This window comes from Nomascus leucogenys, chromosome 3 (assembly GCF_006542625.1).
Source record: "Nomascus leucogenys isolate Asia chromosome 3, Asia_NLE_v1, whole genome shotgun sequence".
NCBI lineage: Eukaryota > Metazoa > Chordata > Mammalia > Primates > Hylobatidae > Nomascus > Nomascus leucogenys.
Window position 1 is genome coordinate 84157935 of NC_044383.1, and position 72089 is coordinate 84230023.

The following is a 72089-nucleotide window of genomic DNA, read 5'->3' on the forward strand; positions in this document are numbered from 1 at the left end:
TACAAAGACAACAGTACCTTTTAAATGTGTATATGTACATGAAGTATTCTTTTGAATATATGTTCAAAGTAGTAATTTCTAGATGGTGGAAATTTGGGATCTCAAAACTCATTAATTATTTATTTATACTATACGTATTTTATTATTTTTCTATAATTGTTATCATATCACAATGTAATTTAAAAATCAAGGTCAAAACGCAATACCCAGTGCTGGTGAGAGAACAGTAAAATAGACACTTTCATACTTTACTGGTAAGATTACATCTTAAAGCAAACGCAGTGTTGGGGAATTTGATTGTATGTATCCCAAAGTGTACAAATGGTTATTTCCATTGACCTGGTGATTTAATGTCTAGTTATTTATCCTAAGGAACTAGACAGGTACAGAAAAATTTATGCAAAGCACAGAAGGTCCTCAGTACACAAATCCTTTGCCTAGGCATCCTTCAGGTCTCAATTATGTCACTTCTTCAGTAGGACTTTCCCTCCAAATCCAGTAGTGGTTTATATTCTCACTCAACCCCTCCTATGACACACTATCACAATTATAATTACGTGGGTTATTTTCATCAGTATCTGCATAATTTCTGTCTTCCCATCTATAAATATTCTAAGGTCTCAGAGACAGGGTCTGTGTCTTTGTTCTTCCCTCCACCGCCTGTGCTAAAACACTGTCTCTAGCTCGTTATAGGCAATCACTAAACATTTAATAAATTAATGAAAATGTTTATTTCAGATTTCATTTTAATAGAAAAATAGAAAGATAAAAATAGAAAGCTAACAAAACTTGTTAATCTTAAAATTTATGTTACATTAATGTATTGAATACCACTGTTGTGAAAAATTAATATTTTCCAAAAACGTTTAGTGACTTCTAAAGGTTTTTTATGTTGTTAAGGAAAAAAACATGTTTGAAAGTATGTTTATATTATAAATTGACCGTTAAAAATCTCACATAAAAATCTGTATATCTAATATATCATCTTTTCACTATACTTACATGAAAGTATGTGTGTGTACATACATATGTGTGTGTATACACACATATGTGTACATACATATATATAAAACATATGTACACACATGTAAATATACACAAATATATGTTAATAGTTCTTTCCGAATTTCAGCGTATTTGGATATGTGTAGACAGAGATTTGTCTGCTTTCTGAAATTTTGAAGAAACATAATGGTGAAACCATAGGACTATGAAAGTTTTACCAAATTGGGATGAAATTATTTTATAGCTTTGTTAATTTCTCCTGACCAATTCAGCTTTCTACTTTGTTTCCCCCCTTAATCTGGATACTTTGTATTTGCCCAGAACATCAATTTTATCTCAAGATTTTAAAACTTGTTTATTCATTCACTCAACAAATATTTACTGAGCATTACTATGTACAGTAAGAAAAACAGAAAAATCTCTGCTCACTTACATCTATTCTTACTGAGGGAGGCAAAAAGATAATAAGCAATATAAATAAGTAAAACATAGGCTATATTAGATGGTCATAAGGAGCAAGAAAAAAAAATAAACTGGGAAGGGGGATAGAAAGTGTCAGGTTTGTATGTGCATGCGTATGTGCAATTTTAAATAGTGTAGTCAGGGAAGGCCTCGCTGAGGAAGTGACATTGGAAAAAGACTTAAAGGAGTGAATTTGCTGATGTCCAGAGAAACAATTTTAGGTAGGAGGAAAATCAAGTGCAAATGCAAGTATGTGCCTGGCATATGCAAGGAAAAGCAAAGAGACAAGAATGGGTGGACTGGATAAGGGGGAATGGGGGAGATACGTTCAAAGATTTATTAGCAGAGATTTTGCTTTCTTTATATGTTTTTAATTTCTAGCATTGTTTGACTTTTCACTTTTTCTTGATTATAATTAAGGGATTTTTTAATGTTTTAAAGCATAGCTTTATTTTTTAAAAATGGTTATGTGTTTTTAAAATTTCTCTGTCTATTTTCTTTCTTTTCCCTTGTTTTCTGTTGACTTTTAAAATTATTTGGCTAACTTCTCAAATTAACTTCATTTACTTTTGTTCCTTTTCTTTTAATAGTGAAATGATTAATTAGAGTTTATATTTTGCTTTGAAAAGAATTGTGATTGAATCATAGTTTTTACATTTGGTGTTCTCTTTCTTGTTTAAATTACTTCTCAAGTTATTTTTAAGTATGAGCTTTTCTGCTTATACAACAATATGTTCATGCTAGAAACAGATGAAAATCTTCAAAGGAGATAGAAGAAAATAAATCATGAGTTTACTCACATATGAATATATTCATTTATATACATAAATACCATATTTTTACTTAAAATTAAGATAATACTTTATAGTTTTTAAATGGACTTATTCCATATTGGGCCAAAAAAGTTTTAGACATTGTAATTAACTTTTTAATGAGGAAATGTATTTTTGTATTTTGTAATAGAAATATTAAAGCCATAAAAGAACATGTAATAAATGTAAATTCCCCCTGCGTCCTGTATTGCCAGAATTCTCCACTTGCCCTAGCTAAAGACAATCACTGTTACTAGTTTGCTATGTGTCTTTGCAGAGGTATTCTATCAAAAGAAGTAGCATGTTGTTTTCTTTATGGTCAGAATATCTCCTCTGTTTCTTGCGCCACTTGTAGCCATATTTGTGAGCCATTGTTTTACTAAATCTAATTCAGTTAGGTTTTAAGTCGATGGAGAATCTATCCAGATTTGGCAGTGGCTGTTGATTCTTGTTTCTAGTATTTATTTTCATTTTGAATTTTTCTGTTTTGCCTTAGGTATTTTACTGATGAATTTGGAAGCCTGAATTAAGGACTAATTTATTCAAAACATTACTTCTCAGGAGAGTTTTATATTTTTTCTTCCTTTTGTTTCTCTTTGGTATTTTTTGATATCAAATAATTTTTCTTTTATAACTTATATTTTTCTTGTAAGCCACTATAAGTTCCTTTTGGAAAGACATGGTCTACAAATCAATCTATATATAAACAATATTTTATTATTGAACTATAAAAGAATTACTGTCCCTAGATGTCCATCATCAAGAAACTGGAAAAATAGTCCGGGCACAGTGGCTCATCCTTGTAATCCCGGCACTTTGGGAGGCTGAGGTGGGTGGATAGCTTGAGGTCAGGAGTTAAAGACCAGCTGGCCAACATGGTGAAACTCCATCTCTATTAAAAATAGAAAATTAGCCGAATGTGGTGGCACGTGCCTGTAATCCCAGCTACTCGGGAAGCTGAGGCAGGAAAATCGCTTGAACCTGGGAGGCAGAGGTTGCAGTGAGCCAAGATCGCACCACTGCACTTCAGCCTGGGTGACAGAGCAAGACTCTGTCTCATAAATTAATTAATTAATTAATTAATTAAATAAAAAAGAGAAATTGGAAAAACAAGCCTTGGTACCAATGCTGTACTAACTGTTAAAAATATATTTTAATTGACTTGGAAGGATGTTTGTGAATTTTTTCTGAGAGAAAGAACAGGTCACATAGTACTGTGCATATTAACATGATTTTAATATAGGACTGTTTATGTCCATCTGTCTATCCTCTGAGGCGGGTGGATCACGAGGCCCCTTCTATATATGCCCATATTTATATATGTCTATAAAGAGGTCTGGAAGGGAATTTGGCAAACAGTGACAGTCTCTGGGTGGTATACATCTTGTATGAATTTTATAATCTCTCATTTATACTTCTATTGGTTGATTGAATTTTCCATATATACCTAAGTAATTTTATCAAAAAACTTTTATGTTTCTAAAGGATATACGGCAAATTTCTTTAAATAGTTATTTTGCCCAGAATGCCACAGTTTAAAAGGCTACTTGTTAACATACAGTTAACATATTTTTTCAAACTTCACCTGTATTTACCTCTAATTTAAAACCAACAAAAGGTAACAACACATTGGCATTTTGAATATTATTCAATAGGTTACAATTTCTGTTTACAGAGAACGCACAGTACTTTGAAACCAATTTTATATGTTGCTTCTAATGATGAATGGACAATTTTATCCTAATTTCTTGTCAGTTGATATTTTAGAAACATTTCTAAACAAAGCTCCCTGAGGATCATGGAAATCATGCTTTCCTTTTTTAGTTAAGTTATCAAGTAGATAACTTGATATAAGTTATCAAGTTGATCAAAAACTATCAAGTAGAGTCTCTACATTAAATAAGCTTTGCAATTTGTTCATGATGCACATGTTTGCTCTGCAGTTTCAGGAACAGGAGTATCAGAAAGCTTCTGTGTGGAAGCTGGTTATTTAATATTCAGGCTCAGTTTACCAGGACCTTTATTTCATTACAAGAACTCTTCTATAATGACAAGCTACTTGTAACATCAAAGCACAAGAGACATTATCTCTTCCCCCCACCCATAGCCCATGATCTAAAAGCTTTTCTTTTTATCTTTATTTGAAAGAAAAAACATGTTTTTCAAAAAAGCCTCAGCAGATTGTGGACATGGCATAAGTAGGCTCTGGGCATAGTCTAGTTTTTTTCCCCCTTTTTCTGTGTGTTTTGTCTTATGTTTCAGTATTATACTTTTTCGGCTTTTTTGGGGGGAACAAGATAAAGGAATTTTGTTTTAAACTAATTGTGAGAAGGAAAATGCCTTCTAACTGCTATATATATACATATATATATATACATGCACACTTATATATGTTATATGTATATAACATAGTCACTTTTCAACCAAAATTACTTGTTCAGTCTCTTAGAAAATAAGGGAAGTGTCCAGGCATGGTGGCTCATGCCTGTAATCCCAGCACTTTTGGAGGCTGAGGTTTGTGGATCATTTGAGGTCAGGAGTTTGAGACCAGCCTGACCAACATGGTGAAACCCCATCTCTACTAAAAATACAAAAAAAGTTAGCCGGGCGTAGTGGTGCATCCCTGTAGTCCCAGCTACTCGGGAGGCTGAGGCAGGAGAATCTCTTGAACCTAGGAGGCAGAGGTCGCAGTGAGCTGAGATTGCACCACTGCACTCTAGCCTGGGCTACAGAGCAAGACTCTGTCTCAAAAAAAAAAAAAAAGCATTTTCGTAGACTTTTTTTTTTTAATTTTTTGACTTTAGGGAAAGTTTTAGGAGTCTAAAATTTGAATAGACATTTCTAAAAATGAATATTAGAATCACATTGAACACTTACAATAGAGCTAGAAAGCTAGAAGCCCCTGAATGATGAAGTGGAATGTCAGTATACCTGCCCGCTTTTGATTCTCTATCAAATACACGATATTGGGGGCAAAACAAAGATGGATATGATACACAGATGAAACCCAGGGAAAAGAAACTTTTCTAAAGAAATTATCCAAATGTTTGCTTTTCGTTTGACCTGAGTTGTACCTCTCAGTATCATATATGTAGGGACTTTGGTTAATCATGTTATTTCTATTTGCACAGGAACACAAAATCATTAGCAGTTTGTAAATGCTTTTGATGATAATTTCACATGGCTGCATGAGAAAAAATGGTAACATTCTGTCTTGGACTATGTGAATGCCTCTAATTTGTTATATGAAAAATTACAAACACCAATATCTTTTTTATTGGTTTATAATCATTAAAAACAGAGATAATAAATTAATGGAAGAGATATTTTTGGTGATCAGTGGAGCAGACATGAAGTAAATCTGGTTTTTGAAATTGTACTCTTTTGCTTGTTAAGTAAAATATTGAATGTCAGTTAGAAGGGTAATGTTGACATTTAGTATTTTACTTAACAAGCAAAGGCATATGATTTCAAGAACCAGGTTTACTTCACTTCTGCTGGAATGTTCCCAAACATTCCAGACTGTTCTGACATGAGGTCACCATCATGGTTAGTCAGCAGGGTGAGATGCTGGTGTCATGAGGGTAGACTAAGGTTTTATAATTCATTCAGAAAGACATTTGGATGACCAGGCTATACCACACCGGGTCTCTCCTCCCAGGCAAGAAGAATGAAGTTTCTTGTGCTTTTCTTACCTATCTGGTGCTCATTCTTGTATTTGTCCACTTAAAAATATTTATTTGCTCTCCCACTATGTGCCAGACCCTAAGCTGTATATGCAATAAAATGAGACTAAGACCCCTACCATTAAATAGCTTACAATATTTCAGAGGAGACAGTCATGGAAGCAGTTACAAAACAATAAATCAATTAGGGAATGCAATGAGAACACAATAAATCAAACAGAGAATGCTATAAGAAGAGGGCACACACATTACTTTCCTGAAGGTACTAGGGGTGGCTTCTCAGAGGATATAAAGTCTGGCATTTGACGGGAAGAGAAGTTGGGCAAAGCCAATCTTGACAGAGGAATGGCATGTTTAAAGGCACTGAGGTATTCAGGATACCAGGCAAAGGTGCACATGGAGGAAGGGTAGGAGATGAGACTGTCCAGATAGACGCCACTTCCCACATGCAAAGTTTTGGAGTTAGAATGTTATATTATAGGTAAAAATGTACATATATTCAAATTATATTAAAGTTACAATTCAAAGATGGGTAACACGTGAACAATATTCATTGAAACAGCTTGTTACTGTGCTGTCTCATAAAAGTCTTACAGGAGGCCAAAGTTTGCTTAACTGTATAAACATGAAGCAGGAAGTCTTTCATAAAATATTTTAAACTTGAGTGAAATATATGCAAATGCATCAATATAATTCAAAGAAGAAGGTTTTAAATGCTGGAGAATAAATTCAAACCACCAGCTAATATTGGAATACAGATATGAATCTCCTGGCTCAAAACCAAAGAGTGCTTAAAGGAGAAGGTGACAATTATATATTGAAGAAGAGAATTGCTTCAATAGGTATTTGACTGCATGGAAAAGGATAAGCAAAGATATTGGAGATATTTGGTAACTGAATAGTTTGGATGATCTCAGTGTGTATGGGGAAGTATTTGATTCTGGACTCTGGAGTCACATGGGCAATTTTCATGATATTTGAATGTGTCACCAAAGAAGATAGTTTTTTTAAAATGTATATATAGACAATGTGGAGACACTGAAAGTTTTTAAGGGAAGAATTGATTAGTTCAAATTTATAGAGTAGGAAGACAGCTGTGACAGCAATGTGTGAGGAAATTGTATGTAGGAGATACTGGAAGCAAGAGAATGTTAGAATATCGCAATAATCTCAGCAAGAAAAATGAAATGTTGAACATAAATTTTCCTGACATAAGCTGACTGAAATGCCAGCTACTAGATTAATAGAAAGGTTTAGTATGGCAAATATAAGTGTCTCTTTTCAGGTACTCTGTTTCCACCACAGAAAGTAGACATTAAAGCCATATGTGTATGGGTGCCCTGACAATAATTTGCTCAAAATTTTACTTTCAACCGATCTTCACTGCATCAATTTTTTTTAAAAAGCTATATGTCAAATGAATACTTTTCTCAGTGGTCCGGTGAGCTTGGGTTGTAGTTAGCAAAGTCTAAGGTCTAAGCTTATAGCACCTGACAATACAAAATACTTTTCTTATAAAGAATTTCTGCGATGATTTTTGCTTAAAATTTGTTTGACTTCACCTGTTTTCTCAGCCAGTACTGTGTCATTTTGTAGAAAGGACATTTAACCTAGTGGCCCACTGAGGCCTTCTGCCATGGACCTGCTGTGTGTACTTTGCTAAAATGGCTGGAGGGCTTAGACCTTGTCTAGGTCTGTTTGTCTGTCTTCACAGTGAAGGTGTTGAATGAAAACATCACTAAGCCTCATGTCAACCTTACAGTCTTGAAAATCTATGTTTATCTGGTAGAACAAAACAAAAGCAAAACGTAAATTCTGCATTAAGATATACAAGCAATCAAACAACTAGTCTAATCATTTTGACTGTCTTAAAGTATCTGAAAAAAGTTTATTAAGCTGGAAAGTTAATAACTATTGGGTTGCCACCTCCTCTGATGTTCTAAAACATTTTGTGTGTGTGTATAAATTTTAGTGTTCTAAATCCTTTGATCTCTCTATTATATGTTCTCAAGCTTCCCTCCAGTCCTAGAGCAACTTGCTGTTTGAGTTAAGAGCTGGGAGAGGTGATTAGGAGATAATATATAAACAATTAGAAGACAAGATGTCCCTGATGTTGCTATTATGAAGAAAACACACACACGTTTTTTTGAGAGGTTAGAAGACCCCTGTTCAGCAGCAAAGCTTTCGTATATAGGCTGTGTGTGTGAATGTTTGCTACAATGAGACTCTGCCTCTAGCCTGCTAAGTGATTAGGATAGTATAATGGTGGAAGTTCACTCATGTTTATTTATGACTGAATGATTTTATTGAGGATGGCATAGAAACCCCTTACGGCCGCATGCACTTTCCTACTGCCCCGTTGCCGCCAAATATGGGTTAAGGGCATTAGAAAAGAAATCCCACATGGAGCCGGACGTGGTGGCTCACGCCAGTAATCCCAGCACTTTGGGAGGCCCAGGCGGGCGGATCACGAGGTGAAGAGATCGAGATCATCCTGGCTAACACAGTGAAACCTCGTCTCTACTAAAAATACAAAAAATTAGCCAGGCGTGGTGGCGGGCGCCTGTAGTCCCACCTACTCAGAGGCTGAGCCAGGAGAATGGCGTGAACCTGGGAGGCAGAGCTTGCAGTGAGCCGAGATTGCGCCACTGCACTCCAGCCTCAGCGACAGTGCGAGACTCCGTCTCAAAAAATAGAATAAAATAAAATAAAATAAAATAAATAAAAGAAATCCCACATGCTATGTCTGTTTGGATTAACTTCACAAACAAAATACAGGGAATATAAAGAAATATGAATGAAGGAATTATAAACCAGGTATAAAGCTAAGAAACTTAATTTTTAACTGTGGCTCGGGTTATCTAAATGTGTACATACATATAATATGTATGATTATATATGTAAAATACATATATATCTACACAAAAATACTGAGGATTTGAGGCGTCTTAGCCTCTGTGTTACCAATTCTTCTAATGTTCTAAAACATTTTTATTTGTTATTATACTTTTATATATTTAAACGCACACATATATATGCTTATATATGTGCAGAAATGGAGTCCAGTTTCATTCATTCACAATGGTAATAATTTGGTCAGGAGGGGGCATTTGGTAGATTTATAGGACAAAGGGACATTTATGTTCTGAATTTTTTTTGTTTCCTTTGGTTTACCATGTTTTCAATTCACAAGTTGCTTGATCATTGCACAAATTGTTAGAATCTGATTTTATTAATAAAGCTCAATCTAATTGCCAGAAATTTAGGTTGTTGTATGCTACTTACTAGGCTTCTTATGTGGAACCAGTGCTAAAAAAACAATTACATATATACACCATAGTCCATATTTTAATAGGTCTTCACTGAGACCTACTATGAGCCCTAGAGGCCAGCTCAGTCACAATTTTTGAGCTGAAACTCCTTTTAAAGACACTGTACTTGTTTTTACTAAAGGATAATGATAAAAAATAAGCAATTTTCAAAGGTAAGTAAAAAATTCAAAAATAAGTTATTTCATTTCACAATATGTCCCTATTGGCTTTTTCTCCTTTTCTATACAAACCTTTTGTGCAGATTTTGTAAAAGTCTTTTTATTCTTCTGAATATCACATTTTTTCCATCTACATATTGACTAGTATTGTCTTAGCATTTTAGAAGTGAAAGAATTTTAAAGAAATGTATAATAAACCTGATCAGTAAAAAAACCTTTACGCAGATATCTAAAAGCTAATAATTTAATCATGTGATCTTATGTCACCCCAGTTTCTACATGTATAAACAAATACAGCAATATCTTTCAATTATTGTGTTTTAATATCATGAAAGATTCTCAGTCATACAGCTTAATACTTTAATATCTGATGATGCAAACTTAGCTTGTAAAGGATTTGTGCATCTTGCGACAAAGTTCAAATTACTAAATTACTTTGTGTATTTACAAATGACACATGATGGTACATTTACCTCTTTAGTGATGTTAGTTGATACATTAGTCAGATCTCTAGATTGTGAGAAAATTCTGAGGAAATATTGCCCGGGGTAAATTTTAATTTATGCAGGAAAAAATTAAATGTATGCTATTTTGCATAAAAGTGCAAGTGTGAGTAAATTATGTATGGTGAGTTCTCGTTGCTGAAAGCTTCTTGCAAATGAAGAATAGTTTCATTTGTGTCTTACTAATATACCAACGTTTGGTTAGTTACATTTACTCCTGTTTGCTACAGGTAAAATGGATGGAACATCAGACAGCTCATTACAGAGACAAGTAAGCTCCAGTTCCAAAGTTGGTTGACAGAACAAGTCATGGTAAGTATTGTAATTTTAGCACTACTGTACATCTGCAAGCTGTCTGTGGGTAAAATGCTTACTAAGCACTGCATTGGGGCTGTCAGAATGCTCATAGGTTGGTAATTAAATAAAGACAGTGCTATGGTTTTATGGAGCTAAGCCAATATTTGTGCACTCTAGAAATCTCTTCTAGAAAGCTTTTACTTTGGACTTTAAGTTTTGGAAGAAGTAGCGTTTATTTTTATTGAGTAAACTTTCATTAAAAGCACACTTTCTAGGGCCTTCACTGAAAAAATTCATTTCTGTTTTTCTGTGATAAGTCAATGCCCAATTCACCTAGCAAAGAAGTCAATTGTCAGCAGTGCTGGCCTTTGCAGTGTTAGTTTTCCCGCTCTCAAGTTGTATTGTCAATTACTATTTTTAAAACACTCAACAAAAAGATTTGAAAGTAAATAGAAAGACCTAAAATAGAGCTGCTGGAAAGAAATATATTTATTTGCCAGGTGTGGTGGCTCATGTCTGTAGTCCCAGCACTTTGGAAGGCTGAGGCAGGAGGATAGCTTGAGCCCAGGAGTTTGAGACCGACCTGGGCAACACAGGGAGACCTTGTTTCTATTAAAAAAAAGAAAAAAATTATCCAAGTGTGATGATGTGAGCCTGTGGTCCCAGCAACTTGGGAGGCTTGAAGTGGGAGAACTGCTTGATCCCAAGAGGGACTGCAGTGAGCCGCAATTGTGCCACTGCACTCCAGCCTGGAAGGCAGAACAAGACCCTGTCTCACACCCCCCCAAAAATGGTATTTATTTAATTCTTACCACTTTTTACTTTCCTTCTGGAATTTAGTGCCCTAGTTTAAATATTAATTGCTTGTTTACTTCAGTAGGAAATAAATAATTTTTCCTTTATACTTGTTATATATGTTCATTTTGATAGGCGTAGGGTCTGTCATATAAAAACATGCTATATAGCAGCACTAGAGCCTGCAAACTATGACCCAGAAATCAAAGGCCAAATTCTGCCTGCACTTGTTTTTTTAAAGAAGTTTTATTGGAATACAGCTCATTTATTCATAGTTGCTTTCCTGCCACAAAGGCAGAGGTTAATAGTTTGACAGATATTTGCCAAGTCTAAATTTTTTACCATCTGGCCCTTTACAGAAGAAATTTGTTGACCACTGGACTAGCACATGAAAACTTGTAAAGGAATACATTTTTTATTTGTTTTTATACTGTTTAATAACAAGAAAGAATACAAAAAGTATCATTTCAAATGAATTTTATTTTCTTTAACAGTGAGGAAAATTTGTTATTGCTTTACATTTTTAAAAAACTTTAATAATATCCTGTAGTAGGAGTTTGTGGTTGGATGCAAATCTGTGTACACCCTTAGGTGGATAGTTAGTAAGTTTGTGTGTCTTTAAAGGGAAATATTTTCTAACACATGCCGTGAGATTGGCATAAAAAGGAAACGGAGAATAGAGTTCAGTGAGTCAGTGAAGTGGCTTCTAACCATGCAGCTATTATATGCCTGAAAACTGCATGCATTGAGGTTAGTCTGCAAGCCCTTACCAGCTTGTTATTGGCAAGGTTTCCAAACCTCTAACTGTATTATGGCTGTGGATTCATTATCTATAGCAGACTATTCTCCATGACCGTCTCAAAGATAGTTCCTGGGCCAACTTATACTTTTTAATCTGTCACATTTACTTTCCAAAATAAAAGTAAAAGAAACTTGTTAGGAAATTAAAAGTGTATATGTGCTGTTATTTTTAAATTTTTTTTGGTGTCATTTAGTTGTGAAGTAGCTGTGTATGCACATTTATGGTTAAAAAAACTGGTAGGACTGTGAGGTAATATACTACTTTCCAAAGTATAGCTTTTCTATAAAGCATCTAGCAGAAGGATAATAGGTAATGATGCAATGGTTAACATTACCATTTTCAAAAATTGAAAAGGAATCATCACTTGGAGCCAGTTTGGCATTTTCCTATAAGACATCCTATTTAGAGCTCTGCATCTCTGCTATGCAGTTCTGTGAATTTGAATCCAACAGAGAAGATGTAGCTTTCATACAATTTTCTTCAGTTATAAGAACCATAATCGCTCCAATGGGATGCTGTAAGCCTGGGTCACTTAAATCATTTCTGAAGACAGCAGGTGCTCTTCAGGGACGTGCAAGATGAAGAAAGCACCTGTTGTTGATTGTGTCTCAGCATCACCCACATAGACTTAGTGCAGGTCGACGTGTTCAGGAACCAGTTATGGAGAAGGGTATGAAAATTTTGCACTAAGTAAATGAGCTGGAATCTAACAACGAAGAAAAATTTCCTGAAAAGTTAAGCAGTGTAGGTTCACAAAATATTTAGATACTCTCTCGAAGATAGTCCTAAGAATGTAACTGAATGGGACACAAGAATAAAGATATAAGTATTTACGTTGAAATCTACTTCTCTGAAATAATTACTCTCTTTTGAGTTAAACAAAACAAGGGGATTTTCTGATTCAATCCATTATAATGTTAACTTACGTCAAATCTTGGCAGGAAGTAATTCATTCTATCTGTCTTATCTGTTGTAAGATGTTGCAAGATATAACATTCCCAGTCTTCTGGATTCCAATGATATGTGGAAGAATTGTGAGGATATAGAGCAGAGGTCAAAATTTGTGACATTGGGACAAATATACCCTTCTAATATTTTATTGACTACAAATGTATTTTCATAAACTGGAAATTTTATTTAAAAATTTAGATTCCCAAATTACATTGAAAATCTGAAATATTTTGATGTTTGTTTTGTCTTTAAAATATTTTTTAAACATAAAAGTTGTACATGGTGTTGGTAAAAAAAAATTCAAATAGTACAGAAAACCATAAGGACATGTTCTTGATCCCAGTTTCATTTTCACATTTTATTAAGTATTCTTCCATAAATGTAGGTGAACATACATGTGAAATATACAATTGGATCATGATAACCATATTTTTCTATGCATAGATATTTTTCATTCCTTATTTTAACAATTCCCTTCGATTTTATTAATTTATATTACTTGAATTGCTTTATGCTTTTTTATTCCATTTTTATTGTCATTGCTTTAGTATTTTTAAATTAAATGATTTGATAAAACTTCCCTTTCTTCTCTCCTACTTGATTTTGTATTATACACATTTCAAATGCTGTCCCTATGGTCTTGACAGTGTGTTCTTGCAGTGGTAGAGGGCACTGGGCTTCACAGCACCAAGGGCAGGTTGGGGCTTTCCAACCACCTCTGCAAATACCATGCTACCTTCTTCTTGGATGATCTGTCATTTCTTTAAGTGGCCATCCAAAAGTTTTATTCTGGCATTTTTTCTGAAAACTCACAGGTAATAGTCATTTTTGGAGAAATAACGGTCCTTTTCTTGACAAAAGACTAAATACGTTAGCTAGATTGACATCATTTGAGCCCTTGTGACCACTTAGGGAGTGAAAGTGGAGAGCTAAGTCTAGCTAGAATTCAGGTCTTCTAACCTCTAGTCTGAATTTTTTTTTTTTTTTTTAACTGGTGTATTGAGTTCAAGGGATTTAGAAGCTGATTAAGCAGAAAGATGTGACCATGAGGTGGCAGTAGCACACAACAAGCATTACTTGGGTGGTGCTTTGGTGGTTTTGTATATGGGGGAGGTCCCTTATTGCAGGACGCCTTCCCAAAGGCAATAATTAGGGGGCCACCAAGCTAAAGGAGAGGGAGGCAAAAGGAACTCTTGGGAAGACAAGGTTTGGAGAAGGAGGCATCAGTCTAGAGGATGTTGCTCAGCAGCATGATGGAGAGACTCTGGGTGGGAAAGTTTTAAGGGCAGCAGAAGCTTGGGGTCTGTTACAGACCCAGGGTTCATCTTATCTATGGTTAGCAGATGTTAGGTGCAGTTTTGTGGGGTTGTGCAAAGCAGGCAGGCTCTAAATGGCCATAAATCTACTTATTTGGACTACATTTGCAACAAATGGATGTGTAAAAACGTGCATTTGTTGCCAGTGGGCTTTGGAGCTAGTGGTTCCACCCTGCTGTGAAGAAGTAAACATTGTAGGACCAATGTGCACAGACCATCTTATAACAACTAGGCCTCACTGGTTTTGTTTGTGTATGTGTGTTTTGTCATTATAACATACTCCAAGTCTAGAGAAAATATATACATAAATGCTTGTAGATACACGTATATACAAATATGCGTAGAAAATAGACACATATAATGAATAGCATGTACGTACCATCTAGATTTGTTAGACTTATAATTTTGTCGTAAATGCTCCAAGTTTTTTAAAGGACTACATTACTAGAGTTGAATTCCTCTATACCCCTTCCTAGAACGATTCTCTTCCCTGCCTTCTTCAGAGGCCTTCCCATGTGTGCTTAGATTTGTATCCTAAATATGTATCATTTTAAAAGGATGTATAAAATTGTTTTGGGATGATTTAAAACTCTATATAAATGATATCATACTGTACATAGCCTTCTGCACTCTGCTTACAGTTTTTGAATTGATTGAAATGTATTCAGTTGATACCTGTAGATCACATTTATTTACTGATGCTGCTAAATAATATTTTACTGTGTGAATATAAAATGATTTAAACAATTTCATATTAATGGCAATTTAGTTTCCAGCTTTTCATTTTTGCAAATGATGCTGTAGAGAACATTTCTGAACACGTCTTCTTATGCAAATGCTTCTACTTGGCTATTTCATTGAGAGATTCTGGAAGCAAATCAGCAAATAATTTCCAAATAACCTACTGGCACAGGTCTAGAGCTATACCAAAATTAGATATAATTCCTATTATTGATAAATTTATACCCTTAGTTTATAAGCTTTGTGTATACTTACAAATAAGAATTTTTCTACTATTTGGTAGTGTTTATCTCACCTGTCATTTTACTAAGTTTACATGTATTTCTAAGACAGATATGTCATTAATGTTATTGCTTGATTATTTTCTCCAATACTTGGTTTTGGTAATCCCCCAAGATGCAAAGCAGATGTGACTATCTGAATTATAGTTTTGTCTTTAGGAGAACATTGTGTTAAAAAGCTTCCCTGAATTCCTAGTGCTGTCACTTTCTCAGTTAATGATTTATTAAATACATCAGAGCAATTAGAAAAATGAGATTTTAAAAAAATGTTTTCCACTACAGCTCAAGTAATTTAAATCACTCTTCTAAGAGATGTATGTTGGGAGAAGTCATAAGTGGCAGGCACATGACATAGTAAGGATAATGATCAGTGTAAGCAGATAACTTCTAGTGGGAAATATATACATAGCTTTGGAATTGCATTCCAAATCACTTGTTTTTCCAGCATTTATTGTATGCAACAAACATAGAAAGTGGTTAGCTGAAACAGGTAGTTTGGAAATATTTTAACATTTTTATCTAAACAAATGACAGATTTTTTTAAATGAAAAATGCTAAGTATAATAAAAGTGTGTATTTATGCTCTCGGCAGCCAAATGTGCTTTTTAATGGAATTTAAATAAATGGAATTTTTATGACAAAAAAAGCAACAGTAAAAGCAGTGATTATGTTTTTCATAGTTCATTTGCCTTCTTTGCCCTGCAGACCTTGTGTGGAGGAAAATGAGATCCCGAGTGAAGTCTACAATGTCATTGACTCTGAAGAAGGACTGAGACCCATTGGTGTTTAATGACCCTTACTGGCCTATGCAATGGAAACTGGTATGATCTTCAGAAATAGATGGTTCTTTGGCAATGTTAAGAAATATTATTTTTGTCATGTTCTAATGCAGTAGACAGGCACTTTTATGCACTGCCTGCTTTTATCTATTGGTTTTGCAGAGAGAGACTTAGCAAACTTTTGATGAAATATTACTGCCATCTTATTAATGAACACTAATCCTTTTAATTTGATTACATCCTTAGGGTTTGATTTAATCTATAAAAGACACCAGTAAAAACCACAAGATATTTAAATTTGGTGTCTGTAAACAGACTCATTACATAGAAATGTTGTTGCCATTTAGGCTTGAAGTTTTTGTTCTTGCATAACTTAGAATATATTCTATATTACATTAATACTGAGAGAGCTTGTCTTTATGGATTAAGTGAATGTTAGAACATTGCCCAACAGATTTTTTTCATAATGCTTATTTTGTTGGACTTTTTAGTATCACATTGCCCTCCCATTTATATAAGACTGTAATAATGAAAAGGTTTGGGAAAAGCACCCTTAATTTTGAATGCAAATAAGTTTAAAAAAATGATGTACATACCATGGAAAATTTTAAAAGAAAACATTTAAAATGTGAAGATAACTTGGTGATAATATTGGAGGGAAATTACAACCTTATTACGTGCATACTTAGTTCTTCATAGGTCTGCAGATTATATTGTGTTGTAGAGGGTCCAACGTTGCAAAATGAGGAAAAGGTTAGCTGCATTTTATCATTTTAAGGGCCATGATGAGATAAAACATGCAAAGCTGTTGTGCTGGCTCTTTTTATGTTGATCATTGGCAGTTACCAAGCTGACTATCTGACATGAGCTGAAAACCGATGTTGAAAAAATGTCCAGTTCCATTTTCTATAGCTTCAATTCATCTTTAAAAAAATGAAGTGGTTTAGAACACGTGTCACGCTCTCCTGGGCCAGCCAGCCTCCCTTCCTCTCCTTGTATGTAATATCTTTTTTTACCCTTTCTAGCAAGTACTTTCAAAAAAACTCTGTACATTTTAACATAAAAAATAAATAATGTTGAGCCATTTTGGAAAAAAAAAATACTTATTCGGCTAAATTTAACATTTCAAACAAATAAAAAATTCAAGCAGAAAATAATTGAGGACTGCTTCAATTTCCTGGAGGTGATATAATCAGTAACAAGTTAGTGAACTAGAGTTAATCAGAATTATGAAAGTCAAAGAGAAAAGGAGCGATATTAAGAACAAGGACTGAGGAAAGGTAACTAGATAAGGAAGAAGGGCATGAAATAAGAAAAGAAAAAAAACACCTTTCTTTTTTTCTTTACCTGAAGAAACAGCAAAAATTAAGATGAGTACTTGAAGATTACATAAATGACACATTGTAATTTGTCACCTCAGAAGGAATACTTTCTTGTATTGACAATAAAATGTCAAGTCCCTCTATATTGAGGTCAAGAATTTCAGGAGACACAATAGGGAAAGGAGATGGAGGGCAAGTAATACAGGAAAGAAGAGAAGAATTGAGTAGCAAGCAGTCAATAAAGTGACAGGGATTAGAAATGGAGACAAGTCTTAGAGACCATTAAGCAGTAGATCCTCTTAAAAGCAGCATAGAAGAGACCATGAAAGGAAAAAGCAGAAAGAAGAAGTTGTGTGATGACCCTATATCATTTTCTAGGGCAAGAGTTGATAAACCTTTCCTGTAAAAGTTCAGATAGTATATATTCAGGGTTTGTGGGCCACATAATTGCCTGTGGCATATTCTTTTGCTTCTTTATTTCAGATTTTTTAAAATGTAAAAACCATTTTCTCACTTAGGGCCATGTGAAAGCAGGTTATAGGCTGGATTGTACTCACTGGCCATAGTTTACTGACACCAGTAGGGAGTGGGAGCTATGGAGAAAGGAGTCAGGGAGGAAGCAACCATTCAGTTGCAGGCCTTCAAGTGCTGTGCTGAGTTATACCCACATTACACTAGTACAATTCAGAGATGAAAGGTCTGGATTATTATTATTTCCAGGTAGCACCATTCTTGAGGCATATCTACCATTATGGAAAAGATTCCTTTTAGTACCCAGGCAAGGCATTATACAGAAATGCAAAGAATGGGCTGCACTTTACAACTGGATGTTGTATCTAAAACATATTAATAACAGCAGACCTAAGCTGTGTTGCAGAATCCATCCTCTCACCAGAATACCAACTTTATTTCAATGAAAGACTGAGTGGTTCAGGGTGTTGTGCTGCCTTAACAGGGAAATTTGAGGCCTTATTCTGATGAGCACCCCTTAAGCACTCTCCTTCAGTTACTAGTTTCTCTCTCTGCTCTTCACAGCCAACCTTCCTGAAATGGTCTTTCTTATCTTCATTTTTGTGCTCATCTACTCCTCAGCCAACACTTGCGGCAATCTGGTTTTGTGATGCCCTTCCGCATATCTCTGCCATCCTGTCCACCCCCACACACTCTACTTAATCTCTCAATGCAACAGAGACTTTTCAGTTCTTGTGTTACTTGAATCATCAGTTATGAACTTGTAACTACTCAGATAAAACCTTTGATAATTAAAATCAGATTTCTAATATTCATTCATTCATAATATTCCTTTGTTGACATTGCTAGTTTCAATTCTGGCTGTTTTTGTTCTAGACTGCAAACTAAATACAACAAACCCCATAACAATGCAAATGGCCATGATTCCTCTCTCAAAGCTCTTTGATTGTGCCTCCCTAGCATTCCTTCCTGACTAATTCCATCTTGTATTCCAAAATTGACTCTGGCACTAAATCCTAAGAGGAGATTTTTTTTTTAACTTGCTACCAAAGTGAATTAGGCCACTTTTCCTCTGCACTCCCATGACACAGTTGTGCCCTCGCTGCCATTTGAATGAGTAAACACATGAATTAATCAATGGGTTAATGCTTAGCAATTTGTAGGAGCTCTCAACTTGAGAATAATATGCTTAAGGACAGGGATTATGCCTTACTCCTAGTCCCGCTTGCAAACCATGCCAAGAAACCTGGCATTTTAAAATACCATATTAGTATTTGTTTAATGAGAAAATTTTAGAATGCATGTATAAATGTGGCTACTCAATTTTTCTTCACTTTTCTATTCTAAAGTCCAAAAATCTGTTTAGTCCTTACTTGCTACAAACCTGTATTCTAATTAATATTGTTCTCACTTGGAAAATAAGCTCCCATCTCTTTACCAATAATTTTAAGGGCAAAAAATAAAAATAAAAATAAAAGGATTATGTAATAAGAAGTGCCAGATAGAATAACTTGAGTAGGATGAGGCTTATTCTTTCACATCAGTAGAAGAGTTTGTCCACAGCCAGTATGAAGTCTCACAGATCAAGACCAGAGGCTCTTTCTGCCATCTCTTCCACATGGCTCACCACCTATTCTGCACACCACCTGGTGGGAGGAGGCAAAAAGAAAGGAGATGTATAGATGCTCATTCCCTTGCAGACACAGCCAGAAAGTTGTACATATGTGCTCAGATTAAATGTGAAGGTTATCTTTCTAGAAGAAGGAAGAATAGCTATAAGGAGACAACAGTCTCTTCCAAACACTAATTTAAAACCAAAATATTTTAAGCAAAATGTAAAAAATTATCTGAATTTTCTAATTAGTGTTTGAGATATAGTATAAACAAAAGAAAAATACTATTATAAAATAAAGGGATTTATGAAGCTGCAGAACAAATTTTGAGATTTCAGTCTTTTATGAACATAATTAAAACAATTGTTCAATAAAGTAGGAAACTCATCTTATTTGCCATTATTTGTCAAAATTTACCACAGTAAATGCTAGAGACTCAATGTCCTTAAGTTTGCACAGAGTATTATTTATACAGGCTAATTTCATCATTTCTATAAAATATCAGAAATGAAGGCGTCTAAAACTATAAAATTATTTTTCTATCTGATTCCACCATTATTATTGTTTTCAATGAAAAATAATTTTATTATTATAAAACTACCTGCAGATGGCCATGGTATTCTTTTGTTAAACACTTGCAGAATTCTGATAATGTAAGGTAATATTTATTACATTTTTGTCCTTGTATATTTTTCAGAGCATATTTCTTGAGAAATTCTAATAAGACTTTTAAATATCATTGTAGTTCTAAAGACATGTATACAAATTTAATGCGCTTCTGCCTAAAATTATGCTAAAAAGTAGATCTTTGAGAATAATCTGAAAAAAATTTTGACTTAATGTTGTATTTTCTGAAGTACAATATTCTAATGACAAAGATTTTTAAGACCTTGTACTAGATTTTTGTGAACACAGCAAGGTATTACATCATGATGTCCAGAGTAAGTGGCCTAGGAGAAGAAGTAAAAGCTGGAAAAGAGATGACTTTTTATTAGATTAGGTAGGCAGAAATAATAGAACCAATTTTAACAGATGCTCAAAGCTCCAAAGATGTGAATGAGAAAAGTTACAGGAATATAGATTTTTAAGAAAGTGTATTTTCTGCTTTAATTTTTGATTCAGAAATTAATTTTGTCAAAAAGCAGTGTTGAATCTGCACATGCTTTATTTTCCTGTAAAACAATAGGGCCGAGTTGACAATGTAAATCTCGTAGAAGGTATCAGGACCCTTCCAGTCTTGGAGATCATGTTTGTGAGCCAGGACTGTGTGGACTCTCACAGCAGAGACCACGGGGCCAGGGTAGGGACAATGGAGAGACAAATTCAGCCTGCAAGTTTAACAAAAAAAGAAAATGTTGAATTTTTTTAATTGGACTTTAATTTTTGGAGAAGTTTTAGGTTCATAGCTAAATTGAGTGTAAGGTGCAGAGATTTCCCACATATCCTTCTCAGAACACATGCATAGCTGTCGCCGCCTCCGGCCCCTTATCAGCATCCTCTACCAGAGTGGTAGTTTTGTTACAAATTATAAACTTACATTGACGTTTGATCATTTTAATATGGCCTTTTAAGTTAAAAATGTTAAAATTAAAATAAATGTTGCTGTGAACTGGTATATTAGAAAAAATGTAGGCTTTAGGGTTACACGAGTGTAAATTCAAATCCTGGGTCTGTAACTCCCGACTGTGCCATCATTAACATTTTAATCTTTCTAAAAATCTATTAAGTAAGTGTTATGAAAGTTACTTCACAGGATTGCTCTTAGAATTAAATGAGATTATAGAGACAAAGCACCTGTCACCCTGTGTTTGACATGTGGTAAGCATTCAGTGCATAACTTGATAACTAGCCAGATTTTGTTCCTACCTATAACGTGTTAAGCTTTTATTACATGGAAAATAAACTATGCTGACTTCTCCTTTCTCAATAACACTAGATGACTAAAGCAGTACTAGTACAGATTATTAATAATTCTTTGTTATAATATAATGGGAATCATGTCTACGTCACTGGTCTCCAAAGAAGGGCTTACCCCACGATAGTTTATACAAACAGATGCATTGGTATGTGAGGAAAAACATGAGAACTTTCATTTTTTTTATCTTTTAAAATTTAAAATTTTTGAATCTATTGAAATTATAGTATATCCGTACCTGTTTCATTTATAAATAAATAAATATACACACATCGTGGGTGTATGAATAAACTTTTTTGAAGACTCATGAAAAAAATGTTTGAGGCAATAGGTATACTCAGTGAGCATTCATAAAGTAGATGTCATAGTGTTTTTATTGGGTGTCTGCTACATGAACAGGACTAGGTATTAAATCTTTAAAGGCAAATCAGATATGGATATGGATTTTTACTTTAAAAAGCTTAAAGTCTAAAAGCGATATTAGCACATACTAATAAAAAACTATATTACTAGCAGAAAGCCATTCTGTTAAGAACACACAATTAAACAAAATCATTTTTAGCTTGTGGGAGGTAATATTTGTACTAAGACTAAATGTGGAAACACTGCAAACAGAAGCATAACAATGAGAAAAATCTTTTTGTCCAGAGGAAAGTGTCTTGAAGTCCAAACTTCGTTCTATACCAAGAGATTTTTTTTTTTTTTCGAGACAGGGTCTTGTTCTGTCACCCAGGCTGGAGTGCAGTAGTGTGATCATGGCTCACTGCAGCCCCGACCTCTTGGGCCCAAGCAATCCTCCTGCCTTAGCTTTCTGTATGTCACCACATCCATCTTATTTCTTTAATTTATTTTTCGAAGAGATAGAATCTCACTATGTTGCTTAGGCTACCAATAGATTTTTAAAAGAATTTTAAGCAAAAAATTTGAGTTATGTTTGAATACCGTTAATTTATTATTTTGTCCATTCATTTATGAAACCGTTATTGACAAATAAGTACTATGGTCATGCCCAATGCTAAGTATGCAAAATACAAACATAAATTACATGCTGTTCATTTTCTCAAAAGACTCATAATCTAGTGCAATAGTCATGTAAACATACTCACTTCATTTCATGAATGTACCAGAGAGTTATTTATTAAAAAAAAAAAAAGGTGATGGTGACAATGCAGGGAATGCTTATTCTGCCCAGATGTGTTGTAAAGGCTTCACTGAATCAAGAGAGAAGTCAGAAAACATAACAGTCCAAGATAGAAATTTAGTTATGCTGCAGCCTTTTTTTGTATGGCTCAAGGCTGGAGGAACAGTGATGGAGAAAATGCTAGACAGTTCAGTTGAGCCCAGGTCCATGGGACCATGTATCCTCAAAAATGGCATTTGCCCTTTGTCTTATAGTTCATACAGATTAGAGGTTTTTGAGAGGGATGTGATGCAATCACTTTTGTTATGTAGAAAGATGATTTAGATAGTAGGTTGAGGAAAGGAAAAAGGGGACAAAGATGGGAGGCAAAAGAGAACAGACACAACACAACTATAGTTCAGGAAGATGAAGAAATTGGGACCTAAGTAACTACAGTGAAGATAAAGACAAAAATATAATATTAAATCATATTTGAGAGGAAGAGTCTTAGCTAAATCTGGATACAGGTGTTTAGGGAGAAGGACATATTCAGAATGACTGAGATGTTTGGTGACATGGAGGGTGATGGTATCAGTTGGCTAGGGCTGTCTTAACAGGATACCAGAGTCAGAGTTGCTTAAAAAAACAGAAATTTATTTCCTTCCAGTCTGGAGGCTGAATGTCCAAGATCAAGGTGCTGGTAGGGTTGGTTTCTTCTGAGCCTCTCCCTGGCTGCCTTCATACTGTGTCCTCACATGGCCACTCCCTTGTGTGCACACAGCTCTCGTATCTCTTCCTCTTCTTATAAGGACACCCATCATATTGGATTAGAGCTCCACCTTTATGACCTCATTTAATCTTAATTATCTCTTTTAAAGTAATTGAAGGGCTTTTAAGAGCCCTGTCTTCAAATACAGTCATACTGAGTATAAGGGCTTTAACATGCAAATTCTGGGGGGAATATAGTTCCAAACAGTGATGCAGTATCTTAAAGATGAGGGAAAGTTTAGTGGTGTGGTAGACTTAATTAATTATGTGTTTGACAGAGTAACCAATATTTCTGTGAAATAACTGAAATTAAGAGGAAAGAAAGATACTTAAACATTTCCCAATTAGAATGGGAAGTTTTATCATTATCCATGTTTTGAGGCATTGAGACCCATAGAATTGAAGATAACAGAGAGAAACTTAGAAATAAGGAAAATTATATTATAATGTGGGCATTGTGTTATAAAGACAGATTTGTAATATAACAAATATAACATAAACTCACAATTCTGCTACAAATATATAACTACAGCATGCTGCCCACAATGTAACTCATTATCTTACATATTTTAAGTGCTTACCTCTTATATTCAAGCCTATGAATCTCAACACATAATAAATATGTAGCTATAACATTAATTAGAAGGTGTGTGTTTCTGTGTTTCTGTTTGTATTTATTTTTATATTTGGAGGTACATTAGTAAATGTATAGATGGTTATTAAATAAGATTGTCCAGACATATGTGTTTTGTAAAAGAGAGGAGGAACAACAGTATATAAAAGCCAAGTAGACTATATTGATATGAAAACAGTGTGTAGGTTGAAATGTGAGAGAGGAAAAGATATGGACATGTGTCTGGAGGCTATTGCAGAAATTCTGTAATGAAAGCTGAATATAGGCACTACCATGGTTGATGGAAAAAGGGGACAATAGGACAGACTTATTCACTTAATAAGTATTTACTGAGTGCCTAGTGGACGCTAGGCTATGTGCTAGACCCTGGAGACTCAACCGAAAACAAGATGTCCCTGCCCTCATAAAGCTGATATCCTAGTGAGAAATAATATAATTAAACCAACAGTTAATGATAAAAATAACTTCTACAACTATGTGGCTGACAGCAAAAAGAACAGAAGCTCCTAAACTAGTGTTGGGAGTATAGGAAAGGTTCCCCCCGCCCCCAGAGGAAATGGCATTTAATCTGAGATTCAAAATAAATATAACTTACCTTGACAAAGGAATTTACAAGATAGGAGGAGTGGATGGTTTAATAAGGAAGGTACTGTACAAAGGACCAAAAGATTGCAAAGACTGTGAGGCATTGCAGAAATAAAAGGCTCGGAATATTGCCAAAGTGGCTGCAAGGGGAAAACAAGTCTGAAAAGTTGAGACAGAAGGAATATACATAGAGAAATAAAAACTAAGAGAATATGCCATTGGAGAATCCAACATAAAATGTCATTGACTATGGGCAATCCTTCTGAGCAAACAACAAAATAACATTGCTGCATTAAAAAAAAAGTAACAAAGATGCTGTTGTTCCTAATGAGAATAGTGCCAGAAGTTAGGGATAGAAGCTACTCTGCAATGGACTGATAAATAAGTGGATATTGAGGAAGTAGAGGCATTGAATAGAGACATATTATAGAAGCCTAGTTGATCCATTTATTGTTGACTTACTGAGAATATTATAGATAGATTTCAGAGTTCAAGATACCTAGAAATTTGAGCACTGGTGATGCTATAGTACAAACAATGGAAAACAAAAAATAGTGTAATTATATCCTCGAGATGTTGAGATGCAATTATGAACAGCCTGGAATTCTATTCCAGGGACAAAGTATCTTTTAGGGATGAAGGTGACATGAATTTATTTTCAATCAAAGAAAAACTGAAAGCCTTTATCATCAGCAGATTTATACTGCAGAAATAGCAAAGATTCATGCTACAAGAAATACGGAAAGAAATTACTGCAGATGAAAAATTTTAAAGTTATGTGAAGCATAGGATGAGACTATAGTTTTTCAGAGAGGACCTACCTTTGCTTCTGTCAGGCAGCCAGAGAAACTTGCAATCTGGGATCACCTTAACCAAAGCTCAAGGATCAAGATGATTCAAAGTTGGGCATCAGTCCCTGAGAGAGCAAGCTACTTGTAATTCACCCTGACTCCTATCAAAAGAGCTGCTCATCTCCTTAGACTTTCAGCCAAATTTTCAGGAACCGCAGATGTCCCTAAGGAAAAAGTAGGCTCAATTGCCAAGCTTACTTGTCTAGGTTTCAGCTTCTCCCAGATCTTGGCCTTCAGAGCTCTCCAAAGCATTCAAGTATTTGAATATTTATCCAGTTTTTTTAGTGTCTTTAGCAGGAGTGTTAGTAGGAATTATTTAATCTACCATTACCAGAAATAGAAGTCTGAAGTTTGTGCTATGTAAATAACCAAGTAACCAAACTTCAAAATGTAAATTGCTTTAACACAGTCACATAAAACAAGTAGGACCATCACACTGACGTTGTCCTTGGATATGTGCTTTTGCCAGAAGTACACCAATATATAGTCTGAATGGGGAGCCATTTATTTCAAGAGTGAAGCAAAATCCTGCCTTGCCTAGTGGTCAGAATTTCCTTCTATTGGATTCTCAACTTCTATGTAAGCTATTGTCTTGTAAAGACAACAGAAAAAGAACACATACTGAAGAGAGTCCACATGCATACATTGTAACATCAACATTTTTATCAGTTCCATATGGTAAGCTGCCACCAAGAAGGGAAACATTTGTATTGATTTTTTTTCTGATTAAAAAAGTAAATATTTAGACAATAGAGAAAAATATAAAGAGTAAAAATATTCCCTATGATCTTACCACTTGTATATAATTACTATGAACATTTTGTTACATATTGTTCCATTCCTGAATTATATGTTACATCTATACTGTACATTATATTTAGTAAACATGTTTAAAGTTTTCAAATAAAAATGTAACCATGCTGCAGATACTCTTTCCTACCTGTTCTTTTTTTTTCTTAATACCTTGGTGATTTTTCTATCTCAGTTAATTTGTATTAACTCATTTCTTTTAATAATTGTTTAGTATTCTATATTTGAAAAATTATTTATTGATGGTATTCAAGTAGTTTCTATGTCCTTTGATTTTCTCTCAACACATGTTCCTCAACATATTCTCTTCTCCAATTCCTGCTGGTGGAACTTGGGGATGTCAAAACAGTGCAAAGGTGCAGTCTCCAGTAGGAATGGACAAAAGAGGGAAATTGTGAAAATTCACATGTGAGAGAAAGTCACAGTTCTACCTAGGTTTTATTTATTTTTTCTTTCCTTTTGGATTTATTGAAGTGATCTAAAGTTAGCTGGGGTATTGTAAATCCCACATTCCCTCTTTACTCACCCAGCTTCTCTTATTGAAGAACACCAAGTTAAAATACAAGCTTCATACAGACTGTGCATCACATGAAGTAAAAGATGAACAATGGGCCGCCCTTCTGGGAGACAGCCTCCTCTAGGAACTCTTTGCTTTATGTCCTACTGTGTAGACCTTGGGGATTTTCTGAGTTCTGTTGGGGAAACCTAACTACTCAGTTTGTAAGTTCTTCTCCTTTGCTAATGTTGAATAACAGGCCAGTCAACAACAATCAGTTTTTCTTTTAATCTAAGTCATTCTCTTTCACAACTTCCAGAAAAGAAAAATTAATGTTTCTTGACCATTGATAGCTTTTTAGCAATGCCAAGTATCTTTTAAAAGTTGTTTTTTTATTTTTTCATTTTTAAATTTGCTTTTTTATTTTTTCATCATGTCAGTGATATTTTATAGGGAATGTGTAGACTCAATCATTATTGAAATGGAATGTTGACCCTTTAAGGTTTAATGGGGAGAAAGAAGGTGAAAATATTTAATGTCCTTGTTAAACATGGGCTGGCATCATGGGATGTTGCTGATGGAGGTGTTTCACATTTTAATCATGCCAAAGAAACACCAAACTCCTGGGCTGGTGTAAGGACTGGAACACTAGACAGAGATGTAAATGTGTATAAAGAAAAGGTAATAATAATAATAATAATAAAAAGAAAAGGTAATAATATTTTGGGAACATGCTCTCTCGACTTCGCTTGCTGTAGAACAGACTCAGTAATTGAATTACCCTGTGGATAGAATTGTGATGTTGTAATAAGGTCTTTTGCTCTTTTAGATACTAATGATTTATTGATGTTTTCAAAAGAAGCTTTTTTTAACTGTCTTCTTGGATGAAACAAATGTTATAATCAATTTTTTTAAGAACTCGACTTTCTGATTTTGTTACCTTAAAAGTTCTTTCTCTGTTTGGATAGAATTTCAGTTGCTGCTGGCTGGCAGCCATTCTTGAAGGAGAGAAGAGAGTTGTGTTGGCAGCCGAATGAATTTGTCCTACATGTCCTCTCCAGCAGAATGTCATGTGGGGTCAACTTCTAGTCCCAAGTTTGATATCATTTGATGAATTCCTCCGTACAGATATTCTGATTCTTCCATGTGATTGTATGGAGCTGCTTCATAGATCTTTGGTTTTGTGGACATTTTTGTATCTACCATTTTTCTATGCCCAAACAGATTCTGGATGAATCTGTTTTTAAAAAACTATCTGGGATCACCAATTAAGTGATTTTCCTGATGCTAGAGTCAGTGATTTTTCGAGCTCAGTAGAAGCTGTGGTGTCTTGCCTAGGTCCCCCTTCCTGGGTTGTTGCACTTGTCCCTCAGCTGCTGGCAATGCTGTTTGCAAATGTATCCGAGTTCCCATCCACCCACCTCCTAACTCCTCATCTCTCCACCAACTGCGCCCTAAAAATTGCCCTTAGCTATTAGAAGCAAACTAGCCAAGGAGGCTGTGACACTTCTTTCCTCCTTTAGGAATGGTATGTAAACAATGCCTGGAATATACAGGGCTATAGAAGTCTAGCTTTCTTGCCTCAAAAGGGAACAGCACTCCAGTGGGATTTATATTTCAGAATCCCTACAATACAAATGGATCAGCCCAAGACTACACTTTACCTGAGACCACATTCTTGATCACCTCTTTCTTCTTCCCTATCCTGCTTTATGCTCACCCTTAGAGGCACTCCTGAAAACATCTTCCTCAATAAAGCTCTAAAAACCCTGGATCAGGCTTTGTTTCTAGGGAAACTGGCTTAAAATTCTACCAAAAGTGATCTTAGAAAGCAGACCTCAAGAATGGCATCCTGAAGTTAGAAACTTGAGAGCTGGCTTATACCAATGACCTATCACTGGTGGTAGCTTCTGACATGCAGCCACAGTGCAATTGCTAAGGTTATCACTGAGGTCAACTTGGATGGGTTATAGGCAGAAGAAGATGCACTGGTTTGTGCCAAATCTCTGGTGTTGGAGAGGTACAAGAGAAATATAAATTTTAAGGTCTGTGGAATTCAGAGGCTATTTCTGAATGCCATTGGTGTTTCAAAGAGATGAAATAACAGGCTCAGGGCAATCAATCACCAATTTAAGGCCAAGTATGAGAGTCAGAGGGCCTCTTTGGCAGCTTGTAAAGAGACCTTCAGTTCCTACAGCTGGAGGGCAGATGAACTGAAGAACAGGCATAGGACTTAATTATAAAAGTCACAGAACTAAAGAGAAAGCATAATTCCCAACCATGGGAAGTCTTATATGCCAAACTCAGAGTCCTGAAAAGTAAAGAAAAGGGCACTGAAACTTGGGATAGGGTTATCTGGGTATATATAGAGTAAATCTTCACTTAATGTTATGATTTTTTTTGGAAATGGTGATTTTGAATACAACAATGCATAATGAAACAAATTTTACCATAGTCTAATTTATATAAACAAGAGTTAAGTTCCTATGGAATATTTCTGGTCAAAAAAAATCACCAAACTTCTAAATAAAGACCCCAAACACTCCTAATATTAAACACTGACATAAGTGTGAGCAGTACATACACTTAAGAAAGATTAGTAAAAACACATAAGATAATTCTTTACCTATTTTTTTTTTTGGTGAATCAGTGAGTGATGGTGATCATGGTGGAGATGGGTTAAATGAAGGAATAAATGTTTGCAAGGCAAAAATTGTAAGGAGCACCTCTTGCCAGCACACAGTTCAAATGCAAATAAATATTGTGGGCTCAATGGGCACTTTCTCCCTGCGTCATTTATTGTTGTGCATTTATGTGATTATCATAGACTGGAAGAATTTTTATTTGATAGTAATTTGTGTTCCATTCATTCATTTATTTTCCAACCCACTTGTTCCAGTTCAGGATCAAGGGTGTTAGGAGCCTATGATGGCAGTTGAGGGCAGAGGTAAGAACGAGCCCTCGACACGGCTCCATCCCATCATTGCAGGGCATACTCACACATACACCCATGCACACTCAGACTGGGACAATGTGGACATTCCACTTCAACTCATGTGTACATCTTTGGGATGTTGGATGAAATTGGAGTATCTAGAGGAAATCCATGCAGACATGGAGATAATGTACAAACTACACAAACAGTGGCTCTGGCCAGAATGCCAGAATGGATTGCTTTTCTTATCAATGTTACAATACAATGACATCGAATGAAACAATGTTATTTGAGGATCTGCTGTACATGTAATCCTTGGACTCCCAGATTCCCCTGGAACTTTTGGGTTTGTACAGTGGTCCCCCTTGTTGAAAGATAATGCCTCTGCCACCTCTTGGTTGAAGACTGTGAGAAAACTTGCATGAGGCAGGCAGATGCTTTACAGGATGATACTAAGTACTTCTGGATCCGCCTCCTTCTCCCTTCTTGGTCACATAAACAGCAACTAGGATCACTATCTTAGCCTAACACAGTTGACAAAATGTGAAGCTTCCTAAAGGAGGGGATGGATTATACGCTCAGAGTTGCAAGAATAGCTAACAAGTACAGCAGTAACTAAGAAAGCATTTTTGAGAGTGGATTCTAAAGGTGTTGGATTAGGATTGTGGGGTAGAATATGAAGTTAAATAAGGGAGAGCATATTAATATGGGGGTCCCTCCTGTGATACAAACCTTAACAACCAAAAGTAGTTCTAAGACACTCCTTGGAAGTATCTTGGAAGCTTGGAAAGCAATGGCTTACATTTAATATAGTAGAGATGCTAGATTACTGTGACAGACTGGTGGAAATGACCAAAGGCTCAGCAAAGTGGGCATTCTAGAAAGGATTTATTGTATATATCTTGAAGACCTGCTTGCTGATTTCCTTTCTTAGAAGAGTCTAGTGTATAATACATTTATGAAGGAGACATCATCATTATTTAGAAGCTCATATTGGCTATACTTTGTAGGCTGGAACTAGATAGAAGAAAACACTGTACAGAATTGGATACCATTGCTCTCATATATTTCAGGGATTGCCTCGGCTACAGAGAGCTGCCTCTCTCATGGTCACTCCCTTTAAGAATCAATGCAGGTATAAATGCCTGGTTACTTTGGTCGAATGCAAGCTAATTCTGCAGGGCCTTTTTAGCTATCTACAGAGATATTTATCTGGAAATCCCCATGGAGTTGGTCAAGACTGAATTAGAGCTTGAATTATTCTCCCCAATCCTTCTTCCTTCTTCTCCCTTCTACAGGTGTTGCTCTCAAGAGGACTCCTTAATAAACACTCTGTGTTCTAAATTCCATAACTGAGCCAACTCTTAGGGGAATCCAACCTGTGACAGGCCTCAAGGAGATTTCCTGTGATCAGGTGACAGAGGGGGATAAAACTTGAGCTTGGTTCACAGATACAGTGGCTTGCTACCATGGTATGATCCTAAGATAAATAGCTGATGCATTACACTTCCATTCAGGTGTAGCTTTGAAACAAAATAATGAAGGAAGGAAACTAACCAATAGGAAGAGCTTTAAATTATTAACTTGTGTAAAGAAAGAAATGGTTTGAGACAACAACATTTATGGATTTATTGATAGTAACAAATAATCTAGCTTTTAGTCAAGGGATCTGGAAGGAGCAATATTGTGAGATCAGGGTCCAAGAGGTTTAAGAGGAGACAAGTAGGTGGATCTATGGATGTGGAAAGGAAGAATGAAGCTCTTCTCATTGCATGCTTGAGCAGATTCATTGTAGAAGAGGTGCTAAATAACCAAATAGACAGGATGACTTGGCTGATTGTTTTTAGCTCCTGCCCTTGACTATGACAATAATGGCACCATGGGTGTATGAATGGAGAAGCCACGGGACAGATATGGACTCCATGTGTATGCCTAAGAATATGGGCTCCATCTTACCAAGGCCTGTGTAACCAGTCACCGCTGCTGAATGCCCAACTTGTCAGCAACAGAAACTAATGCTAAGTGTCCTGCATGTGAGTATTCCCCAAAGAGCTCAATCAGCCACTTGGTGCAAGTTTGATTTTGTAGGACCCTTTCCATTTTGAAAAGGGCAGAATTTATCCTTTCCAGGATTAACACATATGGGTTTGCTTTTCTTTCCTATAGGACTTTGACAAATATAATTTTTCATGGACTTGTGGAGTGTTTGATTTGCTGATATGATATTCTGCATAATAACATCTCAGACCAGAACAATCTTTTTTTGGCAAAGGAGATAGAGAAGTGGGCACATGACTATGTGGACTGCCTTAGTCCATTTTGTGTTGCTATAACATAATACCTAAGGCTGGATAGTTTATAAAGAAAAGATGTTTATTTGGCTCACAGTCCTATAGGCTGTACACAAAACATGGCTTTTGTGCTGCATCAAAACATGTTGCAGAAGGTCAAAGAAGAATATGCACATGTGAAGAAGGACCAAACACTGATAAATGTTACTACCTCAAACCATTTTCCTCTTTACACAAGTTAATAACTAGGAGATCTTCTCAAAGCTCTGCCTATTGGTTGATATCCTTCCTTCACTGTTGTTCTTAAGGCTACACCTGAGTGGAAGTGTAATGCATCAGCTGTTCATCTTAGAGTTGCACCACCATGCCAAGCTTTATAATTATCTTTAAAATAGCCCACTCATGGGAACTAATCCAGTCCCATGAGAACTAATTCCATCTTGCTAGAATGTGAACTTGCTCACTACCATGAGAACAACACCAGCCCTTTCATGAGGGACATACCTTCATGACCCAAACACCCCCAGCTAGTCCCAACCCCAGCATATTGGGGAGGCAATTTTAACATGAGTTTTGGTGGGGACAAACAAACTGCATGCAAACCACAGCAGGGCCTACTGGTCTCATCAACTACGGCATCTAGTGCTATCCTTTCAGAATGCTTGAGTGGCCTTTAAAAGATGCAGATTAGGCATCAGTTTGCACATGACACCTTGAAAAGATGGGGCATTATTCTTAGAATGTAGTATACTTCTTACACCAATATCAATTGTATGGTGCTATGTTAGCAAAAGGTATGATCCATAGTGTTATGGACTGAATTGTGTGTTCCCCCCCCTTTTATATCTTGAAGCTCTAACCCCTAATGTGACTATATTTTGATATATGGCTTTTACTTAGGTAAGTAGGGTTACACAAGGTGATAATCCAATATGAATAGTGTCATTATAAGGAAAGGAAGGGATACCAAGGATGCATATACTCAAAGGAGAGGCCATTTGCGTATATGGAGAGAAAACAGCCATCTGCAAATCAAAGAAAGAGATCTCAGGAGAAACCAATCCTGCCAGCATCTTGATCTTGGACTTTTCTTCTTCAGAACTGTGAGAAAATAAATAAATTTCTGTTAGTTAAGCCAGCTAGTCTGTGGGATTTTGTTATGGCAGCCCCAGCAAACTAATAATATATGCGGTTTGGGAACAAAGTGGTGAAAGTGGGAGTGGCTCCATTCACCATCACTTTCCAGTAATCACTTGGAGAATTTGTGCTTCCTGATCCTGAAACCTTAAGCCCTGTGAGTCTAGACATCTGTGTTTTTAGAGTGGGTTCCTTCCAGCTGTGGATTAAGCTGTACACTAAAATTCCTACTACTGTACTTGTAATATAAAGGTACACATGCCACTTGGTAGCTTTAGGCAGTGTGTGCCAGAAGACCATCAAATACAATTTACGAATAATCGACCCTTTCCTTGTTTGGGAGTTAGGAAAGCTAGGGAGGAAGGAAGAACTTGTTTGACGCTCAGCTGATCCACTGGGCAGGGTAGGGAACTGTCTCTGGATCTTCCTATGCTCATTTGTACCTGTGAATGGTACAGCAACCATGACCTTCCTAGTAAGGGCATCAGAATAGGAGCTCAATCCTCAGGAATAAGACTATGTGTTACACCATGAGGTAGGCTACCTCAGCTAGTGGACTTGCTAGAGAGAGAGAGAGAGGAACATATGTTGGGTGATGGAAGGAGATGATGGGTATCAGTTTTTGCCACAGAACCAATGCAGAAACTAGTAAGTTTCCTCAAGAATTGTAACTACAGTAGTCTGGAGAATCTGTGTTTGGATAGAGTAAACTTAATGTAAGAAACAAGTGCATTTGAGTGGATGCTTTAGATGTTCTTCCCTGATCCCCTTTACTAGGCCCCTTTTATTGTCCCCTAGCTGCAGGGAGTGGGGCTACCCGCAGCTCACCGCTGTCCCCTTCTCTGGAGATTTGCCCTCAGCTGACGGAGCTGCCTCACCTAGGAGGTTTTACAGCTCCCACCATCCAGGGGTGGCATTGTTAAGACTGAATAATAAGGGGTACAATTGGCTGGCCCTTCAGCCTCAAGGAGAGGCATTTGTGTGGCACAGTTTATGCTTCAGAGACTCCCTTCCATCCACGTTGAGGAGCAGGCCAATGCTAGATTTGGCCTGAGGTCACATCTTTGCTCAGTTGTTCCTGTTTTTCTCCCTCCTTCAGAAGCTTTTCTTGAAGATCACGTTCTCAGTACATCATGTGCATTTAATCTATTTTCTCAGGCCCTGCTCCTAGGGAACTGGACCTAAGACAATTAGTCATAAGATAAAGTCAAGAGGACATATCAATAAGCTCAACCTGATAGATCCGCTTCTCTGAGCCCAGCGCGCTGCCATCAGTGTGTGGGTGTGCAATGACATGAGGAGCAGCCTCTGCTCCCATCAAGCTCATCATGTAGCTCAGAAGTGAAAACATAAGACTGTATACAATGTAACTTGCATCATAGTGCTAGCTCTAGATACCAAATTGACAAGTGGTAAAATTTGAGGTCAGCAAAGAGGAGTGTTTTCCTCAGAGATCTCCATAATTGAAAGTAAGTATCGAAATGCTTGTTATTTAAAGGAATGTTGACTACCATAATTTGAGAATTTGTGTAAAGTTGACAATATGTATTAAAGTGATGAAGTTTGTGAAATTTTGTTAATTTACTGCATTCATGAGAATTTAAATCAAGTATATATAGTTCCCAAATTTAGGATTTGAATCAATGCTCGCATGCTGTGAGGTGTTTATTCTAAACTGAGCTAAAGCTAGAAGCATAGTGCCCAGGTGCCACTGTACACCCAGAGGACAGAGCACGTTTCTTTTCCCTGGGAACTGTCAGATAGCAACCATAGGTGGCAATGCAAGCTCAGCAGTAGCATTCTCTGCTCCCTGTCTGCAACAGCTGAAAGTGTCCTTTTAAGGCGTTGCTGTTTTATTATTCTTGTATAAAACAGTCTGAATCTTTACAGTTTTCCCAATGTCTTAAAGTGCATAATTACTTTAATTTAGGTTTTGGGGCAAGCCATATGTGGAAATGTAAAATAGTTGAACCTACAGAAAAATATTTTATAAAGATACACAAAGTAAATGGGGATGGAAAGGGTTTGAGTTTACCATTGACACAAAATAGTACAGAAGTTTGTGGCTAGTCCACTAAGAATCTAACCTGTTTTACTAATTTTTATTTTTCTATTTCCTGTTTCCTAAAAAGATAAGATGACTGTGGAAGTGCAAATTGATTCTTATTTAAATTTGGTCACATTTCTTAATTAATCTGGTGTTTGATATGTGAATAAAGAGATAATTGTTAAATAAAATAGTTCTCACAAATCATTTTAAGGAGCATAAGCATTTCATATATTTCTGTTCTGTTATTTTAAGGCAACAGAGTCAGTGTACCAATATATGCGTATGGATGCAAATAGATGAGTATGATTTTCCTGCCCATCATTATAAAAGTACCTTTCCTAGTTGAACTGTTAATGAAATGATGAGAAAATCTGAGGTGAACATTTAGCAGTCTATTTTCATTTTATTTCATCAAAAAGAATCTATTTTACAATTACTATTTACTTGCAATAACCTGCGGCAAAAAATGATTTAATGTTCAATATGTGCATTAAAATGCACTTGCTTTTTTAATATGTAAAAGCTGATGGAAATTTCATTTAAGCACAATTCCTGTATCACAGATTTTAAGCAAAATGAAAGGAAGTTAGGGTACCATTTTAACATGGCTATAAAAATAATTTCTTTCAGTGGCTGGAGGGAAGGAAGGATTGGTCAAAGTAATTTTTATCTTCGTTGGGATTCCCCAGTAGCCTGCTTTCTTATTTGGCTTAATGCATGCCACAATAATCATGCTATTTCTTGTGAGCATTTTTCTAGCTCACAGTAATAAGAATAATTGCATGGTGTTTATATTCTAAAGTGCCTTGTCTCACTAAGCTCTGAAGTCCTTTTTGAGTATTAATTTTCACAAGATTTCTGTGTAACACACAAGCATGTGTATTATTATCTTGTTATTCCTCTTTTAACAACAAGGATAGTGAGGCACAGATGCAGAAAATGATACACAAGTCAGAGTCAGGATGCCAGAAACAGATTAAGAATCCTAACTTCCTGTTCAAAAGCAAGGCCATGCTTTCGAGGAATTATTAAGGAACTTCATTGAATTCTGGCAATTAGTAGTTATCTTTTAACTCCAGTTTTTACTCCTAGAACATTAACATTAATAGGAAAAATCTAATAACTTGTTGTTAGTTAATTCTGTTGCATCGTGGGTAATACAGAGATTGTAAACAAGCAAGTTGTACATAACTGTAAAATAGGAATGTTATTGATAATAATTTGAAGTGTAAATGTTTAATGGCATGGATGAAAAATTCATAATAATTAAAACAAACAAACACAAACTTTTAAGTAATAGCCAACCTGGAGGCTGCTTGGAACAACAACAACAACAAAAGAATTAGGTGTGTAATTTGAGTACAGAATCAAACCTGTTTAAATGTGTTGACCAGAATTCAAAGATGTGAACATCTGAAGATAGGCCTAGAACACAACATACATGCAATATATGTTATTTTGTAATTACATGAATAATATATTTTAAGAATTTCTATACAAATTATTTTAATATCTTTAAGGTATGATTATAACACTGCAATTATATATTTTTAAGAATTGTATCTTTTATAACTGATTATCTAAAAGATAGTATCTATTCTGCTTACAAATGAAATAATTTTGATGTTGGAGATTTGCTTCAGAGTAATCTGGGGAGTGTGGGGGGCTTTATAAAACAAGATTGGCCATTATCTGATAATTGCTAAAACTGTATAGTTGATATTTGGGGTTACATATATTCTTTACTTCTGTTTATATTTAAAATTTTCTATAATAAAAATTTTAAAATATAAAAAATTATAGCCATGTATATTAGATAAGACATTATTACAAATTTGTTATAAGGAAATACATCTCATCTTGCTGGAACTATGATCTATCAAGAACATAGTCAAGTAATAAAATATACCCCACAAAAGTGAAGAGGGCTAACAGAGGTCAATATAAGCTTCATAAGATAATATCCTGTCACATATTATTATTTGAGCCATTCTAAGAAAAGATACTACTTAACTACATATGCTTAAGATAATTAATAGCTTGAGCATTCACAGACTTAGGGTCAAATACTTGTGCTAGAATTTACTCATTTGGTAATTTATTTCAATTCAGTAAATCTCCATCTCCTCAGATATAAAATAAGTACGATAATATCTACCTTACAGCGTTTTAATGAAGTTTGCATGTGATTAAAGTTTTGCCTGGTCCTTGGTGTTATATAAATGGTAGCTAATAATTTTCAGCTTAATTATATAGATTTTAGATCCACAATATTAAAGCCAGAGACAGCTACATGATTTTCAATGAAGAATGACACCCCTGCTCTACACCTAGGAAAATATGGTCAGGAAAAATCTACAAGAGGAAATAATTCATAAAATCGAGAAATCTGAGTCTTCTTTAACTTAAGGACCCAAAGCCCTGCATTCCTTGTTAAAGCTTATGTATGCCTTTGTATTAATATTACAAAACAGGACAATGAGTTACAAAATGATCTTTGAGAATTATTGAGTCAGAGTAGTAAATGCTAGCTGTTGAAACACACAAACCTAAAGTCTCAGAGTCTTAACATCACAAAATATTGTTTCCCACTCATGACAATGTGGGTCAGGAGGTTCTCCTGGAAGCTCTTCATCCATGCTACTTTCTTTTGCTTTGTCACACCACAGAGTATTCTTGGAACTCTGTGATAGACCCTCTTCATTTGTTTACTTAATGGGTGAAGGAAGAGAGGTTCCATGGAGGATTGCATGAGATATTTTAGAAGTCATGCCTGGAAGCAAACCCATCATTTCTGGCAACACCATCATCCATGTCCCCAGCTAGCTACAAGGGACCTGAGAGATGTAGTTATTCTGCGTGTCCATGATGTGGGGGCCATAGACCATTGTCTGCTATAATCAATAAAGAAAGAAGTGTCTCATCAGTTCTAGGAAGTTTTATGCAAAAAAAAATAGATTGAGTTGTATATCCATATGTAACTCTGCTAGACTGTAAGCTGAGGCTGGGGGCACATCTTGATCATTTCTAACTTACAACTAGTGTTCAGTAAATAGTTTCTGGTAACTAGTAGGTTTGTTACGTAAGTTAATCCAGAAAGCCTAGTTTCTTAAAGATTCTATATAATTTTGTATTTATGGTATTGCAGTTTGGAAATAAGCCTGTCACATATTGAAGAGAAATAAAGTTGTAACAAACAATTCAGTGTGGTCTTAAATAGCTTTACACGTTAACTGAATGATAAAATTTATAGTTACTATATTTGAAATATTAAAAACTTTCTGGACACTTTACTGGATCACCCAAAATTTGGGCTAGAATGTATTTTCATAAAGATAATAGAAATAAACTTGGATATATATAAAATATATAAAATTTGGATTATATAAAATTTTAAAAAGGAAAGCGTATTTACATAAAACATTTTTGTTTATTTCCTACCTCCACAAATTATTACAAAGGGATTTCATTTTCCTAAGTATTCCTTTCCCTTCTAAATCTGGAGTCATAGAATTGAAAGAGAGAAAATCTCACTCTCCTTATTTTCTTTTCACCATCAAGAGAGAAATGAGGAGAATTTGATTCATTTACAGTAAATAAATAAATCTTTTAAAATTTATTGGCACATGGAAGGCAGCAGAACAGATGAGTATTGCAGGAAGTGCAGAAGTATTGCAGGTAGCAGAATCACCCATAGACAATGACAGACCCTCGGCAGTAGCTTATTGTTTACAAGTGAGACTTTGGACAATAAATACCATAAAAATAATGTACTGTTCATGCCAAAGTCATTTACAAGTCTTATGTTTGGAGATGGGTCAGACTGCTGATGAGAGCTATAGACAATGACATAATTTTGGAAAAAGACGTGAGAGTGAAAGAGATGAGAAATGTTTTTGTAAGTAACAGCGACAACAATAAAACAGTAATAAAACCATTTAAATGTAAGAATTACATTGGAAGGTACTGAGGATGTTTTAGATTTTTTTGCCAACTCTATCATTGATTCTGGTGATTCTTACTTCAGATCAATACTCTTATCATCTTTCTGTAACACATAATTTTTAAAAAAGAAAACCAATGAACAAAGCACCAATAAAAATTATTGCTGAAAATAAATGGTTACTTTCACGTATTTGAGATGTAATAGCACCTGAACCTCAGTGAAATTTGGAAACTCATAGAAGAATATTGAGAAAGTAAATAAAAATGTATAAAGATGTGGCTAAACATAGGTGATTTTTTAGAAGGCTTTAGATTCAGAACAATTTTCTTAAAAATTCAAAATCATACTTGTCAGCATCCTGGAGTAAAAGATCTGAGAAAGTTGCTGCCAAAAGATTTTTGCTCATCTCAAAACAAACAAAAAATGAAACATTAGACTTAGTACTAGAGATCGTGTTGGATATGAGAGATTATTTCTATATTGTCAGTAGAAATGGAAACAAGTCAAAATTCTACAGTTTATGAAATACAATATATTGTTGACTTTGCTTTGTTACAATTGAAATTATCGGTTGGGCTTAATGGTGATTTGCTTCTTTAAAGTAACTAAATTGATCACCAGAAGTGATCTGTTTTTAGGCTCTTTTCATGTCCTTCACCACCTAGAACATATCTATGTGTAATTAACTTTAAAATGCATGCCTTTTATATCCTCTTCCACAGTTATCAAAATTCCAGAAAGGAACTCTGAGAAATAATTTCTAAATAGTGTTCGCCCTGCATACACACACAGACACCCACTTTAAACATACAGCAGGAAGATGTGTAAGGGTTACATCTTAATGTGATATAGACTGGGTTCTTTAATATCAGAGATTAGTCAATATTTTTCTAATTTTATTGAAATCAACCAAGATTTTAATGGTGTCGTTTAGCCAGCTGACACAATCTGAGACACCTTCATTATCAGCATAGGTGAAGTTAAGTGTAAACCTTTGTACTGCTTTCTACTTTCTTTCATGAATAGGATTTTGTTGTACTAAGGTAATGGTGCAAATTTACAGTATCCATAAAAGCACCGTTATTGTATTGCTTTGCCTAATGCATTAGGAAGAGAAGACCACTTGGCGGACACCACATATCTACAAATGAACAAAATGGACTAAAATCAAAATTGCATTGCTTTTGTCAATAATTTGCGTTATAATTTTATGGCAAATATTAATGGAAAGAATATCTTAAATAAAAATGAGTCTGATGGTTTCCTTTTGTTGTTGCAGCCCTGATTGTATTTACCTCCAGTCATTTATTGCCCATTAAAGGAGTAATGCTATGTTAATGTAAGGGGGAAAAAAATCAATGCTACTGAGATCAGTAACTGTAGGGAAACAGTGCAGCAGCTGGTTTGCAAACAGTGAGCCCATATAGATCAATGAAATTACAAGCTAAATCTGCTGATGCTCACAAACTGCTCCAGCGGTGTGCTGTCTAACCTTTTTCAAGTTCAAGAGCTCTAGAAAGCCAGAGATAACTAAATGGAAAGCAGGGCAAAGGCAACTAGGAGACGGTGACAGTGTACCTAGAGTACTGTGATATTTGATATTTTACTTTTGCAGATACCAGGATCACTGCACATTTTAACCTATAAAGAAGCCCTATAATCTGTTGGGGAGCCACATGGAGAGCCTTCACAACCCAGAAAATCTACCTTAAGAGGGTTCTTCTATTTGGAGCATTGGAAGGCTACATGATACTTCACAAATGTGCTTGTTAAGCTAAATTACAAAAGATATTACTCAGTGAGCTAATGATGGAATTATAAAATATATTGTGGGTTGCATTTGATGACTTACTGGAGTCCCCGAAATATTATTGTAAAGATAAATATTATATACATTGAGCCTCAGCTTCTCGATAATAAATCACTAACCAGATTCCTGCACATTTAATGTTTGAAAAAAGATAATGAGCTTTTCCTCTCAATCAAGTGATTTTGTATCAATTTACATGCCACTAGTAAGTGTTTTTCCTCATAAGTATTGAATTTTCAGTTTTTCTTTAGCTAAGCCTTCTGTGGACACTCAGCTGTATTTTGACTACATTTCTTAAGACACACAAAAACTTTACTGGAGGAGTGTTAATTGACACAATCAGAGGAATAGGTGATATTTCCAAAAGAGAATCATCACATGGATTGATTTAAAAAAATAAGTTGACTCTGTTTAGAACTAGAGAGGACCTTTGACGTTGGCACATGCAACATCATTTTTCACCCATAAAGGATCAATGACTTTCCCAAGAACACACACATCAGAACTCATCCAGGGGCTTCCAGGCTAACAGCAGTACTGCTCTCAACCCATGATGCTGCCCTAACATGATTGGGATAGGATAAAAGGAAGACAGTGTAGAAGAGAGAAAACAGTAGAATGAAGGTTTACATGGGATGTTTTTATTCAAATATTCACAGAAAATAAAAATACTAAAATCATACATGGGATAAAACTAATCACAGAATATTATTTCTACTAAATTATTCATAATCAAATTGTTGATGCAAAGAACAAAAACCCAGCCTGGCAACATGGTGAAACCCTGTCTTTACCAAAAATACAAAAAATTAACCAGGCGTGGTGGTGCATGCTTGTAGTACCAACTACTCGGGAGGCTGAGGTGGGAGAATCACTTGAGCCAGGGAAGTGGAGGTTGCAGAAAGCTGAGATGGTGCCCTACTGCACTCCAGCCTGGGCAACGGGAGTGAGAACCACACACACACACACACACACACACACACACACACACACACAAAAGAAAAAGATGTCTTTCTCTTTCCTCTCTTCCTCCTTAAATTAATCAAAGAAAATGCAAAACAAAAACACTGATTAAAGAGTCAACCAAAGTGTAGCCTGTCAGCAAGGCTGACCAAACTTCATCTCCTCCTCAGACATGCTCTGAGTACATGTCCTGGGAGGCACAAGACACGCTTTCTTTGAACCCTAGTGCAGTAATTATATTGATTTAAATCATTCTGCCTGTCTCAATCCTCTAAGATAGTGACACAAGAGTGACATGATCTTTACAGGACTGGCTGACTAGATAATGGCAGAAATCTCAGCCAAGTAGCATCAACTGGTAACTCTTATAGTTTAGATCCCTGTATTTAAATATACCTCGGTTTTTACAAACCAGGATGTTTTGTTTTGGTACACTGTGTTAAAAATTAATAAAATTTTTAGCAGATGAGATAAATATGAATCATTTTCTACTCCGTGTAAGGAATAATCATACTTGAGATAAGTTATTACATTTTGGAGAGTATCCTTTAAAAATAATGTCAAATATAATCAGAGGACATATATTATCTCCTAAGTAATTTTAGAATAAGTTAAACATGAGCAATACATGTGTTTAACTTGCCAATGATTCAGGTAATGTGAACTCTACCAAATTCACTGTTAAAATTTTAAATTTTATTTTATAATATCTTATTCTCATATTTTCAGGTTCTCAAAGTATGTTCATCTCTACTTTCTGATATCCTCATATGAATACTGTGAAATAGGTAGATTGGATATTATTACCTCCAGTTAACAAAAGGATACAGAAAGAGGCCAAGTCATTTTCCCAAAGTCACTTGTCAACCATTCAGAGGTGAGAACTCAATTCCTGGGGAAAAAAAAACTCTATTGTTTTATTATTGCCTCTACTTTATGCTTTGAATAGGATGCTTTGAATATGGTAAGAGAAAAACTGAAGCACGAGAAGAAAAATTTTAGCTATACCTTGTTCCTCATACTAAATGATTATACTAATGATCACAACTCCAATAACGAAACCAGGCACTCAGTGTCTTTAAACTTGGGTGAGGGAGTTCATATTTTGAAAATAATTTTTCAGGACATTTTAAGGAGCAGTGTGTTAACACTGGCAGAGCATCACCAAATTATGGTGAAGTCTACACAAAAAAGATACGAGATAATAAAATACACAACCATGTTTTACTGTAGCTGTGAAGGATGATTGATGTAACAGGTAACAGCATGGTAGTATCACGGAGTTAATTATACTTATACTGTGGGGGAGGCATTTCCAAATAATTCTTGGCCTGGAGATTTTCCTTTCTCCAGCTAAAAGCCAGATAAATCTCTGCACCTTTCATCTTTAACTGTCAGTGATGTTCAGGGCAGGTAGACAGAGGGCAAAAAAGAGAAAGCAGTGGGTATAGCTGACATTTGCAGAACGTACACTGAAGGGAATAAGATCTCCATAATTTTCAATATTGCAGTGATCTCTACTGCTGGCTCTTTTAGTGTCCCTGACACACTGTCTTGCCTCATGCAGGAGGTGACAAATCCAATTTCAGGTACTAATCTGGCACTGTACCGAAATGACCCACCACCTAATCTCAGATATTCAGATCCAATGGCTTTGGATTCCAGCTCCTTTCTGTTTATGGACCTCCTTCTTGTTATGATGACCTAGTTGTACTCTCTTTCCTGGTCTTTTTCTTTTTTTTTCTTTGAGATGGAGTTTCACTCTTGTTGCCCAGGCTGGAGTGCAGTGGTGCGATCTCAGCACACTGCAACCTCTGCCTACCAGGTTCAAGCTATTCTGCCTCACGCTCCCAACTAGCTGGGATTACAGGCATGCACCACCACTCCCAGCTAATTTTGTATTTCACCATGTTGGCCAGGCTGATTTCAAACCCCTGACCTCAGGTGATCCACCTACTTCGGCCTCTCAAAGTGCTGGGATTACAGGCATAAGCCACTGTGCCTGGCCAGACAGCCCTCTCTACTCCACTCTTTATTTCTTGTGCACAGCTCTGAATATGGAGACATCCACTGCTCTTGGCAGCAATTCATTACTCCGATCAATTCAGACTTGCAGAGCTGACAAAGTTAAACTGATTCTCTTGCCCCTTCTACTAAAGAGACAAATTGGACATGTTTAATAGGTGAATAAACTTCTTCCTGGTTTAGTCTTGGGAGGGTGTATGTGTCCAGGAATTTATCCATTTCTCCTGGATTTTCTAGTTTATTTGTGTACAGGTGTTTACAGTATTCTCTGATGGTAGTTTGTATTTCTGTGGGATCAGTGGTGATCTCCCCTTTATCTTTTTTTTATTGTGTCTATTTGATTCTTCTCTCTATTCTTCTTTCCTAGTCTGGCTAACAGTCTATCTATTTTGTTAATCTTTTCAAAAAACCAGCTCCTGGATTCATTGATTTTTTGAAGGGTTTTTCCTGTCTCTATCTCCTTCAGTTCTGCTCTGATCTTAGTTACCTCTTGTCTTCTGCTAGCTTTTGAATTTGTTTCTCTTGCTTCTCTAGTTCTTTTAATTCTGATCTTAGGGTGTCAATTTTAGATCTTTCCTGATTTCTCCTGTGGGCATTTAGTGCTATACATTTCCCTCTTAACACTGCTTTTCCTGTGTCCCAGAAATCCTGGTATGTTGTGTCTTTGTTCTCACTGGTTTCAAAGAACTTACTTATTTCTGCCTTAGTTTCATTATATACCCAGTAGTCGTTCAGGAGCAGGTTGTTCAGTTTCCATGTAGTTGTGCAGTTTTGAGTGAGTTTCTTAATCCTGAGTTATAATTTGATTGCACTGTAGTCTGATAGACTGTTTGCTATGATTTCCATTCTTCTGCATTTGCTGAGGAGTGTTTTACTTCCAATTATGTGGTCAATTTTAGAATAAGTGTGATGTGGTGCTGAGAAGAACGTATATTCTGTTGATTTGGGGTGGAGAGTTCTGTAGATGTCTATTAGGTCTGCTTGGTCCAGAGCTGAGTTCAAGTCCTGAATATCCTTGTTAATTTTCTGTCTTGTTGATCTGTCTAATATTAACAGTGGGGTGTTAAAGTCTCCCACTATTATTGTGTGGAAGTCTACTACTCTTTGTAGGTCTCTAAGAGCTTGCTTTATGAATCTGGGTGCTCCTGTATTGGATGTATATATATTTAGAATAGTTAGCTCTTCTTGTTGCATTGATCCCTTTACCATTATGTAACGCTCTTCTTTGTCTTTTTTGATGTTTGTTGGTTTAAAGTCTGTTTTATCAGAGATGAGGATTGCAACCCTTGCTTTTTTTTTGCTCTCCAATTGCTTGGTAAATCTTCCTCCATCCCTTTATTTTGAGCCTATGTGTGTCTTTGCACATGAGCTGGGTCTCTGGAATACAGCACACCGATGGGTCTTGACTCTTTATCCAGTCTGTGTCTTTTAATTGGAGCACTTAGCCCATTTACATTTAAGGTTAATAGATGTCAAATCCCTGAATAGACCAATAACAAGTTCTGAAATTGAGGCAGTAATTAATAGCCTACCAACCAAAACATGCCCAGGACCAGATGGATTCACAGCCTAATTCTACCAGAGGTACAAAGAGGAGCTGGAAGCATTCCTTCTGAAATTATTCCAAACAATAGAAAAAGAGGGACTCCTCCCTAACTCATTTTATGAGGCCAGCATTATCCTGATACCAAAACCTGGCAGAGACACAACAAAAAAGGAAAATTTCATGCCAGTATCCCTGATGAACATCAATGCAAAAATCCTCACTAAAATACTGGCAAACCAAATCCAGCAGCTCATCATAAAGCTTATCCACCATGATCAAGTCAGCTTCATCCCTAGGATGCAAGGCTGGTTCAACATACACAAATCAATAAACTTATTCCATCATATAAACAGAACCAATGACAAAAACCGCATGATTATCTCAATAGATTCAGAAAAGTCCTTGGATAGAATTCAACACCCTTTCATGCTAAAAATTCTCAATAAACTAGGTATTGGTGGAATGTATCTCAAAATAATAGGAGCTATTTATTACAAACCCACAACTAATATCAAAATGAATGGGCAAAAGCTGGAAGCATTCCTTTTGAAAACCAGCACAAGACAAGGATGCCCTCTCTCACCACTTCTATTCAAAATGGTATTGGAAGTTCTGACCAGGGCAATCAGGCAAGAGAAAGAAATAAATGGCATTCAAATAGGAAGAGAGGGAGTCAAATTGACTCTGTTTGCAGATGATGCGGTTGTATATTTAGAAAACCCCATCATCTCAGCTCAAAATCTCCTTAAGCTGATGATCAACTTCAACAAAGTCTCAGGATACAAAATCAATGTGCAAAAATCACAAGCATTCCTATACACCAAAAATCCGGAGTGAACTCCCATTAACAATTGCTACAAATAGAATGAAATATCTAGGAATACAACTTACAAGGGATTTGAAGGACCTCTTCAAGGAGAACTACAAACCACAGCTCAAGGAAATAAGAGAGGACACAAACAAATGGAAAAACATACCATGCTCATGGATAGAAAGAATCAGCATCATGAAAATGGTCATACTACCCAAAGTAATTTATAGATTCAGTGCTATCCCCATCAAGCTACCATTGACTTTCTTCACAGAATTAGAAAAAAACTACTTTATATTTCATATGGAACCAAAAAAGAACCCATATAGCCAAGACAATCCTAAGCAAAAAGAACAAAGCTGGAGGCATGACACTACCTGGCTTCAAACTATACTACAAGACTATAGTAACCAAAACAGCATGGTACTGGTACCAAAACAGATATATAGACAAATGGAACAGAACAGAGGCCTCAGAAATAATGCCACACATGTACAACCATCTGATCTTTGACAAACCTGACAAAAGCAATGGGGAAAGGATTCCCTGTTGAATAAATGGTGTTGGGAAGAATGGGTAGACATATGCAGAAAACTGAAACTGAACTCCTTCCTTATACCTTATACAAAAATTAACTCAAGATGGATTAAAGACTTAAATGTAAAGCCTAAAACTATAAAAACCCTAAAAGAAAACCTAGGCAATACTATTCAGGACATAGGCGTGGGCAAAAACTTCATGACTAAAACACTAAAAGCAATGGCAACAAAAGCCAAAGTTGACAAATGGGATCTAATTAAATTAAAGAGCTTCTGCACAGCAAAAGAAACTATCATCAGAGTTAACAGGCAACCCAAAGAATTGGAGAAAATTTTTGCAATCTATCCATCTGAAAAAGGGCTACTATCCAGAGTCGACAAGGAACTTAAACAAATTTACAAGAAACAAACAAACAACCCCATCAAAAAGTGGGTGAAGGATATGAACAGACACTTCTCAAAAGAAGACATTTATGTGGCCAACAAACATGAAAAAAAAGTTCATCATCACTCATCATTAGAGTAATGCAAATCAAAACCACAATGAGATACCATCTCACGCCAATTAGAATGGTGATCATTAAAAAGTCAGGAAACAATAGATGCTGGAGAGGATGTGGAGAAATAGGAATGCTTTTACACTGTTGGTGGGAGTGTAAATTAGTTCAACCATTGTGGAAGACAGTGTGGTGATTCCTCAAGGATCTAGAACCAGAAATACCATTTGACCCAGCAATCCCATTACTGGGTGTATACCCAAAGGATTATGAATTATTCTACTATAAAGACACATGCACACGTAAGTTTACTGCAGCACTATTCACAATCGCAAAGACTGGGAAGCAACCCAAATGCCCATCAATGATAGACAGGATAAAGAAAGTGTGGCACATATACACTATGGAATACTATATAGCCATAAAAAAGGTTGAGTTCATGTCCTTTGCAGGGACATGGATGAAGCTGGAAACCATCATTCTCAGCAAATTAACACAGGAACAGAAAACCAAAAACCACATATTCTCACTCATAAGTGGGAGTTGAACAAAGAACACATGGACACAGGAAGGGGAACATCACACACTGGGACCGGTTGGGGTTGGAGGTCTAGGGGAGGGATAGCATTAGGAGAAATGCCTAATGTGGATGTTGGGTTGATGGTTGCAGCAAACCACCATGGCATGTGTATACCTGTGTAACAAATCTGCACGTACTGCACATGTATCCCAGAATTTATAATATAAAAAAAGATAAAAAAAGGTGAATAAAAATAGCAGTAGTGAGAACTAAACATTTTAATTGATTAAGACTTAGTTGAACTTTGAGGAACTGCAAAGTAAAATGTCTCTGCAATTTATGTAATACTTGGTTAAACAGAAGAACTCATTTACTGGGGCCATACACAGCAAGGAATACCAAAAAGGATATGCAAAAACAAAGGAGAATCAGGTTCTCCACTCTAATATGGCATTTTCCTTGAGCTACGTGGCCCATAGTATGAGCAGTTTGATCTCTGTAAAAAGGTGTCCCAATGATTATTCTTTGAGGGTTAGATGTTGAATTGATTCTGTTCATCTACCTTTCACTCAATACACAGGCCAGACCACTGTTGTCTGTTCTCATTCTTTCATCACTGATGGACTTTTCTCATCCTGGTGACCCCTTTGACACTCTCCAAGAAAATTCTGATTTTCTACACTATTCATGCTGCTGTGAGTGAAATATTGTCTGTAGACCTGATACTTTCTCTTATGAGTGGTTCAACCACCAAGCAAGATCTAGGCAAAATAACAGAACGATAAACTAAAGAGAAAAGGGAGAGAGACTTTCTTCTAATAAATTAATGACTGATTGATCGGCTTATAAATTCTTTTTATGAAGATTGTTTCTTATTATAAATATATATATGTATATATATATAGTTGTTGCTTATAGAAGCAACACCGAATCTTTTAAAGTTTTATCATGAGATTGCATGTAATAATAATTGGTATGTTTGCCTGAGTTGACTCTTAGGTAAATGTACTTAATTCATTTCACAATGTGACTGACTTTTTAAAAAAATTCTCAACTAATCCACTTTTCTACATTGTGTAGTTCTGAATTAACATAATCTATTAAGAATGGTTAAAAAAAACCCAGAAGTATCTGAACTTGGTGGAGACCACTGGATAATTATAATTACAGTCCTAGCATTGCATAGAAAAATAATAGGATAAGCTATCCTCTCTCAACATACTGCCTTAATAAGGCCTCATCTTGTCTGTGTCATTCTTCCCAGTTTTAGAATATAAATAGTCCAGATTTTATTTTTCTTTCAATACATTCCACGTAAGACTCATGTGTTGAATGAGTAAATTGACTGATGGCATGCATATGTAGCTTTAACCAATGTGTATGTACAAATAAATGTTAGTTTAGAATTTATTTAGATGTCACACTTATAGATTTTTTAATTTTTTGGAATTTATGTCAATTTACATGCAATGCACTGCATCTAATTCTATCAGTTTTGACAGTGGTACACACCCAAGAACTCACCTCCATAGTCAAGTACAGATGTTATCTTATTATTGAGTTGTAAATTTTTTTGTAATCTGGATATAAGTTCCATGTCAAATATATGTATTGCATAATTTTCTTCCATTCTGTGACTTGCCTTTTTATTTTTGTAAAAGTAGTTTTCAAAGAGCAACACTTTTTAATTTTAATAAAGTTTATCATTTTTTTGTTTTATGATTTGTGTTCTCTGTGTCCTCCCTAAGATATCTTTGCCTCCCCAGATGGCACATATCTTTAAAATGCTTGCTTCTAGAATATTTATCATTGTTGTTTTTTTATGTTCAGGTCTATGATCCATACAAAATTTTCATTATCCCCATGCTGTTCCTTGTATCCTGTTGTCCCATTGCAGAATATTTCTTTTGCTACCCACTGCTCCAGGCAAGCATTGTTTTTTTTTTCTTTTATCCCTGTAGATTAGTTAACACTTCAAATAATTTTATGTAAGTGGATTCATGCAATATACACCCTTTGGCTTTTTCACCCAAGATAGTGATTTGGGGTTGATTCAATCTCTTGTATAATAAATAGTTCCTTTCTTTTTTATTGCTGAGTAGTATTTCATTGTTTGAAATCACATTTTGCCTAACCACTCAGCTGTTGATTGAGAGTTGGGTTGTTTCTGGTTTTTGAATATTGTTAATAAAGATGCCATTAATATTTGTGCATAAGACTTCGTGTAAACATGTTTTTATTTCTTTGTGAAAATACCTGAGTGGAATAGCTGGGTCAAATGGTATGAATATGTTGAACTCCAAGAAACTGACAAACATTTTTCCAAAGTGGGTTATGCCACATTAAATTCCCACCAGTAGTATAGAGTTCTAGTTGCTGCATATCCTTACCAACACTTGGGATTTTGGGTAAATTTTGAATTTAGCCATTTTCATGAATGTAAAGTGGTAGTTCAGCTTTAATTTGCCTTTCTCTGATGAATAATGATGGTGAGCATTTTTTCTTGCACTTATTAGTTACTCAATATTTTCAGTTGTAAAGTATTATTAAATATTTTGCTTATTTTTATTGAGCTGTTATCTTATTATTGAGTTGTAAATTTTTTTGTAATCTGGATATAAGTTCCATGTCAAATATATGTATTGCATAATTTTCTTCCATTCTGTGACTTGCCTTTTTATTTTTGTAAAAGTAGTTTTCAAAGAGCAACACTTTTTAATTTTAATAAAGTTTATCATTTTTTTGTTTTATGATTTGTGTTCTCTGTGTCCTCCCTAAGATATCTTTGCCTCCCCAGATGGCACATATCTTTAAAATGCTTGCTTCTAGAATATTTATCATTGTTGTTTTTTTATGTTCAGGTCTATGATCCATTCAAAATTACAGGCATACCTCAGATATTACAGGTCGAGTTCCAGACCACCTCACAAAAGCAAATACGCAATAAAGTGAGTCAATGATGTTTTTTTGGTTTCCCAGTGCACATAGAAGTTAGGCTTACACTATATTATAGTCTATTAAGTGTGCAGTAACATTATGTCTAAAAAAATCAATGTACATACCTTAATTTAAAATATTTTATTGCTCAAAATGCTAATGATTATGAGTCTTCAACAAGTCATAATCTTTTTGCTGGTGGAGGATCATGCCTTAATGTTGATGGATGGCTGCTAACTGATCAGGGTAGTAGTTGCTGAAGGCTGGCATGACTATGGCAACTTCTTTAAAACAAGACAATAGAGAAGTTTGCAGCATTTATTGGCTCTTTCTATCACAGAAGATTGTTCTGTAGCATGTGATGTTGTTTGATAGCATTTTACCGAGAGAATAATTTTTTTCAAAATTGGAGTCAATCCTCTCAAACCCTGCCATTGCTTTATCAACCAAGTTTATGGAATATTTTAAATTCTTTGTTTTGATTTCCACAATGTTCACAGCGTCTTCACCAAAAGTAGATTCCATCTTAAGAAACCACTTTCTTTGCTCCTCCATTAAAAATCAACACCTAATCTTTTAAAGTTTTATAATGAGATTGCAGCAATTCAGTCTCACCTTCAGATTTCATTTCTAATTCTAGTTTTCTTGCCATTTCTACCACATTGGCAGTTACTTCCTCCACTTAAATCTTGAACTCTTCAAAGTCATCCATGGGGATTGCAATCAACTTCTTTCAAAGTCCAGCTAATATTGATATTTTCACTTCCATTCATAAATCATGAATGCTCTTAGTAGCATCTAGAATGGTGAATTCTTTCCAGAGGTGTTCAATTTACTTTGGCTAGATCCATCAGAAGAATCAGTATCTGTGGCAGCTATAGCTCTATGAAACGTCTTTCCTAAACAGTAAAACTTGAAAGTTGAAATGACTCCTTCTTGATCCATAGGTTGCAGAGTGGATGTTGTGTTAGTAGGCATGAGCACAACATTAATCTCCTTGTACGTCTCAATGAGAGCTCAATAATAAATATCTATTAATTTGCATAGAAATCAATAATAAGCCCAATACATGTTAACATAAAAAACATAACTTTGTAAAAATATTTATATATTTCAGAATGAAAAGTTAATGAGAAAAAGAGCATTGTTTTACACTAAAAAATACTTTAATGTCTGTTTCTACATTAAATCTGTTGAGATTTTACAGATCATTTACCTTCTGGAAAATTCCACTGTAAACTTATGAGAGTGTGAGAGTGAAAAGGCAATTAGTATCTTACCATTATTAGAAAAGTAGTTTTAATTAAATCCTGGAACAGAATTTGAGAACTGCTGCTCTATCATCTTCTTTTTTAAAACAAATACTTCTTTTTTTAGTTACTTTTTTTTTATTTCCATGGGTTATTGGGGAACAGGTAGTGTTTGGTTACATGAGTAAGTTCTTCAGTGGTGATTTGTGAGATTTTGGTGCACCCGTTGCCCGAGAAGTATACACTGTACCCAATTTGTGGTCTTTTATCCCTCATTCCCTTCCCAACCTTTCCTTAAAAAACAAACAAACAAAAAGTATTCTTTTGCCAATATCACACGGTCTTGTTTAGTGTAGCTTTGCAGTGAGCCTTCAAATCAGTCAAATAAGTCCTCCAATTTTCTTCTTTTAAAAAAATCGTTTTGGCTATTGTAGGCCATTTGCATTTCCACATAAACTTTATAATCAGCTTCTTAGTTTCTACTAAACAACCTGTTGTAATTTTCATTGACATAATGTTTAACTGTAGATCAATTTATGGAGAACTGATATCTTAAAAATACTGAGTTTTTTAAATCCATGAACATAGTTTCTCTTTTATTTTATTCAGATATTGTATAATTTCTCTCAGCAATGTTCCATAGTTTTGAGTGAAGAGACAGTGTACATATTTTGTTAAAATTGTTTCTAATTATTGCTAATTATGTTATATTTCATGTGATTGTAAATAATTTTTTAAATTTTATTTTCCAGTGATTCATTGGCAGTATATTAAAATACAGTTGAGTTTTGCATATTAACATTGTGTACTAAGATGTGGATAAATTTACTTATTTTGAGTTTATGTTAGTAATAAACAATTACAGTCATTGAAATTATTTTTATCATTATGAAATATTGCTCTTTATCTTTGTTAATACTTTGTAAGTTTATCTGATATTGATAAAGATTTTTCTGCCTTTTTATATTATTTGCATGTGTATCTTTTTTAAATAACACACAAAACTGTAAAGTATGTCTTTTGTAAGCAGCATATTGTTGCTTTTTTATTCATTCTGATAATATCTGCTTTTTAATTAGTGTTTAATCCATTAATACTTTAAAATTTTTTATTTCTAAATAATTTTAATTTAAAAGTGGAAAAGTGGTTCAGTGATTTCCCATGTAGTCTTCACCTGGATTCTGCTAATGTTAACATATGTATACATAATATTATAAAAACTAAGAAACTAACATTGATGTAACACTCAACTAACCTGTAAACTTTATTCGGTCTCAGAAGCTTTATTGCTGGTTGTGTTTTTTTGTTCCAGGATTTGGTCAGTAATCCTTCATTACATTTAGTTGTTAATTCCTTTTGTGTACTCCAGTCAGTGAGTTTTGTAGTCTTTCCTTGTTTCTCGTGGCCTATTAATTTTGATGAGTATTAGTGAACTATTCTGCAAGAGCCCCTCAATTTGGATTTGTCTGATGTTTCCTCATTATTAAATTGAGGTTCCGTATTTTGGACAAAAAGTTGACTTGTTCTTTGCAGGTATCAGGGGTACATGATGTTGTAATATTAACTTGATCACTTGATTAGCTAAGTGTTTGCTGGGTTTTTCCACTGCAAAGTTTTGTTATTTGTAATTGATTAACATTTTTAAGGCTATGTTATTACTTAATGCAGTTTAATATGGCTGGATTGATGTTTACCACTTTATTATTTGCTTTGTTTCCTCTTTTTTGGTCTCTTTTTCTTTGCCTTTTCTTTGGATCGTTTCAATACCTTTATAATTTTATATAATTTAACTTTTGGCTTTTTACCCATAACTCTCCATTTTAGGGGTTTTACTAGAATTTAAAATATATATTCATAATTTTTTAAACTTTATTTCAAGATAATATTTTCTACTTTACATAAAAGAAATTTTACAACTGTATAAGTACATTTATCTTTTCCTGTACTGTCCTGCATGCTATCACTGTCATATGAATTGCATCTACATATATTATAAACTCCACCAAACACTATAATTTTTATTTCAAATAGTCATATATTATATTTTTTTAAAGTGAAAAAATTAATCACTTATATTCTATCAGATACTTACCATTTCTACTGTTCTTTACTTATTCCTGAAGATCCACTTTTCTTTTGATATTACCTCCCTTTAACCTTAAGAAACTTCTTCAGCATTTCTCTTGGTGTAGGTCTGGGCCCAACATATTCTCTTCAGTTTTTTTTTATCTCATAATGTCTGCATTTAGTCTTTGTTCCTCAAAGCTATTTTTGCTAGAGGCAAAATTCCCCTTTGAGCTTTTTATTTTTTCTTCCCTATTTGGCACTATTCTGCCCTCCGCAGCTTCTGATGAGAAATCAGTAGTCATTGAATTGGTATCTCCTTGTATGTAATGTGTCATGTTAATTTCATTGCTTTCAAGATAATTTTCATTATATTTAGTTTCAAGAGTCTGACATAATTTGTCTAGGTATAATTTTTCTTTTGTGGGAACTCTGAGCTTCTTGAATCTGGAAATTTATGGCTTTTACCAAATTTGAATTTTCAGCCTTTGTTTCTTCAAATATTTTCTGCATTGTTCTCTCTCTCCTCTTCTTCTGTAACTCCAAGTACCAATATGTTATACATTTTTCTGTTTTTATTTTAAATCTCTTCTTTAGACTGGATCATTTCTATTAATCTATCTTCAAGATCAATAATTCTTTTTTGTCTCTGCATTCTAGTATTAGGGCATGCAGTAAATTTTTTATTTGATATTGTATAATTTTTCCTACTCAATATATTTTTTTGGAGTGGATTTAGGCTCAGATAAAATTTGAGAAGAAATATATACTTCCCATATAGTTCCTACCCCTACATGTTCATAGCTTCCCACACTATCAGCACACTGCACCTGAGTAGTACATTTATTACAGTTGATAAATCTACATTGAGTGACACATCATCACCCAAAGTCCATAGCTTACATTGGGGTTCCCTCTTGATGTTATGCATTCTATGGGTTTTAAAGAATGTATAATGACATGTTTCCAAGTTATAGTGTCATATGGAATAATTTCACTATCCTAAAAATCTTTTATGCTCTGTATACTGATTCCCCTTTCCTCCCTAACCCTTAGTAACCACTAATCTTTTTCCGTTTTCAGTTTTGTCCTTTTCAGAATGTAATATAGCTGGAATCATATTGATGGAAGCCTTTCTAGATTGTCTTCTTTTGATTAGTAACATGCATTAAGGTTTTATGTCTTTTCATGGCTTGATACATCATTTCTTTTTAGTGCTGAATAACATTTCATTCTCAATGTACCGGTTTATTTATCCATTCACCTCCTGAAGGATATCTTGGCTATTTCCAGGTTTTGGTAATTATGAATAAAGCTGCTTTAAGCACGCATGTTCAGGCTTTTATGTGGACATAAATTTTTAGTTTGTTTGGGTAAATGCCAAAAAGTGTGATTGCTTGATTGTATGGTAAGAGTATGTTTAGTTTTCTGGGAAAGTGTCTTCCAAAATAGCCATATCATTTCGCATTCACACTAGTAATGAATTAGAGTTCCTGTTGCTCTGCATCCTTGTCAGCATTTGGTGTTGTCAGTGTACTGAATTGTGGCCATTCTAACAGTTTTGTAATGGTATCTCATTGTTTTAATTTGCATTTCTTTGATTACACATGATGTGAACTGTCTTTTTATATGCTTATTTGCCTGCCATCTGTGTATCTTCTTGACTCCTTCTGTGGCTAGGAGTCAGTTCAGGTGTTTGACCATTTTCTATTAAGGTTATATGTTTTCCTATTGTTGAGGTAGATATATTTTTTCAGTTCTAACATTTCATTAGGTTTATTTTTATGTTTTGTATTTCTACACTAAAGTTTTCTTTCATCCATCACAGGCATATTTTCTCCTACCTCAATGGGCACATTTATAATAGTTGCTGAGCTGTTTTTGCCTGATGATTTCAACATTTGGATCACCTTGGAATTGGCTTTTGCTTATTTTCTTTTTGCTTGAGATTGTCACATTTTCCTAGCTTTGTGGGTATAGAGTAATTACACATGGTGTCCTGGATGTTTAGCATGTTATGTTTTAGAGTCTCTGGATTCTGTTGCATTTCTTCAAAGAATGCTATTGTTTTGTTTTGAAAAACAATTAACTTCATTGGACTTAAACTTCCCACTTGTGGTCAGAGACAGCTTTGATCACTGGCTTTCTCATTTCTTAGGTCCCCCTTACTTTCTGATGGCTCTGGTTGCCACATGTCCCTTTCTCTAGCTCCTCCAGCCAAAAAAGGGTCAGTTTTATATCAGAGTTTTAGCCACTCCCCTCCATGGGTAGAATTATGACTGCCCTCAGGGCAAAGCTACAAAAAACAAGGCACTCCATGCCAGTGGCTTCCTCCAAATTTTAACTCACTTATCCAATACCTCTGCTTTGTTTACTTTCCAGAGTCTGGATTATTTCTGCTTGTTTGTTTTTCCCTTTTGTTCCTCACCCTCGCCCACATCAAATGTAGGGTTATCATATGCAGGAATGCAGGAAGTTTGATATTAGGTGCTCACTCCTCCTTAATAGTAGCAGACTCCTAGACTATTTAATTTTTGATGACTCACATGTATCTCACTCAAAGAAATTGAGAAAGGTCTTAAAGAGTTGAGATGCTCTATTGTCTGACATGTCATTTGATTATATTTCTATAAGTGGCTTTTGAATGTTTCTAGTTAGTGAGTACAACTATCTTAATTTTGAAAGATTATTCTATAAAACAAAAGTACAAGTAGAGAAAAAAATGGAGCAGTTAATGAGTGGTTTTTGCTTAGCAAAAGGTAGTTTGAATGAACTCTCACAGTTGATGAAATCAGTGATGATAAAGCCAAGCCACTCTGACATCTACACAGCATTCCATATTTTTATATATAGTTCCATTTTAATTTTTTTCTCATATGAATAACTGTTTTAATCTTAAGACACTTGAATTGTTGACTAAAACTGAGGATGTGTTACTGTGCAGTGGATAAGAGTAGATTGTACATGAACCCAGGAGGCGGAGCTTGCAGTGAGCAGAGATCTGGCCACTGCACTCCAGCCTGGGTGACAGAGCGAGACTCCATCTCAAAAAAAAAAAAAAAAAGAGTAGATTGTTTATATTCAAATCACAATCCCACTACTTCCTAGTTGTAAAACCCTGGGTAAGTTACTTAATTTCCTATATATCAATTTTCTCATCTTTAAAATGGGAAAAATAATGATATATACTTCATTAAGATGCTTATAAAGAAATTAATGTGTTCAGGTTTTAGAGAGTATCTGACACATTAAAAAATGCCATTTTTTTTCTTTTTTTATTACACTTTAAATTCTGGGATATATGTGCAGAACGTGCAGGTTTGTTACATAGGTATACATGTGCCATGGTGGTTTGCTGCACCTGTCAACCCATCATCTGGGTTTTAAGCCCTGCATGCATTAGATATTTGTTCTAATGCTCCCTCTCCCCTTGCCCCCCACTCCCGATAGGTCCCAGTGTGTGATGTTCCCCTCCCTGTGCCCACGTGTTCTCAATGTTCAACTCCCACGTACCTATGAGTGAGAACATGTGGTGTTTGGTTTTCTGTTCCTGTGTTAGTTTGCTGAGAATGATGGTTTCCAGCTTCATCCATGTCCCTGGAAAGGACATGAACTCATTCTTTTTATGGCTACATAGTATTCCATGGTGTATATGTGTCACATTTTCTTTAACCAGTATATCATTGATGGGCAAAAAAGTGCCATTATTTGTTATTGTTATTTTTATCCTTAGAAACATTAGGATGATAGATATGTCTTTAAAATTTGAAATAGATAAGATTTTTGGAGAAGTATACAACATAGAGAGAATGGTAATTATTCCTCATTTAGATCTTGATGGGAGCAAATTTATCATTATTTATGCTTCACATCAGAAGATATTTTTCTCTGGTAATATTTTACATACTTTCCTTTTTATCATGTTGGTCTCTCTGGGTAGAATTGTCTGGAAAACTCCTTTGAGGTATGTTCTTTTAAAAATTGCCCAGTTATCCCTTACCACATACTTCAAATGATCCCTGAAATGCAGCATAATGTAGGGAAATTCATCTTCTTTGGAATCAGATAGATTTTGAGTATCACTTCTGTCACTCACAAGATGTGGAAGTTGAGACTTACCCTCATCTAAAAATGGGGGAAAGATTGTTCATATAAAAGGAATATTGAAGATTAAATAAGATGGCATTTGTTTAGTGTTTTTTCTGGGTCTAGAATGTTTTAGGTACCCACTCACAGTAAATTCCCTTCTCTTTTCCCATGTCATTCTGCTATGAAGTCTTCCTGAACACTTCTAGGAAGATCACATCTGTCCTTTCTCTAGTCTTTCAATTAAAATCTTCATCATATTTCATTAACATGTCTTTCTTTATCACTGTGTTGGCTCCTCCTTGAGGGCAGAAACCTACATGTCTTTTATAAGGGTCACTGTAGATTGTCTCAATGTTTGTATGTTTAGTGAATGAATAAAAATACGATTAACTTGAATTTTATTTGAACATAATTTTCACATACTAATTAATACAATCTGAGAGTAGATCAATGAGCATTTAAATCAAATGAAATACTGTAGAGCAAAACAAATATAAAGACTTTTCTTTTGTCTTACTCTGACATTTTTTAAAGGTAATGAAAACATCCCCATGACCAGAAATCCTCAGGAATAATTCCTCTTGACTGCAGTAAGTACCTACTTTTGAGAAACAGAAAGCTGATGAGTTGCAGGCTTCCCTGCTGCTAAATTCATCTAACAAGGCACTCCTGATGTGTTCTGATTTTAAGGCCAATGGGAATGCTATAGATTGGTTTGCTGCTCTCTTTCCTGATAAAGAGAAGACTTTGAGATGTGCATGTTTATGTTGGTAAATAAATTCTGGTATGAAATGAGAATTCAAGAACCAAGCCTAAGGCATCAAAAACAGTAATAAAGTGAATTTGTAGGCAGGTTGTCTTTGGTGCTTCCAGGACAAAGTCTGCATAGCTAAGGTAAGTCTGAAAAATCGGTAGCCATCTGCACCTCTGGGTGTTATAGCCAGGACCTGAAATGACCTGTCTGTGTGTCTAACAAGATAGTTGAGAGATACTGGGTCCTTTAAATGGATTAATCTCTTTCAATAAGTTATATGATTGGGAAATAAAACAATGGTATCAGAAGTGCCCAAAACAGATTGGTACAAAGCTTGCCAAATACCAATTACAACTAAAATGACTTTTTTATTTGGGTGTAGAAGGAGCTAAGCAAAAAAGGGTTAGGTTTCTTTTCAGGAAGCTGAGGAAAAACAACAGGACTATTCAATTCCAATTGCTACATTCTACATCAAGAAAAGTGGTATGCAAATGACAAAGAGAGAAGTAACACAAAGGAAGAAAATCAAACTTACCACTGGGACAAACATGCAAGAGCACATCCAACTGTAACATGTGAATTAATTATTCAAATTAGAGAAACACATTTCATGCTAGGATACTGAAAACATGATAGGATGACAGAAACATTATCTATTAGGAATTATGAGAAGTCAGAAAGGTAAAGGACCCAATTAAGAGAGATACAAGAGGGAGAGAGAAATGAAAAGGGAGAGGGAAGGAAGGAGGAGAGGGGAAAAGGGAGGAAGGAAGGAAGAAAACGATCTAGTTTTTAGAAGATAGAAGGGTGTTAGGACGAGAATGTTAACTGTAGAAACCACAGCTTGCAAACTTTGATGATGGTATTTGGCAGAATTCTGTTCTTCATTGTTAAATTGAATGGTACTAATCTCTTCAGAAAAAGAAAGCATTAATTGGGAACCATAAGGAGTATATAAAAACATTTTATTGGCCAGGTGCGGTGGCTCACACCTGTAATCCTAGCACTTTGGCAGGCTGAGGCGGGCAGATCACCTGAGGTCAGGAGTTCAACACCAACCTGGCCAACATGACGAAACCCATCTCTACTGAAAATACAAAAAGTAGCCAGGCGTGGTGGTGGGCACCTGTAATCCCAGCTACTTGGGAGGCTGAGGCAGGAGAATCATTTGAACCCAGGAGCCGCAGATTGCAGTGAGCCGAGATCATGCCACTGCACTCCCGCTTGGGCAACAGAGCGAGACTCTGTCTCAAAAATAAATAAATAAATAAATAATAAAAAAATAAAAACATTTTATTGGTAGACTAAAATAATTTTATTGGCATGAGCTGTCTTTTTTTCAGCAAGGTGTTTGAAAAGTTTTCTCCATAATATGCTAATGAACACGTCTTATTGAACATATGTTGAATGATTGTGTTCAAGATGAGGGCAATGAATTTTCAGCCAGCACCACAACACGTTATAATGACATTTAGGAATAACATACTTGTTAAGAGCAAAGGATCTGGAATCAGTCAGATCTGGGTTTGAATTTTATATCTAATGCTTAATACTTGTGAGTCCTTCGGAAATGTACTTAGTTACTAAGTCTGAAAAATTGAGATAATAACAGTACCAACTCCCTGGAGTTGTTCAGAAGATTAAATATGAGAATACACATAAACTGGTCAGCACAGTGGCTAGAGCATACATGGAGATATGCAAAAAGTACTTACTATAAAGACATTCAGAAAGGCATCTCATCCTTTTGTGGAGTAGGAGTCAGAATTGGCCAGGGAAGGAGAGGTGTAGGGACAGTCACTAGGAGCAAATATATACATGCAAGAGCGTAATAGAGCTGATGCATTTCCTCATCTGCAAATAACAGTTATAGCTTTAGCTTGGAGAAAGGAAATACTTAAGGAGACGAAAGTGGTGAAGGGTGAGACAGGGTAGGGAGACAAGGGTCAAATTAAAATGGAGTTTACATGTCGTATTCAGGGTTTAGAAGTTATACTAAGCATGTGTATGAGAGGAGATTTCAGGATAATTTGGAATAGTAGAGCTTGAAAATATTTTAGTAACTATAACATTGAACTTTAAGGGGCTATCAGATTAAAATGGAATAGCTATGCCGATTCTCCACCGAAAGAGCACAAAGTCAAAGAAGCACCTCATCAATATATTCAGTAGATCAGGAGGTAGCTCTTTCTCAATAACTTTCAAATAATCCTACTTTTGTTATGATCTTCAAGTTTCTTTCTGTTTATGAATTTTTTTTCCCCCATAAATGCAATTGATGGCATTTGGTAAAGTCCCCACAAGAGGGTTTGCATGTGATACGGTTCTGAACCGTATGCAGCACACACTTATATGTTAGACTGAAAAGAGAATTAGACCTTAGTAACTTTTAAGAAAGATCACTATGAAAAAGTGGGCAGAGGACATGAACAAACACTTCTCAAAAGAAGACATTTATGCAGCCAGAAAACACATGAAGAAATGCTCATCATCACTGGCCATCAGAGAAATGCAAATCAAAACCACAGTGAGATACCATCTCACACCAGTTAGAATGGCCATCATTAAAAAATCAGGAAACAACAGGTGCTGGAGAGGATGTGGAGAAATAGGAACACTTTTACACTGTTGGTGGGACTGTAAACTAGTTCAACCATTGTGGAAGTCAGTGTGGCGATTCCTCAGGGATCTCGAACTAGAAATACCATTTGACCCAGCCATCCCATTACTGGGTATATACCCAAAGGACTATAAATCATGATGCTATAAAGACACATGCACATGTATGTTTATTGCAGCACTATTCACAATAGCAAAGAGTTGGAAACAACCCAAATGTCCAACAACGATAGACTGGATTAAGAAAATGTGGCACATATACACCATGGAATACTATGCAGCCATAAAAAATGATGAGTTCGTGTCCTTTGTAGGGACATGGATGAAACTGGAAAACATCATTCTCAGTAAACTATCGCAAGGACAAAAAACCAAACACCGCATGTTCTCACTCATAGGTGGGAATTGAACAATGAGAACTCATGGACACAGGAAGGGGAACATCACACTCCGGGGACTGTTGTGGGGTGGGGGGAGGGGGGAGGGACAGCATTAGGAGATACACCTAATGCTAAATGACGAGTTAATGGGTGCAGGAAATCAACATGGCACATGGATACATATGTAACAAACCTGCACATTGTGCACATGTACCCTAAAACCCTAAAGTATAATAAAAAATAAAATAAAATATAAAAAAAAAAGAAAAGAAAGATCACTAATGCAAGACAAAACCAATCTTCTCGAGGGTTTTTTTTTTTTTTTTTACTTCAAAGGGAGGCTTTGAATCCTAGCATCTTCTTTGATACTCTTTAAGATGGCATCAAAATTTTAAGCAGTTGGTTTCCATTTTGCAAGTGACTCTGAGCTCTTTAAACTGGGAATGAAAACAAAAAAAGTGAGTGATATTAATCTTCTCATTTTCAGGATTTTTGTGTATTATGATTTCTTTTTTTCAAAATATCTGAATGAATACATTATTAGAAGAAATTGCTTATGACCTTGATTCTGGTATGAATGAACTATGGCTGAAATAGTAAAACAAGAAAATGGGAGTGAGCTAAAGTGTTCTTTCCCCATTCTGCATTAGCTTTTCAATAATGAAATTCATGTTCAAAGAATATAGTGGTGTCTTCATTCATTCATTCAACTGCAATAAAAGATTACAAGTATCTACATCTATTTATCATAGCAGTGCTTTTTATTTTCTTTACTACTGTTTATAATTTGGTCTTTAGTCCTATATTTGAGGGTTTTTAAATCTAACATTTTAAAATTAAATACTAAGTTCTGAAGCTACAAAATTTGGGTTTGATTCTTTACTCTTTCAAGTTTTGACTTGCAAAAAATGATACCTTTTTTTAGCTCTAAGTTTCTCCACTATAAAATAGGTCATGAATGGAATCAGAGGCTTGAATTCTGAGAGCCCTGGTTCAAATTTATATAAGGTAAATTTATTCTGAGGGTTAAGTTGTCTAATATCAGTAGTACATTCGATAACACATAGTAAGTGCTGAATAAGAAGGTACAATATTAATAGTAACACCTGCTCTTCTTAATTCTAGGTTAATGGTGCAGATTTCTGAGTTTTATGAAATATGTCATCATGTGATGGTATGTATCAGAAAAATACTCAGAGGTAGAAAGTGCTAAATAAATATTTGATGAGTAAATGAATTAAAATTGAACATATTAAAACAGTATCCTCCTTTGCTCAGAGTATGTTATAGGGGTAATAATAATTGACAAGGTATAAAAATCTTAGCTCAATATGTAATGTTCTACGATTTGAGGCAAAAAAAAATTATACCTTGTAAGACTCAGCCTCCTTTTTTGCAAAATGAATATAACACATGTGATTACTATTATTTAGGATACTATAACATTAAATTATTATTCATCAGCTTTTTGGGAAAAATGCTGTCAGCAGTTAGATATGTTTGAACTGTTGTTTTAAAAGAATAACCAGCCGGGCACAGTGGCTCACTCCTGTAATCCCAGGACTTTGGGAGGCCAAGGCAGGTGGATCATGAGGTCAGGAGATTGAGACCATCCTGGCTAGCATGGTGAAACCCTGTCTCTACTAAAAAAATACAACAAAAATTAGCCGGGCGTGGTGGCGGGTGCCTGTAGTCCCAGCTACTGGGGAGGCTGAGGCAGGAGAATGGCGTGAACCTGGGAGGCAGAGCTTGTAGTGAGCCAAGATTGCGCTGCTGCACTCCAGCCTGGGCGACAGAGTGAGACTGCATCTCAAAAAAAAAAAAAAAAAAAAAAAAAAAAAGAATAACCACATTATTAGAGGTAGATATCATTTAGGATGATTTTCAAGTTTCAACTTTTATAAAGGTTTAGAATTGGTCTCATCAGTTATTTAATTTTGTAATTAAAGCATGTTTAAGGAAAACACACTTTGTTATCCATTGTGAAGTATTAGAAGTTGTATGCAAATAACTTGCATTTTGAGAATTCTAGAGTAAATTAGAATTGTACACACATCTCACCTTCATACTGAAACTAGAGGTGGTTCTGTGTATAATATTTATTACAACACTGAGGCTTTAACTCCACAACTGGTAGGATTAAGTACAAGATAACACACATGACAGTCTCAAGTATATATTCACAATACAACCACAGACTGCAGGGTGGACTTATGGATGACTTGTCTGAGGGCTGACAAGTCCTGGATTACGTGGGAGCTTCTCATCCTTGGCACATCTGCCTTTGAACTGACAATAGCCACCTGTGGTCTGGCTCGCTGATCTCCAGTGGCCTGTGCTGTTTCACACCCAAACTGGATTAGGCTACTCTCTCTGAGGTTTGAGTCTGTATCCATAGACTCATAGTCTAATTGCCATACCCAGTCCCCACCATGTGATCTAGTACTGAACACAGAAACTTTTTTTTTTTTTTTGAGATGGAGTCTTGCTCTGCTGCCTAGGCTGGATGGAGTGCAGTGGAGTGATCTTGGCTCACTGCACGCTCTGCCTCCCAGGTTTACACCATTCTCCCTCCCCAGCCTCCCGAGTAGCTGGGACTACAATGCGCCTGCCACCACACCTGGCTAATTTTTTGTATTTTTAGTAGAGATGGGGTTTCACCATGTTAGCCAGGATGGTCTTGATCTCCTGACCTCGTGATCCGCCCGCCTCGGCCTTCTAAAGTGCTGGGATTACAGGCGTGAGCCACCGCGCCCGGCCAGAAACATTTCTTTTTTTTTTTTTTTTTTTGAGACGGAGTATTGCTCTGTCACCCAGGCTGGAGTGCAGTGGCACAGTCTCGGCTCACTGCAAGATCCCCCTCCCGGGTTCATGCTATTCTCCTGCCTCAGCCTCCCGAGTTGCTGGGACTACAGGCACCTGCCACCACGCCCGGCTAATTTTTTTATTTTTAGTAAAGGCAGGGTTTCACCATGTTAGCCAGGATGGTCTCGATCTCCTCACCTTGTGATCTGCCCACTTTGGTCTCCCAAAGTGTTGGGATTACAGGCGTGAGCCACCGCGTCCGGCCCAGAAACACTTCTTATAGTTCATTGAGGATGTTAAGTTGTTCCTGAATGTGCACATGCTCAAAGGACAACAAATGCTTTATTTCTCTCCATGTTGCCTCTTGTTCTCCCTGAAATTGAGTGGAAATCTATGAATAATACACCTAATGAATATTTACGGAATGCCTAGTTTGTGCCAGACCTTTGCCAGGTATATTTCATGGACTGCTTTGAAATGATTATGTTATTCCTTTTAAGTGTGCAATATTCTTTTAAGGGCTGAAGGGATATTTGAACAGTTTTCATCAGTTGGAGTTGTGTGTTTGCGAATTGGCAGACAGCCTTATTGTTTCACACTCTTGATGTGTATGCTGAACAGGTCAGCAATCCAGCTGTTTGTTGGGTCTTCGCTCAGGTTCCCTAGAAAACAGAGCCTGAGAAGCAAAGCTCGCTTGTTAACCATGTAAGGGAGGGGCAGGGCTGGTATGAAATCTCAGAACAGCGTGAAGAGGCAGAAAAGGGGAGTAGGATAGAAAAGGAGGAAAGCAAATATAACATTCTGTATTACCAAGATGGCAACAGCTTCCCAGTTAGCTGGTTGATCGATCCTAGGGCCTTTCAGGACAGGCTGTAGAGAACCACTGTGCCTTTGAGAAGAGTCAGTGGACCATGTGCAAAATGAAAATAAATTATCTCCCAGATCCTTCTGTTCTGTTCTCACTGGTCCATGTTCAACCATATAACCCAGCTGGTTAGCACTCTGAGCTATTGTAGCTCAAGTCCCACTTTTGAGACACTCTGAGGAGCTGTGAATGTTTAAGACCCCCTCCCTTCTAGTGGTGTTATCCAGTGCCTCCTAGCAGACAATAGGGAGGCCTGGCCCTAGGACTTTGGGTATCGCACTTCATCTAAGACTGGGTGTCAGGCCAGCAGAGGGTTTGCATCTTCCCACTTGCTATGGAGAGCATCAGGGAAAGCCATGCCTGAGCCCAGTCCACATCCAGGTTAAGTGGAACCAGCTGGCTGGGGCTCTCCACAGAGCAAGCCATCAAGTGCCCAGGAGACAGATGGAGCCAAGCAAATCTGGGGAGGTATACAAATTGGGTTGGATATGATTAGACGTTTTAATGGACCCGGTATAGAAGTAGGATGCAAATCAGAAATGGACATTTATTGAGGATCTACTGTATGACAGGCTCTATGTGAAGGTTTTTTTTCCCATGTAACAACATATGTTATGCTGATAAGCATGCAAATTTGTATATATTAGTATGATGTAAATACATATGTAGCTATAAAGATGTTTTAAGGCCAAATTGACACAGAAGATGCTTTTCTTATCTCATATTTCCATAATCCTATTTAATTCAGTCAACTCAAATCCATCTAGAGTTAATTATCTCTCATTAATTGCTTGGGAATTACAAGTTGTGTGAGACCTGGACTCTCCCCAGTGCTCCCATCAAGCTCTGGCAACCTACAGCTTGTGCTGTTTACACACATTGTTATATTTGCTGACTTCCACCTGTAACAAACTCATCTGGACTCTTAAAAGTTACCTGTATCTGACCTTTATGCTCACTTTCCCCTTTTCTGTCTAACCTCCTCCCTTTTTAGTGCACTGGGACTTCCTTGTGTCCAGGACTGATCTCTTTAACTGTGTCCTGGTTCTGCCATCCTTGCTCCACCTCTCCTTAACCAGAGACCTGCAGCCAGCCCTTCTCTTCTCTCCCTGCTGCACCTCGACCTCTCTCTGTCTGCTAGATATTTCCATGATACGCTGTGGCCGACACCCTTAACTGTCTAACTCAACTTCTCCCTTCTTTTTTTTGAGACGGAATCTCGCTCTGTCGTCCAGGCTGCAGTGCAGTGGCGCGATCTCAGCTCACTGCAAGCTCCTCCTCCCGAACTTCTCCCTTCTTTACGATCACTCTCTTGCTTCTTGCAAGCATAACAGAGCCCACATTTTATCAGGTGCTCATCCTTTGCTGTCTTGTTTTCCAGGAAGGTGCCCATCTGTAGTTTCCGGGAGCGCAGTCTTCAATTGTGTTGTAGTCTCACCCACTACCTTACTGATGATTGGTCTAGGGCTGAGCACATGATACTATTTTGGCTAATAAGAATGAGGGGAAGTTTCCTGAGTGATACTGGGAAAAATTTTCTCATTTCAAAAAGAAATAGGCAGGAAAACATCTTCCCCTGATTCTGCTGCTCCGCCTTTTTTTCTGCTTCTGAATGCTGTTGATGGAGGACTGAATGCCTGAAGTTGATGCAACCATTTAGGAGTATGAAGGGGCAAGCCTGAGGGCAAAATCCAAAATGATGAGGATGTAACAGAAAGATGAAAAGACCTAAATCCTGATGATGGCATGTAACTACTGCCCTACTCATTGATAGGTGGGATAACAACTTTTAGTTGTCAGCTTGTTTCATCTTCTTTTTACTCGTACACCAAATAACATTTGTCATCTGCCCCACGTGTCTTCTGAAGCTGTTCTCAGTAAGGTCACAATAATCTTTCAATTGACAAAACAACTGACAGTTTTCAATCTTTATCTTGCGTGACCCCTGCATTTTGTCGTTGACCTCAGCCTACATGAAATGCCATCCTTCCCTGGATTCAAGTAAGTAGCTTCCTCCTGCTTTACTTCTTGACTTTCTGGTCACTTCTCAGGGATTTCAAACATTGTTTTGGAATATTTGAAACAAACTAAAAGTGTAAGAAATAATGTAACAGACATCTGCGTTTCCACCAGCTAGCTTTAACAAACAGTAACATCTAATCGTATTTATTTGTTTTGGATCTTTTTGGATTCGATCTTCTTTTCTGTCACCTGCCCTCAAAGTCACCTTCTCTAGAGTTGTTCTTCTGCTTTTATTATTACGATTTTATTTACTTGTGCCTTCCTTGGCAATTGTATCCACACTCATGGCTTTACAATAGATTTTTCCATCTGGGACTGCCTTCCCAAGTTTAAAACCTATGGATCTTAGGCATTTTCACAAAAATATCTCATAGGTACCTTAAATACATATAATACACATCTTCGTCTAGTTTTAGGGCACACAGAAGTTCATCAACACAGAAGGATCTGTTTCTCAGAAGGAGAGTGGCCCCTCAGGGACTGTGTTCTTTATTCAAAATTCTGGAGACTTCACAATGGTTCTCATTCTAAGGATACATACATGTGCTCTCTCCAGCATGGCTGTCTGCCTCAGATACTTGAAGCAGAGAAGTCATGAGTGCCTTACACTGGAGCTTGGGTCAATTAGAGTTCTTTATCTTGCTTTGAGTAAGCCTGTACTCAAGGTGAGTAGCTTTATGGTCACATACACACACACACACAAATCCCTTCCTGGCTGTGAAAAACTCAGAATTGGAAGATTTTAGTTTATCAGAATCATCTTTTGTAATTAAGTGAGTCCTCAAGCTTCCAGTGGAGACTAATCGCAGCACTGTGTTGCTCAATGCACATTATAGACCCATTCACGCATTCAATCAATGTTTATTGAACGTTTACCACATGCTATTAGGCACTGTTACGGGTGATAGGAATTTGGTGGTGATCTCCATGAAGTTGGGATTCTGTTGAGCAAGAAAGCCATTAATAAATTCATCATCCAAATAAACTTAAATATATACCAATGATAAGGCTGTGAGTTATAGATCCTATGGACATGTAAAATAGGTGATCTGACATAATTTGGGGATGGCCATGGCAGAATTGCGTGTGAACTGAAAATTTGCTAATCATTTGGAGCTAACAAGGAAAGTGTGTGTGATAGAGGTGGTTGGGGTGGGGAGAATGTTCCAAGAGGAAACAATATATGTAAAGACCCTATGATAAGAGAGTGCCAAACAGGTCTGTATTCTTTCTTTCACTTTGAATTCTCAAATTGCATACCTAAGAAATTTAAGTTTTACAAATACTGTGAGGAAAGTGTTGAATACATCTTAACCTCTTTCCTCTTTTCATAGATTCACAAGGCATTTTAGCCTACTAAAGATTGAAAAATTATGGCATATATAACTGGTTTAACTTTGTTTAATTAAACATGCCCACATGTCCCAAACTTATTTTACCACAAAATTCTTTTTTTCTGCATTAATGGTTATTCACCTGGAGCAAAATTAGTAATCTTAGCAAACAAAACAAAACATACAGCTGTCTGGGCTACATTATTCCAGGGATTAGTGATTCCCTGGCTTTTTGATGTGGGACATCTCAGGCCAAAACTGGCTGACCAGGTTTAGACAAGAGATAAAGCAGTTAGATCTGCAGATGTCTGTCCTGGTCTGTAAAACGTGGGGTCTTTGGTGAAAACCTCATTAACCAGTCATTTTAGCACAAATTACTCCCAGATCTCCCAATCCTGGGGCACATAGACAAGTCTACTCTCTTCTGCTTCAGTCAGAAATCTCTAGTCTACACCAAGGGTCACGACTTTCTTCTGAAAGGATCAGATGGCAAATGTTTTATGCTTTAGGGCCATGTGGACACTGTTGCAACTACTAAACCCTGCTACTGTAGTGGAAAAGCAGCCATGGACAATAGGTAAATGTATGAGCGTAGCTGCATTTTAATAAAAATATATTTGCCAAAACAGGCAGTAAACCAGCAGGCCATAATTTGCCAACTCTAGGTGCATCCTATTTCTGAAAGTCATTCTGGGTGAAATTACTTTCTAATGCCATTTTGCATCTAAACCACAGGTTCATGTGCAATCACACCTTCCTTAAGGATTACATATTGCAATGTGACAAACAGTGGTGATGAATACTGTGTGAGGGTTTCCACAGGGGATCTTCCTGAAGGGTGGTGAACAGTTTGTGAAGGTTTCCACAGGGGTTCATGGGACAACCTACTTCTACCCAAGTTTTCTCACATACCTCCTAGATTTTTTTTTCATGTTTCTAGAAGAAATTCAACTTTGTGGAGCTATCATGTGGTTTTACAAACAAGGGGCTCTAAAGTTAACTGATATTATGGCTTCAAGAACAGGTCTTAGCATACTGACTATGTGACTACAAGCCACAGTCGTACAATAGCCCTGTGTTTTCTTCCATTGTCTAGCTGTGAAATCTAGAACCAGAATTGGCCTTTGTCTCAACAAAGGTCACTCAAAGTTAAAAAAAAATTACACCAAAATACATACACACGTATAAAATAACTTCACTACCTATACATCCTTAAACCCTAGGAACAACTTTTATGCATCAATCACCAGGCATCTTACTTGCAATGTGCACAGAAATAAGAGGAAAAGCTTTTAATTACCTGCTTTTTCACAGCTAATAATGGGCTCATAGGTTGATATGACTCCAGGATGGTATTATTTTCAATGACCCTAAGTGCTATGGCATACTCTTATCTAGTTTCTGACCTGAGGGCAGTGAACCTGCTGGGTAAGGTCAGCCATAGGAAATTAGCTCACAAAACAGATGCCACCCTCTGCCCAACTTCTGTTACATGGCATTTATTAACACTTGTATTACAGCCTTAGCTGTCAGACCAATCACTTTTAGATAAGTACTCACAGAAGTGATTGCTCTCATTGCTTCCCACCTTATAACTGCCTTTAAGCCACCACCAGTTCACATTCCACCTGAGGGTCCCTTGTTGCAGCCCCATTCCTGGAACTAGTTTGTATGTGTGTGTTTGTCTTTCAGATTGTTAGAAAAATAGAGCCCAGATGATCTCATATAATTGGGGGATATTGTAAGAATGAGGCCTCAGCTCTTCCTTCTTGCTCAGCCATTCTGATGCCTCTCTCACCTCTCTGTTGGCCTCTTGATCTCTTTCTCTGTATTTCATCTTCAGACTCCCTATGCAAGAAGGACATGATCATCCAGGCTAATGACCATCTGATATCTAGCACAAATTTTCATTAGCATTTGGGCTAGACATAGATTATCTGTCCAACAGAAATAGTATTCTTGAAAGCACATGACTTTGCTAGTCATGAAGACTAGTCTGAAGCTGGGCAGAGCTACTAGCTGATTCTTGAAGGCCTTGAGATCTGACCAATTAGAGTATAGGCATAGAGTATATGAAGTCGCAGAAGAAATATTGAGGAAAAAAAAAAAGAAGAATATAATTTCAAGGAAGAAATTATAAATGGTCCCAGTAGCAGCCACCAGCATCATACTAGTTGCTAAATCCAATTAGTGTTATTCAGTCTTTATTTACTTAATCTCTGCAAAATTCAACATTGTTAAAAACTGTCTCCTCCCCTTGATTTTCTTCTCCTTTCTACATCTTCTCACCTTTGTTTTTTAGGATTCCTCTTCTTCTCATCTTCTAAATGTTTGTGCCTCTAAGGCTTATATTTGCCCTCTGTTGATCTCACATTGTCCCTGAAAATCACATCCAGTTATTAACTATACCATGATTTGCTAGATGTATGGCTCCACTCAGAATCTCTCTTGAATTCTAATTTTATAAAGTTAGCTTTTGGCTGGGCATCACAACTTACCTAGATGAAGGAACTAAAACTCATTATAAGACACTGTAACAAAATCTGAACTTATTGTTTTTTCTTTTTTAAAAAAATAAATTAGTGGTTCTCAGTAGGGGAATGATTGAGGTCCCATGGGACGTTAGGCAATGTCTAGAGACATAGCCTTGACTATGGGTGGGGGTATGTGCTGCTGGCATCTAACGCATAGAGGTCAGAGATGGTGGGAAACATCCTACAATGCACAGGACAGTTTCCTCAAATAATTTTTAAAAAAATAGCCCAACGTGTCAATAATGCCAAGGTTGGGAAACCATGCTGTAAATGTATTTCGCATATTCCCATTGTGTGTGGGAATAGCATGATTATCTGCCATGTCACATAAGCCTAGAAATATACAAGTCATAAAGCAATAGTTTGGAGGCAGGCCTTGGAGGCAAGTATCCTGTGTCGGAATCCCACCACGGCCACTTACCAGCTGTGTGACCTTTGGCAAGTTACCTAATCTGTAGAATTTCCTCATCTTTATAGGGATATAATAATAATTCCTCTCCCATGGAACTGTTGTGAAGTTTAAATGAGTTACTACAGGCCAGGTGTTTTGTTTGTTTTTTTGAGATGGAGTCTTGCTCTGTTGCCCAGGCTGGAGTGCAGTGGTGCGATCTCGGCTCACTGCAAGCTCCGCCTCCCGAGTTCACGCCATTCTCCTGCCTCAGCCTCCCCAGTAGCTGGGACTACAGGTGCCTGCCACTGCGCCCGCCACCACGTCCAGATAATTTTTTGTATTTTTAGCAGAGACAGGGTTTCACCGTGGTCTCGATCTCCTGACCTCGTGATCCGCCCGCCTCGGCCTCCCAAAGTGCTGGGATTACAGGCGTGAGCCACCATGCCCAGGCCAGGTGTTTTGAATAGTGT

General features: G+C 36.1%; 1 long non-coding RNA gene across 1 annotated transcript; it reads left to right on the forward strand.

Annotated features, from left to right (window-relative positions):
* The first annotated feature begins 10199 nt into the window (after nucleotides 1-10199).
* Nucleotides 10200-40534, forward strand: LOC115832368. The gene is made up of 3 exons (XR_004027853.1): nucleotides 10200-10270; nucleotides 15847-15962; nucleotides 40480-40534. It is a non-coding gene; the product is annotated as an uncharacterized LOC115832368 (long non-coding RNA).
* The last annotated feature ends 31555 nt before the right edge of the window (nucleotides 40535-72089 follow it).